The sequence below is a fragment of the Triticum urartu genome, chromosome 3A (assembly GCF_056163025.1).
Source record: "Triticum urartu cultivar PI428250 chromosome 3A, HENAU_Tu73, whole genome shotgun sequence".
Classification (NCBI taxonomy): domain Eukaryota; kingdom Viridiplantae; phylum Streptophyta; class Magnoliopsida; order Poales; family Poaceae; genus Triticum; species Triticum urartu.
This window is the reverse complement of record NC_141875.1, coordinates 584,418,480-584,490,568: the sequence shown is the minus strand read 5'-3', so window position 1 is coordinate 584,490,568 and position 72,089 is coordinate 584,418,480. Positions and strand designations below refer to the sequence as shown.

General features: G+C 48.1%; 1 long non-coding RNA gene across 2 annotated transcripts in view; it reads right to left on the bottom strand.

Annotated features, from left to right (window-relative positions):
* Window positions 1-780, bottom strand: part of LOC125545228 (uncharacterized) — a 3,416-nt gene extending 2,636 nt beyond the window's left edge. Inside the window, exon 1 of one of the 2 annotated variants that reach the window (XR_015598582.1) lies at window positions 1-780. This exon is cut by the window's left edge and continues 303 nt beyond it. This is a non-coding gene — a long non-coding RNA (uncharacterized LOC125545228). The other variant, XR_015598583.1, reaches the window with a different exon arrangement.
* Window positions 781-72,089: the final 71,309 nt, after the last annotated feature.

The window sequence follows — 72,089 nt, the reverse complement described above, 5'->3', positions numbered from 1 at the left end:
ATCAGGGAGGAAGGAGCATAACAGAAAAGCAGGAAGAAGAGTGCGATGGCCACGCGACCTGGGGCCTGATGAAGCTCGCCGGCAGCGCGGGGACCGAAGGGCGCCTGCGCAACGGTGATCTGGGGAGGCAGGAGCAGGGCAAGCCGGCTGCTTGGCCTTGGGACAGCGGATCGGCACAGTCCTGCTGGCGCTGCAGGTGCGCACGAGCGAGGCCGTCGTTCTCCTGCATCGAAGCAGAGGAGGCAACGCTCTCGGGTCGCAGGGGAAGCAACAGCGGAGTGCAGCGCGGGGACGACGGAGGAGGCACGATTCCGATCGGCGACGAGGTGCGGGAGAGTCCTGCGCTCCGGCGGCTTGGCTTGGCGACTGGCGCGGCGGCGGCTTGATGCAGGCGATGCAGGGGTTGATGAAGAGCCCAGTGCACAAGGGCACCATGTGAGGGAGCTCGTGTTGCACGGGGTCGGTGGAATCCAGAAGCGCGGTAATCGGGCGTGAACGCAGCTGAGCTCGGGAACGAGCTCCTGCGCGGGATGGAGGAATGAGGAGGCTTGCGCGATCGGGACAGGAGGCTCGCGGCAGCGAGTCTGCGGGTGTGGTGGCTCGGCAAGAGGAGAAGGAGGCTGTGATCTGGTTGGGCGGCGCTAAAAGCAAGGTGGAGGCGCTCGGCTGTGGTGGTTGGTGGGATGGGGATCCCGATGAAGGAGGGAATCAGCGGTGATGGGACAAGCTCCCGAGAAAACAAGGGAGAGTGAGTGGCGGCGGCTGGGAGGCTTAGACGAATGGATGGGATAGCTAGGGTTTCATCTGTGTATATATATATCAGGTGGGTTAAATTAGGGGCTATCTGGTCCGTCTGATCTAAAACGGATGGTCGAGAGAAAAAAATAGGTAGGGAGTTCAAAAACGAAAACGGAGATGTTTTACAGACGTTTGGGGATGATCCGGATCCAACGGTGACGACTGTCCGGGTCGGGTCCGGGACAACTTTCGGACGCGCACGAGGGGGTCGAGAACTGTGCAAAGAGGGATTAGGTGGTATGACAAGAGGGAATCGAAAAACCCGGTTGGTCTCGGAACGATCAACGAAGGTGAGGGGTTTGATGGGCTCAGAAAAGAGAGAGAAGAGAGATGCCTGGCAGCAGTTTCGGAGACCGAAACGTCTGACGTTTGACCGGCTATATTGCCGCTATAGTTTAACGGTTGGGCTATCAAACGGGCTCTGAATGCGATGAAAACTTGGCAGGCGGACTACCTACACTATAACAAGACCGCACGCCAACTCTCATCCCATTCCGAGAACCTTTTTCGGCCACTTATGAAATAATATTTCGGACGTGCCGCGGGCGCGTGCAAGTGTGGCTGGGCTCAGAATGGACAACGGAAGGAACGAGGAGGCCGGTACGGATGCAAGTTTTGAAAACATGAAGATGCAATGCACATGATGACATGACAAGATGCAACACGCAAGCGAATGACAAGGCAACCACAACGAACAACTGGGAGACACCTGGCGCGTCGGTCTCGGTGCGTTACACCTCGTGAGCGTTTTGTTTGTTTTTCGCGGGGCACCCTCGTTTGAGCCGCAAGCTGGCGCACCCCTCAATCCGTACCCCTCAGGTACCACGACGTGAGGCGCTGGGTTGTGGCCATGCATAAGTGGTGCGCGCTAGCCAACAGGCTACAACGATGTGGAGTAGGTACGGATCTCCTAGCAAAATTTTGTAGTTCCTCCTCGTTAGGTACGAAGAAACGCGCATCTTACGAAGCGGGATCTACCTTAGGTGCATCGAGCTAAGTCATTCTACCTCCATCGTGACCCACGAAGCCCTGCTGCAGCAACCGTCCGCCTGTATCCAAAGACCGCCTGGATCTGTGGACGGCAGATCGCCGATGAAGAACCGCGGGAGCTGAAGTCAGGTGCCAGCCGGGTTGTCCGACCACACGATGAACTCCGGCATCACCTCTACTGAGTGGAAGCGTGGCAGGGGAGGTCGTGCGACCACGGCACGCCTCACCTCCTCAACAGGGCTGCCATGACCTAGGCGGCCGCCACCACACGAAGAGGTGCCACCGCGGCTGCGAGGGGCCGTGGCGGGGGTCGCAGTGTGCTTGCGGGGCGACCGCGCCCCCTCTTGGGCGGCGGTGAGCCAGGCCCCTCCTGGCAAGGTTTCCCCGTCTCCGCGGCTGAGAGCCTCTTCACAGGCGCCATGGGCGTCGCTGCCGGCGGTGGAGCAAGGAAGAAGAAGAAGCGGGAGAAGCAAAGAAGAGACGGGTGATGGGGGCTCTGCCCCACTTCCCATTTATAGCCAAGGGGAGGCCAACAGCCAGCCTCCACGATCTAAGGTAATAATGATCTTTTTCCTGCATGCAGCAAGGACCTATCAAGTCGGGCAGTTGCCGGGGCAGCGTGGGGAAGCGGAGACGCCCACATCCAATCAGTCGCCACGCGTCGACCAAGGTCGTAGGCTGTTGGGGCCCGCGGCGCTCCGCACTTGCACTTTGGCTTCGCCTCAAAGCCAAGCCCGAGCATGCCTTGGGCCCGGGGGCTACTGTCGGTGTTCTGGGAACGGGGGTCCCCAGACTTGCCTGCCTGCGGCCCGCAGTGTGGCTCCTCCGGCGGCCCCGTAGGGCCCATCTTCACCAGCAAACACCCAAGACCCTCGCGAGGGGCCAGGCCTCGTGAGGCGGACGATGCAAGACCTCCTTAGGGGTGGCCTCACCAGGCTGGCTCACAAGGGGCGGAGAGATCAAGGCAAAGCAAACCTCACGAGGTTCCAATGACGTAAGCCATGACGATCAAGACCAGGCGGGCGCCAAGAGGGCGCCAGCGAGCACAGTGTCGTCGTTCCCTCTTTGGTGTTAAGGTGGCAAGCGCAAGCGAGGAGTTCCGAGGCATCAGGCAAAGGTTTCCATATCAGTGCAACAAGACCAAGACTAGCAGGATGGCAGGACGGAGGTCACCGTGGAGCCCAAGACGGCGTCACCACCAGAGCCTTTGGCAGGCGAAGACCACTTTTGTCAGGATAGCTTGTACTAGTTGTCCTCCTTCAAATTAGCCGTTGTGGGATCCCTTCCCGCTCAATATTTGGAAAGAGGACCAGGGCCTCTATAAATAGGACTAGCCACCACCATAGCTAGGGATCTCATCTCGGATCGGGGCATCTCATCTTGGATCGGAGCCATTCCATCCTTAGCCTCACAAGTTCACCAAGCACAAGAACACCTCTCCTCAGGAGGCTGTTCTTCCCTTGTAACTGTTCATCCTCAGCCCAAGAGGCAATCCACCACACCACACCGGAGTAGGGTATTACACCACAACGATGGCCCGAACTAGTATAAATCTTGTGTCTCGTGTTCTTTCGGTCCGTGGAGCTAGGTCGTGAGATCGTTGAGTGCGCGAGCTAGAGAGGGGGAAGATCTTCGTGCGCACCCCAGTGTTCGAACCTCAAGGTTTTTGCCGGAACCCGAAATCCGACAGCGGCCTGGGTACTGCAGTAGTCGCACCCTTCCCGGGGACTTCAGATCTCGGTCCAGGGACTTCGGCAGTCGGCCCGGGGACTTCAGCAGTCGGCTCGAGGACTTCAGCAGCACAGCAAGCCGCGGCCGATTCCAGCCCGCCACCTCCCAACCCAGCCGCCTCAGTGCAAGTGGCAGCATTCACAGTGGAGGAAGTCTCAGCACCATCGTGGGCTCATCCCATCCTCAACTTTCTGGTGAACAAGGAGCTGCCAACTCATGAGATCTCGGCCCAACAGGTGCAACGTCGGGTGGCAGCATACACCATCATCAATAGGGAACTCGTAAGGCACAACGTCACTGGTGTATACCAGCGCTGCGTAGAGCCAGAAGAGGGCCAAGCAATCCTCAAAGATATCCACCAAGGCGAGTGCGGCCACCACGCGGCCTCAAGATCACTTATGGCCAAAGCCTTTCGCCATGGTTTTTTCTCGCCAACTGCTTTAGAAGATGCCAAAGACTTGGTCAAGAAATGTAAGGGATGCCAGAAGTTCAGTTCCAAGCAACATTTGCCGGCTTCTGCACTCAAGACTATTCCCCTTGCTTGGCCCCTTGCCGTTTGGGGACTGGACATGGTGGGACCATTCAGGACAGCACGCGACGACATGACTCATTTGCTTGTTGCCGTGGATAAATTCACCAAGTGAATAGAGGCAAAGCCAATCAAGAAGTTGAATGGTCCGACTGTTGTGACTTTCATCACAGACATCACCACTCGGTACGGCATACCTCACAACATCATCGCCGACAATGGCACAAATTTTGCCAAGGGCGCCTTGGCTCGTTTCTGTGCGACACAGGGCATCCGACTGAACTTAGCGTCCTTGCCCACCCACAGTCAAACGTCCAAGTCGAACGAGCAAACGGCCTCATCTTGACCGGAATCATGCCTCGACTGGTCAAGCCTTTGGAGCGTTCGGCCGACTGCTGGACCGATGAGCTGCCGGCCGTCCTCTGGAGTCAGCGCACCACTCCGAACAAGTCAACCGGCTTCACCCCCTTCTTCCTCATGTATGGTGCCGAGGCGGTCATCCCAACCGACATCGAGTTCGACTCACCTCGCCTCACCATGTACACCGAGGCGGAGGCCAAAGAAGCATGAGAAGACGGCGTCAACCTACTGGAAGAGGGCCGGCTGTTGGCACTCAGCTGGTCCGCCATCTACCAGCAAGGTTTAAGCCGCTACCACCGTCGGAAGGTCAAGTCCGAGATCCTTCCAAGAGGAAGACCTTATGCTCCGGCTGATCCAGCGAACAGTCGGCCAGCACAAGCCTTCGGCTCCTTGGGTGGGCCCTTTCATCATTAACAAAGCCTTGGGCAATGACTCCTACTACCTGATCGATGCCCAGAAGCCCAGGGCGCGCAAGAGGGACGATTCCGGCAAGGAAACAGAGCGCCCATGGAATGCAAACCTCCTTCGAAGATTTTACAGTTGAATGCAGTATGTGCCACACTATCTTTTGTATTAAGTATGAAGACTTCGGGTCCCTCGAGGAGAACTCGGGAACTACCCTTTCCTTTATCTATATGATAAGTATTATGCCTACAAAATGTGTTATTCCATTTTTCCGCCTGAAACCGGGTTCGATCAGTCAGCCCGGGGGGCTTGCCGCCTTGTACTATGTCGGTGCTTCCTGCAGTCGGACAAGTAGTGTGTCGGCACCTACGCCCCCTCTTGCCATAAGGCACAGCTCGTAGAACGGTTGTTTGCTTGGAAAGAGGTAAAGGCAAGAAATGGTGCCCACATGAAAAATGGCTAAGGACCAAAACATTGACATAGGACAAGCCGGCCCTTCGCCTCACCAACCGGCTAAATAGCCGGCCGGCCGGCTTCTTACTTAGCTTGCAACGTTTCAATCGGTCAAAGTACTTGTCCTCCCACAATGGTGAAATACTTGACCAGGCTGCAGTCCGCAGAGCGGCTGACCGGCTAGCAAGTAGGTACCAAGAGAGGGCGACAAAGGAAACAAATCAAGGAACGGAGAAGCAAGAAAAGTTGGAACTCGGCCAACGCACAGCTTGTGCGGAAAATAATTTACATATCAAAAGGCCCTCGGCCAACATTCAACATAGTTTGAATACACCCAGTGGGTGGAATTGTGCAAATTTAACAAAAGTTTGTGGAAGAGACTACTAAGCAGGAAAAGCTAGGATAAATTGGCGGCCTAGACCAAGGGAGCAGCACGCGAGTCTGGCGGGTTGGTGGAGTCGGGGGCGCTGGCTAGTGGAGTGGCCGGCTGGCGGGTCTCGGCTTCTCCGCTTTCAGCAACAGTCGGCGTTCGGGCACGCGGCTCTGTGCTGGAGGCACGGTCGACTTGAGGCTGGCCGTCCGCTCCGACCTCCGGCGCGTCGTCTTCATCATCCTCGCCCTCCTCGTCTTCCCCCTCGTCGCTGGAGGCGATTTCCTCCACCGAGTCTTCGCCATCATCCAGGTTCAGACCGAACCATTCTGGCGGCGCTTCAGCGCCGTTCTCATTCAGCTCAGGGATGAAGTCACCGGTGTTGGTGTACTCAACGATCGCCGACGCACGAATGGTGAGGTCACGCTCCACCACCGCCAGCTCGGGGGCGGCTTCCAGTCGAAACGTGGCCAACTGGGTTAGATCTAGCCCAGGATACCATGCGTTGACGAAATCCAAGGCCCGCCGCACTCCTGCTCGGGCCGCGGAGCCCTTCCATGCCTCAAGACGGCCGGTGGCCACTTCCAGCCAGTCAGCAGTCCGACTGGGGTGCGTGGGGCTTGCCTATCTGTCTAGAGGGCGGCGATCGCCTGAGCCCCAGCGTGTTGCAACCGGCGGAGCATCCGGTGGGCCAGCTGGAGGCGAGCCTGAATGCTGAGGAGCTGCTCGGCAAGGGTCTGAGGGGCATCGGCGGCAATCTCCGTGCCACCCGCCCGTCGCTCCTCGTGGCGGGCCTCAATGGCCTCGTTGGCAACGATGGAATGGCCGGGGAAGAAGTCTGCACAAGCAAAAAAAATAAGTCAGGAGTCAGAAGCAAGAGGCCGGCTCGCCTGGCCGTCAACAGTCAAAAGAAGAGAAGAAAGCTCACCGTCGACTATGTCTTCAATCTGGCCATAACCAGCAGTCAGCGCCGCCTCCGTCTCGGCCCAACCCGAGCGCTAGGTATCAAACTCAGCCAGGAGACGTGCCTCGTTGTCCTCCGCCTGCTTTAGGGCCGCCTTGTGAAGTTTCGCTTGGTCCGCCAGCTACTTGATCAGGCGGTCGCGCTCCTGGGCCGCCCTGTTGCATTCGTTCTCCTTGGCGCGCAGTGCGGTGTTGGCTTTGCCCAGTTGCTGCTGCAAGGCGGCGTTGGTTTTTGAAAAAAACAAGAGAGGAAAAATATCAACAATCAAGAAAAAAAAGTAGTTGCCGGGAAGATCCGACCCGACTGCTCAGTAGTCGGCCCGCATCTCGGGGACTACAGCCTGTGGGTGAGCTGACGCGCCCCCACGGAGAAAAGAAGATGGAGTTCTTACTCCGGCTCTCCGCCAAGTCGGCGATCCGTCGGTCCAACTCTCGGACATGAGCATTGAAGCTGGCCGCGTGGATGTTATGATAGTCCTGCAATAAGGCAACAAAAAGGGAAGTCAGTCAGAAGCTCAGAACCCACTATGAAGTTCCAGGCCGCCTGCTCAGTAGCTGGCCTAGAACTCGGCGACTACACCCAGTGGGTGCGTTGGCGCGCCTCCACCGAAGACTACAGAAAACAAAAACAGGTAGCAAGTCCCGTACCCGAACAGTGGCCTGCGTCTTCACAAACACCTTCACGCATTGCGAGAGGGCGGCAGCTTCGGCCCTGAAGTCGGCCTAGATGTCCTGCGCCGCCTTGATCAAGGCACTCATCCCGCCTCCGCGCACCCACTCTGTCGACGCGGCGCTGGTGGCTTCGGCGTCGGGAGCCGATGAGATGGCGCTCCCAATCTCCATCGGCCTCGGCGCCGATGCCGCTTTCTCCACACGGCGGCACACTAGAGTATGCACCATGGGAGCCGACCCCACCACCAACTCGCCTCTGGCTGGTGGTTCCAATGGGGCAGCCGGCTGGGCGCCCTGCGCGTCTGCAGTCGGCGGTTGTGGAGGCGCCTCTATCTCCGGTAAGACTGCGTCGCCGCCATCCCTCTCCATGGCCGGCTGGTCATCGCCAGCTCCTCCATCCGGTGCCGGGATCTCTGATGCTGGCGGCGCGGAGCGTAGGGGGTGATAAGTTGGGGGGGCCGGATGACGCGCGGCATCCGTTGCCCGCTTCTTCGCCGCGGCGTCGGCTTGGGTCTTGGCCACCGCATCTGCGTTCGCCTGCGCCACCCTGGTGGCGGCTACCTTGTCAGCCTCCACCTTCTTGGTGCCGGCTTCCTTATCCTCCCGCACCTCCCGTGTGTTCCGTTCCCGCGCCTCCCGGAGGCCGGCGGACAGGTCTATACGGCGGGTATTGGTAGAGACCTCCGCCGTCCTAACGACGGAGGCTGAGGTCGACCGCTCAAGAGAGAGTGGGGCCCTGCTCAAAAGAAAAAATAAAAAGGAGATTCAGAAGGAATCGGCAAAGATAAAGAATAAAAGAAGACATAAGGAAGGTTAACGACTTACGCCGACACCATTGGAGGCTGCTTGGGGGCCTTCTGGAACTTGGCCGCTTTCGTGGCGGCCTCGCGCCGCTTGGTCGTAGCGGCCGTGTTCTTGGCTGCGGCGGCCGTATGCTTGGGCTTCTTCGGGTGACTGCCGAAAAGCAGCTCGCCTCAGCATTTAGGCCCGCCGCCCGGTGCTGTTGGTGCGGCTGAGGAACTTGGCCCCGCCTTGTGGGAAGGCAGCAGAGAGCGAGGCACCTCCTCCTCATCATCATCCTCCTCATCATCATCATCGTCTGGCCAATCCTCCACGCCGCCTCTTCCTATGGAGCCGCCTGCCCCTCCACCGCCTGCGTCGTCGTCTTTCAGGGCGGCCGCCCCCAAGTCGGGGTCCGCGACATTGCTCACGTCCCGGTCCGGCTGGTGGACGATGTCGGCATCCGGCTGGGAAGGGAGGACCTGCATCACAGTCGGTCCGGTCAGTCGGCAAACCTAGACCCCGGTAGAAGGAAAAAGGAGAGTCAAGAGCTTACCATAGGCAGTGGGTTGGCGCGGGAGTATGGCCGCTTGCCGAATTGCCACCTCTCCTCGTCGAGCTTGAAGTCCACGATCTCATTCACCACGAGGGCGTGAAGTGGTGATTGTAAGCCAACTATGTAACTCTTTCCCTTATGTATTACATGGGTTGTGTGAAGATTACCTCACTTGCGACATTGCTTACAATGCGGTTATGCCTCTAAGTCATGCTTCGACACGTGGGAGATATAGCCGCATCGTGGGAGTTACACACGTCCCCCGACGTGCGCCTCACCCCTCTCAACCGCATCGCCCCTCTGCCTTTGTGTGCATGACATGTGGGCCACCTTAAATGCAGCAAGCATCCAGTTTCTACCACAGCCACACGTGATTCCCACGACGCCGCACGAGCCCATGACACCACACGTCCCCCGACCTGCGGATCACCCCTCTCGGCCCCACTGCCCCTCTAAATTTGAATTTGAAACTTATAAAACGAAAAGATTCAAAACAAATAAACTAGGAGAGAGGGAGTATATCGTAGGATGTGTCCCGTACGAAACAAGTCCCCTGATTTGTCACCACGGAACATCAAGATGCATTTGTATGAGTAGTTTATCTTGCGAGAGAAAAGGATGAACGAGGGAAGGCCTCTAGAGATAGAGATAGACACTACTACTACCAATGTGCTGGCCCGTGCGTTGCAATGGATCCAAAGTAGTATAATAATACTTTTTCACATGCTTGAAATATAAACACTCTAGTTTTGATATACATGTGTCAGCAGACATGACAACTTGTCCATGGAAGTTGAACCACGACGACCATCACGTTTCTTGTTTCTACCACTGCCACACCCGCACGTGATTCCCACGACGCCACTCCAACCCTACCTGTAAGCATGACGTCCCCCGGCGTGGACATGGATCCCCTGACGTGGCTATCACTGCCTTACCCTGCCTTTCCTTCATTGACTGGTGGGACCTACACTTGTGGGTCCCACATGTTAGTGATAGAATGGTAGGATTGTTCACGTCAAGGGATCCTCATCTCCCCGATGTGCACCTCATCCCTCTCGGCCCCATCGCTCCTCTGCCTTTGTGTGCATGACATGCGGGCCAGCTAAACTGCGGTGACCATCAACTTTCTACCACAGCCACACCCGATTGGACGCGGTTTGCCTGCTCCGCTGCTGTGCTCCAATCCGTACTCCTGCACCATCGAATTTTCATCCAGCGGCTGTGACACATTTCGTCCCGGGCATCAATCCTCAGCTGGAGTACTTCTGTACTACAGGTAGTACCCGCTGGTGTGGCCATCTACGCCTCGTAACGCCCCGACGCCCAGCTGTGGCACCCTCGCCACGGACACGCCACCACCGGTCGGTTCATCTCGAACTAGTGAGTCGCGAACCACACCACCACCATGAGAATGACATGTGGGTCAGCCGCATTTAAGGTCCGCATGTCATTGACTCATAGGCCAGGCACTAAGCCACTGAAGTTCAGTCCCGTGGGCCCTGAGAGGGAAATGTAACTCCTGCGGCAGGCCTTGAGGTGCTCCCATAGTATGAGCTCGTGCCAAACCCGATATTTGTTTCTTACTACTACCAACTACTAGTAAGGTACACGTGCATTGCACGCATGAGATTCTGGTGGTTTGTGCATTATGCTTCTACATGTGGAGTCTTCTAGATTCTACATGTGGCAAAATCTGGTGGAATGTAGATGATATCCAACAGCCAGTAGTGCTCGGATTTGCCATCTTTGTACCGTCGGATTGGCTTCATCCAACGACCAACTTTCAAAGTTATGGTTTTGTTTGCAACCTAAGGTTGCCACGCCTAAGCTTAGACGTGCCACAAGTGTGTTTGGTTGCGGTCTCATCTCAGCATAGTTGTTCCCTCTTCATGCATGCTCAACTCAACACCCCTCTTGATGTATGCTCTCTTAATGCATGCTTCTAGTGTATTTGTGCTAATCTAGTGTGGACTCATGCACCCTCCATACACTCTACCAAACACCCAAAAGTGGGTCAAGAAGGGAACTCTTGGGATCATGCACCCTTCATACACCCTACCAAACACACCAGGCATGTGTTTGGTTCATTGCTACACTTGTGGCTTGCCACACTTTTCTAGCTACATGGTCCACATGTCATAGACTCAACTTCTTGCCAAATCTTGCCACACTTGTGGTGGCCATTTTGTTAGCCACGTTTTTTGTGGCAGACACACTTTGCCTAAGCTTAGTTGTGGCAAAGTTAGTCATGAATGAAGTTCAACCATGGAGTCTTCTAGATTCTACATGTGGCAGAATCTGGTGGAATGTAGATGATAGCCAACAGCCAGTAGTGGTCGGATTTGCCATCTTTGTACCGTCAGATTGGCTTCATCCAACGACCAACTTTCAAAGTTATTCACACACTATATAGGGGGTATAGATATAGATGTGCCGGCCCGTTGCAATGGATCCAAAGTATATATGTTTAGTGGAGTGCACTCTAAACACATTATCTATTTATTTTTCTCTAACCTTTCGTAGCCATGCAACCAAGCCACATAAGCTTCATGGGTTCCCCCCACATCAAATTATTCATACTCCCTCCATTCCATAATGTAGTGCCTATAGATTTTTTTAAAAGTCAAACCTCACAAACTTTGACCAAGTTTGTGGAGAAAAATATTTACATCTAGAGTGCGAAACATATATCACTAGATTCATCATAAGATGTAGTTTCACATTATATATTTTTGGTATTGTAAATATAAATATTTTTCTCTACAAACTTGGTCAAAGTTTGTAAAGTTTAACTTCTCAAAAAATCTATAGGCACTACATTATGGAACGGAGGGAGTACTACGTTGACTGAAAAAAAGATAAATCACCCAAAACAAGATCTTCCCGTTTTTTTGTTCCTACGATGATGTGTCGTGCATGTACCTACTAGTTGTATAGGGGTAGTACTAGTTGTATAGTACTACAAACTTGGTACTAATAGGAGTAGAGTAGTACGGAATGCCCCTACTCTATCAACGAGCCCCATCTGACACCACATTTCTTGGCTTCCGTGCTACAACTAGATCTTCCCTTCATTTCTGTTTTCCAACCTGGCGGCGGGCGGGGTGTGGTTTGCTAATAGTTGGTTTGCTCAACGACGGTCCCACATGAAAGTGAAAATGCTAGGCAACACGCCTTCCCTAAGCTATGTGTCGTGCCGGACGGGCCGTGGAGTACTCTCGATTCCCAGGCGTGTGTGGGGGGAGTGCGACGCGAACACGACAGTCCTTTTCCTTTTACTAGCAATATGCCCGTGCGTTGCGACGGATCCAAAGTAGTAGAATAGTAGTACTTGTTCACAGACTTGAAAGAAATCACTCTTGTTTTGATACACTCCTAATATATTACTCCCTCTGTTCCTAAATATTTGTCTTTTTAGAGATTTCAAATGGACTATCACATACGGATTATATAGACAAATTTTGAAGTGTAGATTCATTCATTTTGCTCCGTATGTAGTTACTTATTGAAATCTCTAGAAAGACAAATATTTAGGAACGGAGGGAGTACTTTTCACTCAAAATATATTTCTCAGGTTGTTTTGATGAGGTGAGGGAGGGATGTGGTTGCTTTCAAGATAATAAGGGGTTTTCTGCAAATTGGAGCAGAGAAGTGGGCTATTGTTGCAAAAATGCCACAACTTACCTCATAGCTGTTAGATGCAGATCTAATGGTCAGAAACGATGGATGGCAAACACACCACCATCACCAACTGAGTCTTTTATAGGATTATATATTTCTCAGGCTGTTTCGATGAGGTGAGGGAGGGATGTGGTTGCTTTCAAGAAAATAAGGGGTTTTCTGCAAATTGGAGTAGATAAGTGGGCTATTGTTGCAAAAATGCCACAACTTACCTCACAGCCGTTAGATGTAGATCTAATGGTCAGAAATGACGGATGGCAGACACACCACCATCACCAATTGAGTCTTCTACAGGAGTAGGAGTAGAGAAACATGTATAAATTGTAACATTTTAGTTCTACTCCTTGGCATGATCGATAGATAGAAATAACGATTGGAAACGCTAGGGCGGGGCTATTTCCGCCAGATAAGCAGGGTACATAGTAGCTAGGTTGGCACATCATCGGTTTGGTCACACGCGGTCCGACATGTTCTAGTGTTTCTAGCAAGATGCCTGCGCGTTGCACGAAGTTGATGGAAAAGGTAAGCACAACTTATAAATTAATGGATGGAGTACTAGTTATAGTGATGCATATAATTAAGCAAAGGGATCGCACATGTCGGTATTGACTGGAATGAGAATGCAACAGCACAATAAGAATTAAGGCCATGATGATGATGCGATCGCAGTGGTGGTTACAGAAGGCAAGAAGAAAGATGCATCCATCAATGTACGACCTCCTCCTCCTCCTCAACTTAGTGCGCCGGGCCACCGACCGGCGGCTAAGGAGCGGTGGCTTTTGTGGCGAGGTCGAAGTGCTTCTCAGCAAAGGCATCCAAGGCTTCCAGCCGGTTGAGGAAGGCCAATGTCGTAACGTCCTCACTGGCCTTGTAGATACCTATGTACATGATTTTCTCGTACACGTGGATGTGTAGGTCGACGAATTCTTGCGGGGCGAGGCGGCGAGCGCGACCTCCAGGTGGACATTCTTCGTGGCGTCGGCGGGCAGTCGCAGGGCCACCAGTGCTTGAAAGAGGTTCCGGCCATGGAGGCCAATTAGGGTGGCAGGCAATGAGGAGCCCAGGCGCGCGGGCTGGAGGAGTACGGCGATGTCGTCCGCGAGCTTCTTGAGGACGGTGAACTTGTTGGTGGTGTCAACGATCATCTGGTCCAACTGAGAGTCGTAGTTGGCGTCGACGGCGGCCATCCACCAGCCGGTCTCCAACACCGTCTGGAGACGATCCTCGGCGCCATGCCGCAGGCCGACGTCATGGACCATCTGGCACAGCCACTGGCCGCTCGCGCGCATCGCCGCCATTGGTCTGGAGTGAGCTATTTTGCGCTTAGTGTAGGTGCTTAGGCAAATGCTTAGGTGCGTACGATGTGGTAGATGCATTGGAATGGAGGGGCGCCTTTATATGAGGTCAAACTGCGTTGCATTCACATCGTGCAGCCTCTTTTCCCGGTGCTCCTCCCATTACTTCCCTCATGCATTAATTGAAGGAGGATGCATTGGATGTTCAACATTTCGGGAACCGCTACTCCCTCCCTCGTCTGCATTAAAGCCGTATCGGGAACTGCGCCGCCCGCTGTCAAATCGAATAGTACTGCACTGCCCGTTGCACACCCGGCTGAACACGCCTCCTCGCCTCCATCAAACCCCTCCGTTAAACCCGCATGCAAACCGAGAAACCTACTCCGGCCACACATCCGTTCATGAGCGGGCCGGAATTAAACGCAACACCGGCCGAGCTCCTCCCGTCCGCCCTCAGTTTAAACAAGGTCAAATGCTGGCCAAGCTCCTACCGTCTGCCCTCTATTTACACGAGGCCAGATAGACAGCGGGAAAGAATCGCACCCCTCCGCCGCTCCCCCGTCTCCTCCTTCACCATTTTCTCCACTCTTCCGATGGCTTCCGAGGAGCCGTTCTTCGGCATATTACCTGGCTGGGTGGCCCGCCGAGCCCTCCGGATACGGGCGAGGCCACTTGGTGCTTCACCAACCTCGCTTGGCCCGACGGAGCTAGTTGCCGCCCCAAGAAGGCGCGTGGTTCAGCAACTCGCCGCTCCAGTTCAGCTCGATGAGGAGTGGCGAGTTGCTCCACGCCGGCACGGCGGCGAGCACACCGGTAGGGCGTCGTCGCTGCCGCGTCATACCACGCCACCAGTGTCTGCGGTGCCGCGCCTCCCGTGTCTATGGGCGCGCCTCCCGTGCCTGCGGCAGCGCCATGCAGGCAGAGAAAGAAGCCGGGTGCGTGGAGAGCAACGAGTCGGTGGCCAGCTTCTCCGTGTCCGCCACCATCATCGAGGAGAAGTAGAACACAGGAGGCCACCACCCCTTGGGTCCCATGAAGGCCACCATCGAGGCAACGACTGCACATTCAGGTGGTTTCTTTTCTTCTTCGTCTCTTCCGAGGACCTTCGCCGACCCCGCAAAGTGTCTGCTGGACATGAGGAAGACAAAGGGATCCGTGGGCGGCCATTTAGATTATGTACTCCCTCTCCAGCTGGCGGGAAATTTTTGTTCTAAGAATGGATAAATTGTATGTATCTATAAAGAAAATAAGTCTAGATACATCCATTTCTAGGACAAGTATTTCCGGACGGAGGGAGTATTAATTATACCAAGAGAGCCGGATTGGCACTGCTTAGTTCATGTAAATGTAATGAAATCCATCATGTTTATATGAAGATCCGCCTTTTTTATACGAAATCCTTCATTCTTATATGAAATAAGTCCGTGTTTGCACGAATTTCATCTGGTTGGTTAGAGTTGTGAAAATGTATGCCGCTGGCGTTTGATGTCGTCATCTGTGGAAGGAAGCGGGAGGAAATTTGCCGGCTGTCGTTGGAGATGCTCTTATGCTGGAAATAATAGAGTGACATCCAATCCATTTGAGTTAATTGCGTGTATGATCGTCCCTCTATAAAAAGTCAATTGCATGTACAGTGTATACGTGACTTGCAGGGTGGCTACAGCTTCGTACAGAAAGTTAAAAAGAAACCAGTCCATCCTTAATCTTGTATTCTAAGTACTCTGTGGGTTCCACTATTAGTACAGTAGCGAAAGAAGTATATATTAAATAAGTAATATATAATATAAAAATCTAAAGTTAAAGATAGAATTCAAACTCATGTCATCGCGTTGCGAGCATCCGACGCTAACCAGTCCAGCACATTTTTGTTGTAGACCATGCTGGAGATATATCTCCATGTCTACTCTTATACTCCATCCATTCGTAATATTTGTCTTTTTCAGATTTCAAATGGACTACCACATACGGATGTGTATGTAGACATATTTTAGAGTGCAGATTCACTCATTTTGCTCCATATGTAGTCACTTGTTGAAATCTCTAAAAAGACAAATATTTAGGAAAGGAGGGAGTAGAAAACAGAGTTGGTGATGATAGTGTGCGTGCCATCCTGCAATATAGGCCGTCGGATTTATATCTAACGGATAAGAAGAAACCTATGGCAATTTTGCAAAAATATACCCACACCCCTCTCCATGTTCGCAAATAGGGCCTTCCCTCGTTCACCCTTTTCTCTCACAAGATAAACTACTCATACAAATGCATCTTGATGTTCCATGCAACGCACGGGCATCTAGCTAGTTTCTTTTAAAATAGTTACTGCGATAATTGGGTTGAAGTGATATATTTTATGTCTGCCCCGAATGATTTCAGATTCACTAGTAGTAACAAAGAAAAGGTTTCCTTGTTAATTAACAAAAAACAGGGTGAAAACTATCACATGAGGCTGGTAAAAATGAGGCACACTGGGTTCAGCGTCATCGTCACTACAGCTGTGCGCACGTGAGAAGTCTACATATCGAGGGGGCTACTGAGTGAGGCACAGAGACACAATGTTCGAGAGAGAAACCAATTGACAGATTACGATTAGATCGAGTTGTCACCCTTCTGCTGTATTGTTGGGGTGGGGGAGGGGGAGGGAGAGAAAGACGTATCAAGAGTGTCCGCGTTAGGCACAGAGGCACAACTAGCGAGTGTGTGTATGTGTGTGTGTGTGTTTGAAAGAGGACTAGATAGATTACTATCAAGATTGAGGTGCCGCCCTACTCCTTCGGTGTTGGGTAGTGTGTTTGCGTGTCTGTGTGTTTGAGAGAGAAGCCAGTCAATAGATTAGTATCAAGATCGAGGTGTCACCCTACTCCTTCGGTGTTGGGAAGTGTGTGTGTGTGTGTGGTTGTGTGGGTGTGGGTGTGGGTGTGTGTGTCGAGGGGGCAGTGACACTTACATATCCCTACTCTTGTAAAAACAGAGTTGGTGATGATGGTGTTCCTGCCATCCTGCAATATAGGCCATCCAATCTATACCCGACGGATAGGAAGGAAACTGTGGCAATTTTGCAAAAAGATACCCACACCCCTCTCCGCATTTGCAAATAAGGCATTCCCTCATTCATCCTTTTCTCCCACAAGATAAACTACTCATACAAATGCATCTTGATGTTCGGTGCAACGCATGGGCATATTGCTAGTAGGGAGAAGGAGTTTGTGTGACACATATCTGGCTATATTAAGGGATAGGTAGATAGCATTTGTGCGAGGCATACTTAAAGCATCACGAAGATAAACAAGATTGTGTGCATGCAAGTGCCAGAAAAATGAAGCGAGAAACAATGTGTGTGTGCGCGCGCATGCGTGTGTGTGTGTGTGTGAGAGAGAGAGAGAGAGAGGGAGAGAGAGCGAAATCTCAAAAAAAGGTGCTCTACTGGAATCCCATTGTATGTATTCATATGGTTCCGGAACTCGAGTTAACCTTAGGCATATGTGTGAGAGAAATTATTATACTTTGAGACATTAGTGGCTGTGGGTGGGCAGAATTAAAGGGGTGGGCGTGTTCGACAGAGAGAGCGTGTGTGTTTCTGTGTGAGATACTTGTAGGACGGGGTAGAAAGACGAATTCTAACCTTGACGGAGGGAGAGAAATACATGAAGTGCGCGTGTGTGATTCCGATGCCCACAGGGAAATGAGATATGTATGCGTGTGAGAGAGATTGCACAGTTCATTCACGTATCACTATCTACGATCGTGGACGTGCATCGCTTGAACATAAATCAATATCTACTTCGTATCGTGGCCAAAGGTACAATATCGATTCAACGCTATAAAGATTGGACACTCACGTATCACATTTTTTCTATTTAAATAAACCTTTTCAGTTGTGCATGCCAAAGTTACAGTGATGTTTCTTCAAACAACCAATGTAGCTATCATGTACATGCAGCATTGTTACTCTTGCATTCAAAATCATTAGTCTTGGATGATTTAAGGTTCTATTATGAAGTAATATATGTAATATTCAAATATGAATTCAGCGGGTACGCAATTTATGAAATGGAGGCTATGTAATCATATGATGTAACACTTTTAAGTAGCGGACTACAATATCCATTTATTTTTGTGCGCCTCTACACTAACATGTCAATGCATTATGTTTAAAGTAAATAACCAATTGCACTAAATTATCTATTTACACGAGAAATACATAGGCTGAGCGTTTGATCCCTTTTTTGTGAACGCGCCACTACACCCGTACGATTGGCCGCGCCCATGTGAACGTCCAAGTTATCGGCGCATCATCCCGAGTTATTGTCTTTTTTTCTGGGGTGGACTTCACACCAGTTATTAACTGCTGACGCGTGCCCCGTGTACACAGTCTCGCATGACCTTCCCGCTAGCACGGTCCAAAATTAGTTGAAACTGGATACGAACGATCCCACGGGCGGCAAAATCTCCCGCCTCCTTCTAAAATTTCCGCCACCTTAGTCTTTAGCATGCGAAATTCCCCTTTTGTCCTTGGTGCACGGAAAGCAACAGTTACAATACCGCCCTCATCTACATTATAGGTCGGGGCTGCTCTGGTAACTTCCGGTTCCCCCGCTACACGGCACCCCCATTTCCTCTCCCCCTCCTGCAAAAACTACTAACTCCACAGCACCAGAGCATCTCACATCACGCCGTCCGTACTTCATCGGCCTTTCTCCCCTCCCCTCTCGAAACCCTAGACTGCTCATCCACCGGCGTACCAGAGCCCATTCACTGCCAGCGGCGTCCACCTCCCCGGATCTGCTTCTGCGGCCGCATCTAACCCTCCCACCTCCCCTAGAAACAAGTAGACTACTCATCCACCACTGTACCACAGCCCATTCAGTGTCGGCCTTGTCCACGGCGCCGGATCTGCTTCGCCGGTACTCTCGTCAACCGCAGCACATCTACAACGGCTCATTCGTACTCCCCACCGGAGACACTTCGTCCACCCCCCCCCCCCCCGAAGCCGCCCCACCGATGCCCCCGTCGACGGCCTATGATCCTCTTCACCGACACCTTCCTCAACCCTACCGAAGCTGCTTCGCCGACACCATCGTCAACCCCACCGGAGTAGCTTCGCCTATACCATTTTCAATCCTACCGAGGCCGCTTTGCCAACTCACAAGTCCACGGCCTCAGATCCGCTTCCTTGCACCCTCATCCAACCTACCGGAGCAGCTTCTGACGCCCCGTCCACGGCCACAGATCCGCATCGTCGACACCATCCTTAACCCAACCACCGGAGCAGCTTCACCTACGCCCTTGTCCGTGGCCACAGACCCGCTTCGCCCACACCGTAGTCCACCCTACCGGAGCAACTTCACCTATGCCCTCGTCCACGGCCACAGATCCTCTTCGCCCACACCGTAGTCCACCCTACCGGAGCCGCTCCACAAACACCCTACTCCACGGTTCTAGATCTCCTTACCGAACTCCAATAGCCCGCGCAGCGTCATCACCCTTGGCATTTCTAACCTGATTCCCACCATCTGGCAAGATGCCAAGCACCCGCCACGGCCTAGGTACTTGTCACCTTTAAACCCGTCCAGCATCACCTGCCCGATGTACTTCAAATATACTAACAGGTCGCTGTTACCTGTTATGCAGCTGGCAAAAACTACAAGGACGATGTTTCTTCTGGATCTAACAGCTTGGCCAACCAAGATCCTGGACCGAGGCATTGCTATGATCTTGTAAGCGTGTCTCTCTCTCTCTTGTAGTCTTGTATTGTTCTGTGCCTGCCAGCGTGCTTTGCTAGGATTTTTGACCAATAATCCCTTTGTGCAGACAATGATTTCTACTATTGGCTGCTAAATTATATATGTAGATGTCATACATGATACTACCTCGTACCTCCGTTCCTAAATATAAGTCTTTCTAGAGATTCCACTATAGGCTACATACTGAGAAAAATGAGTGAATCTACACTCGAAAATGCATCTATATACATATGTATGTGGTCCATACTGGAATCTCTACATAGACATATATTTAGGAACAGAAGCAGTACATTACACAAAATCGTAGGTGGCATGTAGGAATTCCAGTACACTACATTAGGCTCCCTTAGAGTGCCTGCTAGTCTAGCACACAGAGTCATGGCTAGTTTATGCTATGCACACAATCATGAATTGGTGGTTTAAATATGCGCAAGGGGTATGCAATGTATTATCATGTAGAGATGTCTGAAATTAGCCGTGTCAACTTGCAGATAGGGTTACACAATGAAAAAGTACAAGATGTATGTGGCAATTTCATGGAACATCGCAAAAAAAAGGAGAGCCAGCGGTGAGCCTATACAGTGTGCTATGGTACGTCACTCCTCCATTGCAATCATCATGACATGTTATTTGTATGTCAGTTCTATTGGCCAAGTTTCTTAGGGACAGTTATTATGAGTTATCCTAAGAAAATAAGCACCTGTGAATATAAGCTCCATGTAATAAGCCAACCAGTTCTTTTCATTGTGTTTTCAGGTTATCTTTGGTATGATCAGTGAAAAGTCTAGATTGCATTATATTTTTTCATTTTGCTGCCCATATGAAAATTAATTTGACTTGCAAACATCACAAATTGAACCCAGTGCAGTAATTAATATGATGGGAAAACAGACCTTCACTATTTTCTCAAAATGCAAATACAAAGATACCATCTACTTGGCACAATCTACTTTGGTCAATGTTTTCCATAGAGATCCCATTGCCTAATTTAAACGAAAAATGCATGACCCACATTTAAATGAATAACAATTATTTATTGAAATTCGATGGTCCAAGTGGCTGGTTATTATCATATAGCAACACCACCTGAAAGCATCATATAGTAGCAGCAGCAGCTCATAGCAACTCATCCTATAGCAGCAGCAGGAGCAGCTCATAGCAATTCATCATATAGCAGCAGGAGGAGTAGCTCATAGCAATTCATCATATAGCATCAGGAGGAGCAGCTCATAGCAATTCATCATACAGCAGCAGCAGCTTATAGCAACTCATCATATAGCATCATCAGCAGCAGCAGCTCATAGCAATTCATCATATAACAGCAACAACAACTCATAGCAATTCATCATATAGCAGCAGTAGCTCATAGCAATTCATCATATAGCAGCAGGAGGAGCAGCTCATAGCAATGCATCATATAGTAGCAGCAGAAGCAGCTCATAGCAATTCATCGTATAGTGGATCAGAATGAAAATTTGGCAAAAAATCAGAGGAGATCCTTACCTTGTTGGATGAGCTCATCCTTCAACAGCACCTCAAGGCCACGACCTGGGAGGTGGGGAGGGGGAATAAGGTGCCTTCTGCCGTAGTGTGGCATCATCCATAGTTGTGTTGCGCCTGCCGGAGTAGTGCGTTGGATGAACCACAGTGGAGCAGCTGCTGGAGAGCATGAGAATGAGGGGCGGCACCAGAGGGAGGAGCAGCCAGGGAGATTTGCCCCTACCCGCTGGCCATGTAGCCTAGCTGGACAGAGCATCATCGAGGACCAGGCCAGATGGGACCAGTGGCGACGGCTTGCTAGAGGAACCCTAGTGCTGCAGGCAGGGTATCGAGGTAGAGGGAAAGGGGAGAGGAGATGCAAGTGGGCAGGGCAATGAACGCTTGCGTGTTTGTTTTTACTTTAGGGTGAGGTGTGACGCAGGCATCACCAGTTGCATTTTGAGTTTAATATAGGCAGACAACAGATTCATTTCACTATTCCCCTTCCCTTCAATTTTTAGTGAGGTTCTACCCGAAACATCCCCCTCCAAAGAGAAATTAGTTAAGCCCAAGCCCATAACTCAAAAATGACTTCTTTACATATTTTATGGCTTATTTTGACAATAAGCCCTAAAAAGGCGGAATAGAACTGACCCTTAACCTGCAATTCAATTGTGCGTGGAATGATGAATCACTCCTGCCTGCTATAGTGTACATTTAGGCATCATCATACATGGCATAACCTAATACATATGCATTCCATCGTAGAATCTGGAATATGCAATGTTTATGTTATTTCATACGTTGCACATGATGTTTAAATGCCCCTTAAATCTGGTCAGTCAAGTGATGGTCTTTAAGCCTCCTTCTTTGCTTCTTTTCTTGATATGTAAGATTTGCTCACACATCTGTTCTATTGCTTGTTTGCATCAGCTAGCCATACTAGGATTGTTTGCTTTGATTACTTGCTGTTCTTGACCTAACACTCTAACAGAGCTTGTCAACGATTTAAACACTAAGGTCTGTTGTAGTGGGGACTTTTCTAACTCATAGGTGACATAAAGGTTTGGCTGTACACTAAAGTAGGCGGCTCTCCAAGAGTACCTATAGATCCAGTTCGAAGGTATGCGTAGTTTTTACATAGTGCAAACATAGTAAATGCTCATTTCATTGTGTGCAAGTGCAAGAGATGCAACATGTTTCATTATGTGGTGTTGTTTTGTTATAATCTCATCCTTTTGTGTTCACAGACTGGAAAGTATGCATATTTATCTTCCAAGGAGACGAGTAACTAGTTTGTGTCACCTTGCAGAGGGGGTGCAATGAAGATAAGATTGAGGATTTCCAAGTACAAGATGTTAGGAAGGAGCCTTGGAAGAGAAGTAGGAGCTACACTGAGCCTCTTCAACCTGTTAAGGTAAGTCACTGTATCCAACTCAACCGTTCAATTCCTTATTTGTTTCAAGCATAGTTAATTTGCTCTTTTCAATTGCTTTATTTGTCCTCAGTTAATGAGATGCTCAAAGAATGATGCCTCATGTTGGGTACTTGTATAACTTTTTTTTGAACAGAAACAGTAGGAGTAGTACTTGTATAACTATTAGTTGGCATAATTAGAGGCCTTACCATTTAATTACTCTGCCGAAGTGTGCCTGAAGCTTTGAAGTCTATTAACCAACTATTATTGAATGAGGCTCACAATCTAGTTTATACTAGGCTAATGATTGTATAGTTTTTCTTGCTGTAGTATGTTTGTATGAAATCCTCTGCTGTTCATTATGCTCCCTAAGACTTTAATTGAGCTACAGAATGGCCAACTGCTTGCTTACTTCTACGCAACATGTTGTCTAAATTTGTAGCTTGACTGTGTTTTGGATTGGGCCCCAACATCATGCTCCTCTGGTGAGCTAAGAGAGATTTCTGTATGCAGGCTGCACATACTACATTTTTATAATTTTTAAAATATCACCTGCTTATGCTTCATGACGTGTAACATTATTGTTAGTCCTGTTTTGCCATGTAGAAAATAGTATGTCTTGCTCGCTTCACTTCTGTAACTATATTTTTACCCTATTCATGTGTACTTACAGAAACATTTTAGGATGAAGTGACATCAACACAAAGATCTGTGAGCAGTGCGGCATGGCCGTTACCGAATGATTATGGATTGGAATTGGAATGTGTTGATGTTCTCGAGCATCAACTAGAGGTGGCAAGACAACGTGTACATGATTCTGAACGTACAATCAACAAGTTGAGACTGGACATGCAGGTATTAGATGCAGGAGTCAAAAAATGAAACAAGACACTGAGGTAACAACGAAGGAATTGGAGATTTTGCAGACTAAAATTTGTGCTATCTAAATCCGGCCAATCCTATTTTCTGAAGAGATTATAGTTCAAATGGTAAGTTATGTTGATGCGCGTCCATGATGTATGAGCTATATTTGCCCAGTGTATGTAATTTTTTGTTTGTGTATGCTTTATTATCACTGGTGCCGAACCATAATGCCCAGTGGGTATAATCGGCTGTAATTTCTTTATTGTATAGTGTAGGATTATTCTACGTTTCTATGCCGTCTCTTTATTGTATAGTGTATGTTTTTTAGAGGTGATAGTATAGAGTAGGATAATTCTTTGAATATGATATGTCGTTCAAACGGGGGCCAACTCACCCAAACGTTGTAGTGACCATGGCCGTCCACAGGCCGTACGATCCATGGGCCATCTACGTGACGGACGATCCATGGCCTTCTATGGGCTGTCGGATCCATGGGCCTTCTATGGGTCGTCAGATTAATGGGCCTTCTATGGACCGTCGGGTCAATGGGCCTTCTACGTCCCGTAGGATCCATGGGCCTTCTACGGGCCATCTCATCTATGGGCCTTGTACGGGCCGTATAAGGGGCCGTAAACGGGCTAGAGTTGAAATCGTCCGTTCATGGGCCGACCATAACGGGCCGTCATTAATCGGCCGTATTTGATGACGTTATGAAAATGGCCCAACGTATTAACGGGCCACAAACGGGCCGACTGTAACCATGGGCTGAATTTGGCCCACAAGCAGAAAATGACAGTAACGGGCCGAAAGTAAACGAATGCTGGAAATGAGCCCAAGAATAAATGGGCCCTGAGAAGGCCGAAAGTTAACATGGGCTAGAAACAGCCCAACGGAATAATGGGCCGTTAATGGGTATAAAGTGATACACTGTTCATTACGGGCCAGTTTTACCACGGGCCATTAATGGGCCGAGGGTTACTAAGGGCCTCATATGGGCCGAAAGACGTCATGGGCCATACATGGGCCGGAAATTAAAATGGGCTGGAATTATATTGGACGTCCCAGATGACGCTACTGGGCCTAATTCGGATAGGCCATAAACGGGCCCTGGGTTAGCGGGCTATAAATGGGCTACATGCGAACAGGCCGTTAATAGGCTTGTCGTGGGCCGGCCTGCCACCTTTTGACCAAGTCAAACGGGCTGGCCTTTTCACAGGAATGGGCCTCTGTTGGGCCGTGCCACGTGTCGACGTATCATAGGTGCTTTGGGTCCAATTAGTGGATAACATCTGTCCCAACGGCGAGCCGACATGTGTTCCCTCCAGCCAATGATGATTTTACACGTGGAAAATCCCCATTGGTCGGGGCTGTTAACGGGTTATCGGATCCAAAACCGTACCCGTTAGCTTAACGGTGTTCCGTTACGGTGGATGCCACGTGTCAATCACCCTTGACAAAAGCACTTCTATGATGCACGATTTATCGTCATGGAAGTGGACACTTCCGTGATGATAATTTTGCTAATGTCATAGAACACGTCTATGACAACACAGGTATGACTATCTTGATTTTTTCATAAAATTATCATGGATGTACATGCATGACAGAAAACGTGACCTATTGTGACAAACACGTATCATCACGGAAGTGTATTTTTTTGTAGTGGTTAGGTTTACCTTAATACTTCTTTTGTAGTTGCGGATGCTTGCAAGATGGGTTAATCATAAGTGGGATGCTTGTCCAAGGAAGGACAGTACCCAAGCACCGGTCCACCCACATATTAAATTATCAAAGTACCGAACGCGAATCACGTGAACGTGATGAAAACTAGCTTGACGGTAATTCCCATGTGTCCTCGGGAGCGTTTTCCTTCATATAAGAGTTTGTCCAGGCTTGTCCTTTGCTACAAAAAGGATTGGGCCATCTTGCTGCACCTTATTTACTTTTATTACTTGTTACCTGTTACGAATTACCTTATCACAAAACTATCTGTTACTGATAATTTCAGTTCTTGCAGAGAATACCTTACTGAAAACTGCTTATCATTTCCTTCTGCTCCTCGTTGGGTTAGACACTCTTACTTATCGAAAGGACTACGATAGATCCCCTATACTTGTGGGTCATCAAGACTCTTTTTTGGCGTCGTTGCCGGGGAGTGAAGCACCTTTGGTAGGTGGAATTTGGTAAGGAAAAACTTAGATAGTGTGCTGAAATTTACTGTCACTTGTTACTATGGAACATAATCCTTTGAGGGGCTTGTTCGGGGTATCTTCACCCCGACCAGTAGAGTAAAAAGTTGCTCCTCAAACTACTAAACCTACTAAAAAAAGTTACTTTGAAATTCCTTCGGGTATGATAGAGAAACTGCTAGCTAATCCTTTCACGGGCGATGGAACATTACATACCGATTTGCACCTAATCTATGTGGATGAAGTTTGTGGATTATTTAAGCTTATGCCCGAGGATGTTATCAAGAAGAAGGTCTTCCCTTTATCTTTGAATGGAAATGCATTGACATGGTTTAGGCTATGTGATGATATGGGATCATGGAACTAGAACCGATTGAAATTGGAGTTTCTTCAGAAGTTTTATCCTATGCATCTTGTTCATCGTGATCGTAATTATATATATAATTTTTGGCCTCACGAAGGAGAAAGCATTGCTCAAGCTTGCGGGAGGCTTAAGTCAATGTTATATTCATGCCCCAATCATGAGCTCTCAAGAGAAATTATTATTCAAAAATTTTATGCTCGGCTTTCTCTTGATAATCGCTCCATGCTCGATACTTCTTTTACTGGCTCTTTTATGATGAAGACTACTGAATTCAAATGTGATCTATTGGAAAGAATTAAACGCAACTCTGAAGATTGGGATCTCTACAAAGGTAAGGAGTCCAGTATAACACCTAAGTTTGATTGTGTTAAATCTTTTATGGAGACCGATGCTTTCCGTGAATTTAGCACTAAATATGGAATTGACTCTGAGATAGTAGCTTCTTTCTGTGAATCCTTTGCTACTCATGTTGATCTCCCTAAGGAGAAGTGGTTTAAATATAACCCTCCCATTGAAGTAAAAGTAGTTGCACCTATTAAAGTTGAAGAAAAGACTATCACTTATAATGATTTTGTTGTTCCTACTTCTTATATTGAGAAACCACCTTTCCCTGTTAGAATAAAGGATCATGCTAAAGCTTCAACTGTTGTCCGTAAGAGTAATACTAGAACACCTACACCCTCTGAGCAAATTAAAGTTGAACCTAGTATTGCTATGGTTAAAGATCTCTTGGCAGATAATATTGATGGGCATGTTATTTACTTCTGTGATGAAGCTGCTAGAATTGCTAGACCCGATACTAAAAATAAACATAGACCTGTTGTAGGCATGCCTGTTATTTCTGTTAAAATAGGAGATCATTTCTATCATTGCTTATGTGATATAGGAGATCATTGTAACATCAATTTCCTCTATCATTGCTATCAATTTCCTCTACCTCATTCCTTATATAAAGAAATTATGTATGATATTGCACCTGCTGAGATAGAGGAAATTGATGTTACAATTAAGCTTGCCAATAGAGACACTATTTCACCAGTTGGGATTGTTAGAGATGTTGAAGTCTTGTGTGGGAAAGTTAAATATCCTGCTGATTTTCTTGTTCTTGGTTCCCCTCAAGATAACTTTTGTCCCATTATATTTGGTAGACCCTTCTTGAATACTGTTAATGCTAAGATAGACTGCAAAAAGGATGTTGTTACTATTGGTTTGGGGGATATGTCTCATGAGTTTAAGTTTGCTAAATTTCGTAGACAACCCCATGATAAAGAATTGCCTAGTAAACATGAAATTATTGGTCTTTCTTCTATTGTCGTGCCTCCTAATGATCCTTTAGAACAATATTTGCTCGACCATGAAAATGATATGTTTATGAATGAAAGAAGGGAAATAGATGAAGTATTCTTTAAACAGGGACCTATTTTGAAACACAACTTGCCTGTTGAAATCCTAGGGGATCCTCCTGCACCCAAGGGTGATCCTGTGTTTGAGCTTAAAACTTTACCTAATACTCTTAAATATGCTTACCTTGATGAGAAAAAGATATATCCTGTTATTATTAGTGCTAACCTTTCAGAGCATGAAGAAAAGAAATTATTGAAAAATCTGAAGAAGCACCGTGCTGCTATTGGATATACTCTTGATGATCTTAAGGGCATTAGTCCCACTCTATGCCAGCACAAAATAAAATTGGAGAAAGACGCGAAACCGGTTGTTGATCACCAACGACAGTTAAATCCTAAGATGAAATAAGTTGTAAGAAAAGAAATACTAAAGATTCTGGAGGCAAGTATAATTTATCCCTTTGCTGATAGTCAGTGGGTAAGTCCTGTCCATTGTGTCCCTAAGAAGGGAGGTATTACTATCGTTCCTAATGGTAAAGATGAACTGATCCCACAAAGAATTGTTACAAGTTACAGAATGGTAATTGATTTCCGCAAATTAAATAAAGCTACTAAAAACTATCATTACCCTTTACCTTTTATTGATCAAATGCTAGAAAGATTATCCAAACATACACATTTTTGCTTTCTAGATGGTTATTCTGATTTCTCTCAAATACCTGTGTCGGCTAAAGATCAATCAAAGACCACTTTTACAAGCCCTTTTGGTACTTTTGCTTATAGACGTATGCCTTTTGGTTTATGTAATGCACCTGCTACCTTTCAAAGATGCATGATGGCTATATTCTCTGACTTTTGTGAAAAGATTTGTGAGATTTTCATGGATGACTTTTCCGTCTATGGTTCCTCTTTAGATGATTGCTTGAGCAATCTTGATCGAGTTTTGCAGAGATGTGAAGACACTAATCTTGTCTTGAATTGGGAGAAGTGCCACTTTATGGTTAATGAAGGTATCATCTTGGGGCATAAAGTTTCTGAAAGAGGTATTGAAGTTGATAAAGCCAAAGTTGATGCTATTGAAAAGATGCCATGTCCCAAGGACATCAGAGGTATAAGAAGTTTCCTTGGTCATGCCGGATTTTATAGGAGGTTCATTAAGGACTTCTCAAAAATTTCACGGCCTCTGACTAATTTATTACAAAAAGATATACCATTTGTCTTTGATGATAATTGTGTAGAAGCATTTGAAATACTAAAGAAAGCATTAGTGTATGCACCTGTTGTTCAGCCACCTGATTGGAATATACCCTTTGAAATTATGTGTGATGCTAGTGATTATGCTGTTGGTGGTGTTCTAGGGCAGAGAGTTGATAAGAAATTAAATGTTATCCATTATGCTAGTAAGACTCTAGACAATGCTCAAAGAAATTATGCTACTACTGAAAAAGAACTTTTAGCAGTTGTATTTGCTTGTGATAAGTTCAGACCTTATATTGTTGATTCTAAAGTAACTATTCACACTGATCATGCTGCTATTAAATATCTTATGGAAAAGAAAGATGCTAAACCTAGACTTATTAGATGGGTTCTCTTGCTACAAGAATTTGATTTGCATATTGTTGATAGAAAGGGAGCTGAGAACCCCGTTGCAGACAACTTGTCTAGGTTAGAAAATGTTCTTGATGACCCACTACCTATTGATGATAGCTTCCCGGATGAGCAATTAAATCTTATAAGTACTTCTCGTAGTACTCCTTGGTATGCTGATTATGCTAATTATATTGTTGCTAAATTTATACCACCTAGTTTCACATACCAACAAAAGAAAAAGTTCTTCTATGATTTGAGACATTACTTTTGGGATGACCCACATCTTTATAAAGAAGGAGTAGATGGTGTTATTAGATGTTGTGTACCTGAGCATGAACAGGAACAGATCCTACGCAAGTATCACTCCAAAGCTTATGGAGGGCACCACGCTGGAGATAGAACTGCACATAAGGTATTGCAATCCGGTTTTTATTGGCCTACTCTCTTCAAGGATGCCCGTAAGTTTGTCTTGTCTTGTGATGAATGTCAAAGAATTGGTAATATTAGTAGACGTCAAGAAAAGAAAACTTTTACTTGCCCTTTTGGTACCTTTTCTTATAGACGTATGCCTTTTGGTTTATGCAATGCACCTGCAACCTTTCAAAGATGTATGACTGCTATATTCTCTAACTTTTGTGAAAAGACTGTTGAGGTATTCATGGATGATTTTTTTGTATATGGAACTTCTTTTGATGATTTCTTAAGCAACCTTGATCAAGTTTTATAGAGATGTGAAGAATCTAATATTGTTTTGAATTGGGAGAAGTGCCACTTTATGGTTAATGAAGGTATTGTCTTGGGGCATAAAATTTCTGAAAGAGGTGTTGAAGTTGATAAAGCTAAGGTTGATGCTATTGAAAAGATGCCGTGTCCTAAGGACATTAAAGGTATAAGAAGTTTCCTTGGTCATGCTGGTTTTTATAGGAGGTTCATTAAGGACTTCTCTAAAATTTCTAGGCCTCTGACTAATCTCTTACAAAAAGATGTTCCTTTTGTCTTTGATGATGATTGTGTAGAAGCATTTGAAATACTTAAGAAAGCTTTGATTTCTGCACCTATTGTTCAGCCTCCTGATTGGAATTTACCATTTGAAATTATGTGTGATGCTAGTGATTATGTTGTAGGGGCTGTTCTAGGACAAAGAGTAGATAATAAATTAAATGTTATCCAATATGCTAGTAAAACTCTAGACAGTGCCCAAAGAAATTATGCTACTACTAAAAATGAATTTTTAGCAGTTGTATTTGCATGTGATATGTTCAGACCTTATATAGTTGATTCTAAAGTAACTGTTCACACTGATCATGCTGCTATTAAATATCTTATGGAAAAGAAAGATGCTAAACCTAGACTTATTAGATGGGTTCTCTTGCTACAAGAATTTGATTTGCATATTATTGATAGAAAGGGAGCTGAGAACCCCGTTGCAGACAACTTGTATAGGTTAGAGAATGTTCTTGATGACCCACTACCTATTGATGATAGCTTTCCCGATGAACAATTAGCTGTCATAAATGCCTCTTGTACTGCTCCATGGTATGCTGACTATGCTAATTACATTATTTCTAAATTTATACCACCTAGTTTCACATACCAACAAAAGAAAAGGTTTTCTATGATTTAAGACATTACTTTTGGGATGACCCACACCTTTATAAAGAAGGAGTAGATGGGGTTATTAGATGTTGTGTACCTGAGCATGAACAAGAACAGATCCTACGCAAGTGTCACTCCGAGGCTTATGGAGGACACCATGCTGGAGATAGAACTGCACATAAGGTATTGCAATCCAGTTTTTATTGGCCTACTCTCTTCAAGGATGCCCGTAAGTTTGTCTTGCCCTGTGACGAATGTCAAAGAATTGGTAATATTAGTAGACGTCAAGAAATGCCTATGAATTATTCACTTCTTCTCGAACCATTTGATGTTTGGGGCTTTGATTATATGGGACCGTTTCCTTCCTCTAATGGGTATACACATATTTTAGTTGTTATTGATTAAGTTACTAAGTGGGTAGAAGCTATTCCAACTAGTAGTGCTAATCATAACACCTCTATTAAGATGCTTAAAGAAGTTATTTTTCCGAGGTTTGGAGTCCCTAGATATTTAATGACTGATGGTGGTTCACATTTTATTCATGGTGCTTTTCGTAAAATGCTTGCTAAGTATGATGTTAATCATAGGATTGCATCTCCATATCATCCACAGTCTAGTGGTCAAGTAGAACTGAGTAATAGAGAGCTTAAATTAATTTTGCAAAAGACTGTTAATAGATCTAGAAAGAATTGGTCCAAGAAACTTGATGATGCATTATGGGCCTATAAAACTACATATAAGAATCCTATGGGTATGTATCCGTATAAGATGGTTTACGGAAAAGCATGTAACTTACCTCTTGAACTAGAACACAAGGCATATTGAACAATTAAAGAGCTCAATTATGATTTCAAGCTTGCCGGTGAGAAGAGGCTTTTTGACATTAGCTCACTTGATTAATGGAGAACCCAGGTGACGGTGTCCTGGACTAGGGGGTACTCACCACGTCATCTCCCGATCTGTTAGATTGGGCCGAGGACCCCCATGGCCGTATACTCATGGGCCAGTTCAGACAGCTGCCGCATACAAGGAAGATTCGACAAGACTTGGCGATCAAGACAAGGACTCCTCCCCACCGGCGTATTCGGCTAGGACTCTTGTTATCCTAGGCCTCTGAAGCATTATATAAACCGAAGCCAGGCTAGTCGATAGATCATATACAACAACAATCATACCATAGGCTAGCTTCTAGGGTTTAGCCTCTCTGATCTCGTGGTAGATCTACTCTTGTACTACCCATATCATCAATATTAATCAAGCAGGACGTAGGGTTTTACCTCCATCAAGAGAGCCCGAACCTGGGTAAAACATTGTGTCCCATGCCTCCTGTTACCATCCAGCCTAGACGCACAGTTCGGGACCCCCTACCTGAGATCCGCCGGTTTTGACACCGACATTGGTGCTTTCATTGAGAGTTCCGCTGTGTGTTCGGCAAAAGGTTGATGGCTCGCCTGCAGATCAACTGCGACTTTGGCATCTTCGTCACCAGCTCGACTGGTCACCTTGGTTTGACCAAGGACTATGCCCTACCTCCGATCGTCATGTTCGGATGAGGGCCTTTATAAACATCAACTCCGATCTCTATCAAGATTATGGAGGAATCATCCAGGCTCAACGTCAATATTGCCCTCGGGCAACAGTGCTGTTTTTCTGGACAGCAAACTTGTGTCCGCCGCCACCGCCTCCTCAAGTGTCTTTTTAACGATCGCTTTGGCGGAATTATGCGGAATTGAGTCTACAACAACCTTGGAAAATTTCATCGAGTTCCGATGGAGGAATCTCTGGCAATCCACGATATACCGGAGCCCTGTCAAATCTGGACGGGAATCTGGTTGAGTTTAGGGCGTGGTGTCCAGCTTCTAGCTCGGACGTCCTTTGGAAGATCCAACCATTGATCAGCTGCGGAATTCCTATATCTACCACCTCTCAAAATTTCAGCTCGATCCGACCGTCTAAACTCCGGGAACCTTCCGATTAGTGCATCACTTTTCGGATCTGTTTTCTGCGCGAAAACAAATCCGACCCGAGTTCGTCTTTTTATGAACGGGATTTCGGACATCCCTTTTGAAAGAAGTTTTGTATGGGGTATTGTGTTTTGTTCCCGAACACATCCCACTAACTATAAGATATTTTGAACATGATCTTCAACATCATGCTGGTGTCAAACCAGTCCGGCAATATTGCTCCACGGCTGCCGACCTGCGCTAGACACGTCGTCACTTTGTTGAGCCGAGCTCAACTTCTTCGGATCATCATCTCGGCAAGCTGAACAAGAGTCCGGCATCGCAAAGGATAAATCATCACCAACATCGCCGCCCCACGGATTACACGGAGCGGGCATACCGGCATCGCCGCACGGTCGCTTCATCAAGCCGGCATCGACCACGTCACGACCTGCATCGGCAGGGCCGCACTATTGCTTCTTCAAGCTGGTGTCCATCACGCCGACCTACTTCGACTCATCGGCTGACATCGAGGCTTAGACATCTCGGCTGGACCGGGGGCTTCGCCATCTCTTCATCAACCTACTCCGGACACTTTGGCGTCACTAGCCGACCAGCTCCGTCACGTTAGCTGGACCGAGGGCTTTGCCTCGGCGAGCCAACCTTTGCCAGCATTGCCATGCCGTCGTTTTATCGCCCATCAGGCAATGGGTGTGCGGATCGAGTCCCAATTTTGGGAATCACCTTCCTTCGGATTGCTACAACAAATAAACCAGGTGCTATTAATCCCAGTATTTTTTGCTTGTTTGGGTTCATTTTTTCCAAGGAATTATTACTCTGATTTGTCCATCATATGTACACAGGTCTATCAAATGGTGGCCGCATTAACGACAGTCGCATGGTGGTTCGTTCAGTTTCCGTACATAGTCCGGCGAACGCCGCATCCGGAGCTCGGACCAACCTGTGAATTCAGACTTTGCCACGCCTTTACCGCATCACGCCGACGCCCTGCATCGACATTGATTCGGCGCCAGGCCATATTTCTTTTATTACTCACTTTGCATAAATTATTTATTATGCAACGATTTTTTTTAATTATCATTATTATTATTATCTCCGATTTGCACTATTTTTGTGCACAGGAAAATGATCCGGGGACTTCGGCGTCACTCTGCCGGTCTGCATTGACCATGCTATGTCACCACTTCGGTGTGTCGAGCTCTCTGCTCCGCCACCTCGGGACCGGCTTGGGGGATGGAACCTCGTCCCGCATCAAGCTCGGACCGCGTCATCAATATCGAACACATTAACCAGCTAAGTCGCTTTCATGCTCAAAGCTTTAATTTCTAACTTGTGTTCGGTTCGACCAAGCATTATACTTTTTTGGAAAAAAGTTGCTTGTAAAAATTTCCTTGTCCAAACTTTGTTTGTGACGCATAAATTCAAATACCCAATTCATTTGGGGGCTTCCTTCATGAAGTTTTTCCTCTTACATATGATTATACTTGTACGGCTTCGTTCCTTGTTCGTGTATTACACCACAATATGCACCATATTGACTTAAGAGATTTGCAAGCTGGGTTGCCTTGCTCCTGTGTTTACCCCTACGTTCCTGATTGTTCAACTAGGGAGTAAAGGGAGCACCTCTGCGATTGTCACGATCGGGTCATCCGAGACGGACCTCAGACTGGGTGAAGCCGAAAGCTAGTGCTCTTATAGTTTTCAATGATGGTCGGCACACAACGGAACTCATGAGTTCAAAAAATCTATTGCACAAGTCTCATACTAATAATGAGCATCGAAGAAAGGTATCGGTGTGGGTACTATTTTCTTCGAAGATGCTTCTTACACTTCGCAGTAATATAACATAAGTTCCCTGAGCGTGCTTTGTCTGTTACAGCCTTATGGCCTGATTGCCTGGTTATTGGAAACACCGTCGATATTCTCGACAGATGGAGTACATAACACTTTTCGGTCCTTGACCGAAGAGGGAGAAGCTGACGGTCGGTTAAGACGCGTTTAAAGTTCGGTTGAACATAGATATGATATAAGTACTTCAGTACATGCAATCATTCTTTTACCCAAGTCACTTGGGGGCTCTTAAATTTATATGAGCCGTTTTATGATAAGTGTTCTTCTTCTTAGTTGTTGCAAAGTTTTATTATTATTATTATTATCTATCACTCCTTTTTTTGACACGAGCGTGTGGTCAATAGCCGGGGAGCCTAATTTCTCTCTCAAAGCCGCTAGAGTTTAGTTTGCTAAATTGGCCTAATGAGAACTAGTCCGCCCTCGGGATAGGAGGTTGAAGCCGTAGGCTGACCCGCTTGAAGTCTTGAGATAGGATGTATCATGTTAAAGCACGACAGAAGCACTTCTTTTGCTAAGGCCAATTTTTGGATTGGCACCGAACACTTGATCTTGTTCGGACGTCAAGTTTTTACTGACGTTTTTTGGTTTTCCAAGCTTATGGCACTTTTAAATTGTGTGTTTTCAGCACAAGTCTCGCAGTGCAACGCCGGACACCTTTAGAGATTCGGCAAAAACATTCTCGGATATTGCTATATATGCATCGGTTTCGAATTGTGTCTTCGGTCAATAGTTAGGTTGCCCGGCTCCTGCGCTTGCCTCCTACGTTCCGCTTTGTTCGGCTAGGTGTGTAAAGGGAGAACCACTGCGATTGTGCTTCCAGCTCACATGGTTAAGCACCTCAGTGGAGAAAGCCGAAAACTAACTGTCACAATAAGCGTAAACTGGCCAGCGATCCGATGATGGTGTTAAATGACGGGCCATTCATAACAATGGCCGAAGTGTTTACGGCTTGACCTCGACTGTCCCCGAACACTACCGGGGGCTATTAACTGGCCTCCCAAACTAAATCCTCGATATTTTGCTCTTACATTGGAGCTGAGGTTTCATGATCATGCTTAGCATGACAACCCAAAGAAAGGAACCGATAGCGGGACTATTTTCTTTGGAAGACATTTCTTCTGTTAAACAGTAATATAACATATCTCTCTGCATACCTTTGTTTATAAAACCGTATGGACAGATTGCCTTGTTTGTTGTAAATCTTTGCCCTCATAAAGGCTTTATAAAGTAGGACAAACACTCCTTGCCTATTGGCCGAGGAGGTGGAAGCCGATGGCCGATCAACAAAGTTTTGTACAATGCGGATCCGAGCATTAATGATGTAAAGTACTTGGATACATAGAGTCATTACACATAATTTGTGATTTTACTATGGATATCAATCCTTAATTCGGCCACCCATGCCCGCATTAAGGCTCGGGGCCTACTTGGCTTCGGGCTTATTATTTACAAATATTAAAGGGGCACATCGATCCCCTGATCTGGTGTTGCGACCCGACCAGTGTCTCGGGGGCTACTGCATTGCCTGTCCAAAGCAAAAAAATTTAAGTGTAATACAGTTTCCGAGGAGATTTTGATCCTCAGGTTGGTCGGCCGCACCCAACCTGAGCCTTGAGGACTGAGCATGCCGCTTTTTGTGTCCCGAAGTATTCTGCCGAGCTAGGACTTGATCCTCAGACCGATTTTGCAAATCAACCTGAGTCTCAGCAGCTACTGGGATCAGTGGTCTTATGTCACCCTTCATGTGCATCTCGGGTTTTAGACCGATACCCACCTTGAGGGCTACTGGCTAAATATCTCGACATATAATAAATTGCACCAATCAAAAATATTGAAAAAAATCGGCCCACATTCGGGGTGGTGCACCACCTCGGAAGCAGTCCGGCATAAAGCTCGGGCGCTAGTGGCTGGCTCCATAGAGGGCATTTCCGGCATTAAGTTCGGCTAAACTCCTTCAAACTTCTTTGAACCAAGGTGATTTACGACACCTTGGATACAGTCCGGCGTTGCAGCTCGGATACAGTCCGGCGTTGGAGCTCGGATACATAGTCCGGCGTTGGAGCTCGGATACATTCCGGTGTTAGAGCTGGGAAGCGGTCCGACGTTGGTGCTCGGCTGCAAAAGATACCTCGAATGCAGTCCGGCTATAGCGACCAGACCTCAAACGGTCCAATCTCTGTGCTCAGGTGTCCTCCCTTGATCAGTAATGCTGACACCACACAGTACTTGAAGGATTTATAACAGAGTAGCAATCACACACTTATTACATCGAGTGTCTCAATAGAGAACTTATTACAATAAATATGGCTTAAGGCCATCTAATAACGATAACAGCGGAAGGCTTAGAAGATAAGTGAGTCCATCAACTCCAACGGCATCACTGAGTATAGAACCATGACCTAAAAACTCCTTAATCGTCGTCTGAAAAGTCTGCAACATTAATGTTGCAGCCCGAGAACGGGTCAGCACATGGAATATGCTGGCAAAGTAACACATAGAGAGTAATGGAATGAAACAGCTATACTATATGCATATTTGGCTGGTGGAAAGCTCTATGGTTACAGTTTTTGCGTAAAGCTAATTTTTCCCTACTGCAAAGGAATAAATTTTATTTAACTATCATGGTAGTTGTTAAACATTGAGAATGGTTGACAGCATCCTCAATCCCAATTAAGCATCATCATTAACAAAATCCAACAAAATTAAATTTTAGAGTAACATGTTGAGATTCACATGATAATCCAAGTACTAGATACTCAAGATGTCCATAACCGGGGACACGGCTAACCATGATTAGTTTATACACTCTGCAGAGGATTGCGCACTTTTCCCCACAAGACTCGATCGCCTCCGTTTGGTTTCTCGCACTACATGGTGTTTGAGCCCATGATAGCTTGTGGCTGCACATGGAAGTTTCTAGTATGAAAAATCTCATGATCCCTTTGGGCCTGGGTGGCGGTCCATAAAGAAAAACAGGCAATCCTGGAATACCCAGGTACCTCAATCCACCCAGATGTGTGTTTAAGTTGCCACCTTAGATAAACCATTAATTAACAAACTCACATCTGTCATGGATATCACTCACCCAATCCACGTCTACTAGCATAGCATGGCATAATAGGCAAACGTAGAAGTAACTCCCAAAGATTTGATAATATAATAGGTAATAGGTACTACCTCAACTACTTCCCATCCCACAATTTATTTATATCCTAATCATGCAATGTTTGAGGATTGATCTAATGCAATAAAACTGGGTAGTAGGAGGTATGATCAAAGTGTTACTTGCCTTGCTGATGATCTGCGAAACCTAGAGATTCGAAGTAACTGGCGGCGCACTCCGGGTATTCTATCACAGACAAAAAAACAAGCATACAATAAGTATTCATCTAATGCACAGGTAAAACTCAAATAAGAGATCTAACAAGAAGGTTCAACTTAAGAACTCCGGTTTGCAAAAAGAATCAAATCAAACGAAGCTACGAAAGACAAACGACAAAAGAAACAGGCTTCATTTACTATTCTGGATCTAGGGCAATTTTTACAGTGGCAAAAACTTGTTTAAGTTGGTTAAAATGATAGAGGGTTTCGAGACGAAACTCCAGGCGCTTGAATCGCCTGATTCCGATAAACGAGCGAAAAGTTATACTAAAACGAAAATCGGATCAGAAATCGCGATCAGAAAAAATCATGGATTTAATCCGAGAAAAGAAAAACGACGAACGTTCACTAGAACGAATGAACGAATGAACGCTCGCCATTTAAATAAATCGGAAAAACCAATCTATTTAAAAAACGAAACTAAAAAAACAAACAAAATCATCGGAAAAACCGAACGGTTTTTCAGGAAAAAAACTGGCATCTAAAAAAAACTACCCAGCAACTCCGGCGAGAAATCCGGCGGCGGCGGCGGGGCTCCGACGGCGGTCGGCGGGGCGGCGGCGGCGGTGGCGGTCGGCGGTGGCGGCGGCGGAGGTCGGCGGCGCGGGCGGGGCTGGGGCTATGGTTTTGGGGAGGCTCTGGGCTGGACTCCCTGGCTTATAAAGCCCGGTCGGGCCTAGTGTCCAGGTCGGACATGGCCCGTAGGTCGGTTTGCGTTTTTTTATTTTTTAAATATTCCACGCAGAAAAATAAATAAAAGAAATACTAAACGGACCCCAAAAATCCCGAAATAAATTTCCCCGGGCTTCTAAAATCAAGCCGCACAAGGTGAACATTTATTTGGGGACTAAATGCAATTTTAAAAAACACATATTTTTCCTAAATTCAAATAAAATACCGAAAAACTCCGAAATAAAATCTTATTTGATTTTATTATTAAATCCTCAATATTTCTTTATTTTTGGAAAGTCATTTTATTCCCTCTCTCGTATTTTTGTAATAGAAATAATTGATGATAAAATAATTAAAATCAAATGATCCTATCCTCAAAATTTGAGAAAACTCAAATATGAAAATAACGAAATCCCCAACTCTCTCCGTGGGTCCTTGAGTTGCGTAGAATTTCTAGGATCAAAGCCAAAAGCAAATAAATTATGATATGCAATGGTGATCTAGTGTATAACATTCCAAATTGAAAATTTGGGATGTTACAAACCTACCCCCCTTAAGATGAATCTCGCCCTCGAGATTCGGGTTGGCAAGAAAATAGGTGAGGGTGGTCCTTGAGCAGATCTTCCTCTCGCTCCCAGGTGGCTTCATCCTCCGTGTGGTGGCTCCACTAAACCTTACAAAACTTGATAACCTTGCTGCGGGTGACTCAGCTGGCAAACTCGAGAATCTTAACTGGTTTCTCCTCATAGGTCAAATCACTGTCCAACTGAATTGCTTCCAGTGGTACTGTGTCTCTCAAGGGTATGTCAGCCATCTCTGCGTGGCACTTCTTCAACTGAGAAACGTGGAACACATCATGAACTCCTGACAATCCTTCGGGCAATTCCAACTTGTAGGCCACTTCTCCCATACGTTCCAATACTCGGTATGGTCCTACAAATCGTGGCGCTAACTTTCCCTTAACACCAAAGCGCTTTATTCCCCGAAGTGGGGATACTCAAAGATAAACTCTGTCTCCGACTTCGTAAACTGTCTCCTTGCGGTTAGAATCTGCATAACTCTTCTGCCTGGATTGAGCTACCTTGCGCCTATCGCGAATCAATTTCACCTTCTGTTCCGACTCCTTAATCAAATCAGATCCAAACAACTGGCGGTCTCCAACTTCATCCCACGACAACGGTGTCCTGCACCTCCTTCCGTACAAGGCTTCAAAAGGGGCCATCTTTAAACTGGATTGATAGCTTTTGTTGTAAGAGAACTCTCCATATGGCAAATTCTCGTCCCAACTAGATCCATAATCTAGCGCACAAGCTCTCAGCATGTCCTCCAAAATTTGATTGACTCTCTCGGTCTATCCATCTGTCTGTGGATGAAAAGCTGTGCTGAACTCTAGCCTGGTACCCAAAGTTTCGTGCAACTGATTCCAGAACTTTGAGCTAAACTGGGTTCCTCTATCTGATACTATACTCCTCGGAACTCCATGTAAGCATACAATCCTGGTCATGTATATCTTTGCCAACTTAGCACTGATGAAAGTGGTCTTTACCGGGATGAAATGAGCTACTTTCGTCAACCGATCAACTACAACCCAAATCGAGTCATAGCCTGAACGAGTCCTGGGTAATCCCGTGATAAAATCCATGCCTAACTTATCCCACTTCCATTCGGGTATAGGCAATGGCTGTAACAATCCTGCTGGCTTCTGATGCTCTGCCTTTACTCTCTGACATACATCACAAACTGCTACATACTCCGCAATGTCTTTCTTCATTCCGGTCCACCAGAAAATATCCTTCAAATCCAAATACATCTTGGTATTACCTGGGTGAATCGAATATGGTGAATCGTGTGCCTCTTGCAGAATCAACCTCCTGATCTCCGGGTCATTAGGCACATAAACACGGTCTTCAAACCATAGGGCGTCGTGCTCATCCTCACGAAATCCTTTAGCCTTCCCTTCGCTCATTTTCTCCTTTATAGAGGCAATCTCCTTGTCAGTCTTCTGAGCTTCTCTGATTCTATCCATCAAAGTTGACTAAATCTCCAATGTTGCTACATAGCCTCTCGGAACTATTTCCAAACATAGCTCACGAAGATCCTCGGCTAACTCCTTTGGTATTTCTCCCATCATTAGTGTATTGACATGGCTCTTACGGCTCAATGCGTCATCTACTACATTAGTCTTTCCGGGATGGTAATGCAATCTCATATCATAATCCTTGGTGAGCTCCAACCATCTCCTTTGTCTGAGGTTTAACTCCTTCTGCGTGAAAATGTATTTCAAACTCTTGTGATCCGTGTACACCTCACAATGATTTCCAATGAGGAAATGTCTCCATGTTTTCAATGCATGCACTACGGCTGCTAACTCCAAATCATGCGTAGCATAATTCAATTCATGGGGTTTCAGTTGTCGTGAGGCATATGAAACAACTCTCCCTTCCTGCATAAGCACTGCTCCAAGTCCTCGTCGTGAAGCATCGCAATACACCTCATAATCCTTGGTCTGGTCTGGCAAAATCAACACTGGTGAAGTACCCAAGCGTTTCTTCAACTCCTGGAAACTAGCCTCACACTCCTTAGTCCATATGAACTTGGTATCCTTCTTTAACAACTCCATCATAGGTTTGGCAATCTTGGAGAAATTCTCAATAAATCTCCGGTAGTATCCTGCGAGTCCAAGGAAACTCCGGATCTCGCCAACTGTGGTTGGTGCTTCCCACTTGGTCACGGTATCAACTGTAGTGGGATCTACTGATATACCTTCTCCGGATATAACGTGTCCGAGGAATCCTACTTCCTTCAACCAAAACTCACATTTGCTGAACTTGGCATACAGCTGTTGTTCTCTGAGCTTCTCAAGTACCAATCGCAAATGTTCCTTATGCTCCTCTTCATTCTTCGGGTAAACCAGGATATCATCAATGAACACCACGACGAACTTATCCAAGAACTCCATAAACACTTTGTTCATCATGTTCATAAAATAGGCAGGTGCGTTAGTCAGACCAAATGACATAACGGTATACTCGTACAGCCCATACCTGGTGGTAAAAGTTGTCTTAGGTATATCCTGTTCTCGAATCTTCAACTGGTGGTATCCTGATCGCAGATCGATCTTGGAAAATACCTTAGCTCCTTGCAATCGATCAAACAGATCATTGATCATTGGTAGTGGGTACTTGTTCTTGATCGTTACTTCATTCAGCCCACGATAGTCAACAACCATCCTTAACGATCCATCCTTTTTCTCCAGTAGAAGTACTGGTGATCCCTAAGGCGACGAACTTGGGCGAATGTAACCTTTACCCAGTAACTCCTTAATCTGCTTCTTAATCTCCACCAAATCCTTTGCAGGCATCCTGTATGGTCTCTTCGATATTGGCCCTGTGCCTGGCAATAGCTCAATCAAAAACTCAATATCTCTATCCGGTGGCATGCCGGGCAACTCTTCTGGAAATACTTCAGGGAAATCCCTTACCACCGCTACTTCCTCCTGCACAACTCCTGTTAAAAAATTTACTTGAGTCCCTTTTGACACATGTCGGGATACATACTTGATCCTTCTCCCTTCTGGGGTGGTAAGCAAAGTTGTCTTACTGGCGCAATCGATGTTTCCTCCATACATCGACAGCCAATCCATACCCAGAATTACATCCAATCCTTGTGATTCCAAAATGATTAAATCCGAGGGAAACACATGCCTACCTATACTCAATGGCACTTGAAAACATCCTTGACTAGCCATATACTCCGCTCCTAGTGAGGTTACTAGCATAGGTGTTCTAAGAACCTTAGTGGGCAGGTTATACTTATCCACAAATCGCCTTGATATGTATGAATGCAATGCACCAGTATCAAAAAGAACGAGTGTAGTAAATGACTTAACCAAAAACTTACCGATTACAGCATCCGGCTGCTCTTCAACCTCCTCCACGTTAATGTGGTTCACCTGTCCCCTGTTGAAAGGGTTCGGCTTCTTCCCAGAGCTTCCATTGCCATTTTGGCCTTCAAGACATTTATTGGCATAATGTCCGGTCTTCTGACACTTAAAGCAAGTGACTTGGCTCAGGTCTTTCTTGGCTGGGGTTGATGGGTTGGTACGGTTCTGGCCGTTGCTTCCTCCATTGCCATTACCATTCTTGGTGCCGTTGTGATTGTGCGAGCTACCTCCTCCATGGGTATGCTGAAAATGTCCTCCCGTTCTAGGGGTAAAACGTGGCTTCTGCTAAGCTCCAGAATTGTACTTCCCTTGTCCATACTTCCTCTTGCGGTTCTCAATTTGCTGTTGCGTGCCTTCAATCATAAGAGCACGGTCTACCAACTCCTGGTAGTTGTTGAAGGTTGCTATCATCAACTGCATGCTCAACTCATCATTCAGTCCTTCCAGAAACTTTTCCTGCTTAGCTGCATCCGTAGCAACGTCATCTGGGGCATAACGTGCTAATTTACTAAAGTCCTCCACATACTGGCCAACTGTTCGTCCTCCTTGGCGCAAGTTGCGAAACTCACGCTTCTTCATGGCCATAGCTCCTGCTGAAACATGGGCAGTTCGAAAATCCTGCTGAAACTGGTCCCATGTGACAGTGTCGACAGGGAAAGTGGCTGTGAAATTCTCCCACCATGATGTTGCGGGTCCTTCAAGCTGATGTGCGGCAAACTTCACCTTATCCTCATCTGTGCATCCTGCTGTGGTCAACTATCTAGCTGTCTTGCGGAGCCAATCATCTGCTACTATCGGCTCGGTGCTACTGGAAAACACCGGCGGATTCAACCTAAGAAAACGGGCTAAGTGATCAACAGGTGGTGGTGGTGGGTTGTTGTTGTTGTTCCCCTGATTCTGATTCTGGACTAGCAACTGCATTAATGTGTTCTGCTGCTGGATCAACTGGGTGAGCTCCAGTGGAAAGGTAAATCCGGGATCACGTCTCGGAGGCATCTGAGGGTTTAGAAAAGATGATATTTAAGAATAGAGGGGGTCTAAAGAGAAAACACTACCCATATGCACATGAGGCAAAAGCAAACAATTCACTTCATTCAATCAAACAAGGGCATACAATCGATCTAACTATCGCAAAAGTGCTCGGACTACTGTATTTACATGGTGGACTACTACTACTGATGAGGTGGTCTACTAGAAATATTCTTCGGTTGCAGACTCCATGATATCTGCTCCGGCTTCATCAACATAGTCATCATCGCTATCATCTGGATCCGAGTCGGTGTCGTCGATGATGATGTAGTCTTCCGGGCGAATCTCCTTGGGTTCTTCCTCTTCATCTACTGGTGTAGGGCCTCCCATAAATATTCCGATCTTCTTGATTAGATCGTCATTCTTCTCCACCAATACTTCGATTTCCTCTTTGTAATCTTCACGTGTAGCCTTGAGTTCTTCCTCCAGTTCCTTGATTCTTGTCCTAGCCTTCTTCAGATCTATTATGTCGGCGCACATCTGGTTCTCCTGTCGTCGAATGTGCCGGGTTAATTCTTGGATAAAAGCGGCAATTGATCTATCCTTTCTGGTGCTGATCATCTCCCAGTGCTCATCTCGGCGCCCACAAATCTGGTAGATAGTATCCTTGAGATCATTGCGGTAGACTTCTCCAATGCGTCCCATGGCGATGTGAGCTGCCATGCTCTTTCCTAGACTCCAAGTTGGTGCATCAGAAGAAGACTCTATGGGCTCAGTGGCTGGCATGAACGTCCTTCCTGGAACTTGAACTTGAATCATCCAGCATTCTTCTTCAGGTAAAGTGGCGTTGTAGGTTCCGGTGAAGCTTGGTACTCCTATGTTCAGGTATCTAGTGACTTCCTTCAAGTGTCGTCCAAAGGGTGTATCTTCATCCGGTTGCGTGAACTTGTTCCTTGCATCCGCCATCCTAAAGAGTAGAAAAGATGAGAGGTCAAAAGAGAAGAGAGTGAATAGTGATCTAGGTCTTTAGCTTAGTGGTCGCGTCCTACAGTCAGCGTGTGCTCTGATACCATCTTTGTAGCGACCAGACCTCAAACAGTCCAATCTCTATGCTCAGGTGTCATCCCTGGATCAGTAATGCTGACACCACACAGTACTTGAAGGATTTATAACAGAGTAGCAATCACACACTTATTACATCGAGTGTCTCAATAGAGAACTTATTACAATAAATATGGCTTAAGGCCATCTAATAACGATAATAGCGGAAGGCTTAGAAGATAAGTGAGTCCATCAACTCCAACGGCATCACTGAGTATAGAACCACGACCTAAAAACTCCTTAATCGTCATCTGAAAAGTCTGCAACATTAACTTTGCAGCCCGAGAACGGGTCAGCACATGGAATATGCTGGCAAAGTAACACATAGAGAGTAATGGAATGAAACAGCTATACTATATGCATATTTGGCTGGTGGAAAGCTCTATGGTTACAGTTTTTGCGTAAAGCTAATTTTTCCCTACTGCAAAGGAATAAATTTTATTTAACTATCATGGTAGTTGTTAAACATTGAGAATGGTTGACAACATCCTCAATCCCAATTAAGCATCATCATTAACACAACCCAACAAAATTAAATTTTAGAGTAACATGTTGAGATTCACATGATAATCCAAGTACTAGATACTCAAGATGTCCATAACCAGGGACACGGCTAACCATGATTAGTTTATACACTCTGCAGAGGTTTGCGCACTTTTTCCCACAAGACTCGATGGCCTCCGTTTGGTTTCTCGCACTACATGGTGTTTGAGAAGACGGATGACCAAGACACAGTCTTTCAGACACAGTCTTTCAGACGGATGGATACACCTACTTTCCCCTACATCTGCTAGTCTACCCTGTAAGAGTTCACACGACTTAATAAACTATGCTAGAGCCCATAGTAGCTTGTGGCTGCACACGGAAGTTTCTAGTATGAAAAATCTCATGATCCCTTTGGGCCTGGGTGGCGGTCCATAAAGAAAAACAGGCAATCCTGGAATACCCAGGTACCTCAATCCACCCAGATGTGTGTTTAAGTTGCCACCTTAGATAAACCATTAATTAACAAACTCACATCTGTCATGGATATCACTCACCCAATCCACGTCTACTAGCATAGCATGGCATAATAGGCAAACGTAGAAGTAACTCCCAAAGGTTTGATAATATAACAGGTAATAGGTACTACCTCAACTACTTCCCATTCCACAATTTATTTAGATCCTAATCATGCAATGTTTGAGGATTGATCTAATGCAATAAAACTGGGTAGTAGGAGGTATGATCAAAGTGTTACTTGCCTTGCTGATGATCCGCGAAACCTAGAGATTCGAAGTAACAGGCGGCGCACTCCGGGTATTCTATCGCAGACAAACAAACAAGCATACAATAAGTATTCATCTAATGCACAGGTAAAACTCAAATAAGATATCTAACCAGAAGGTTCAACTTAAGAACTCCGGTTTGCAAAAATAATCAAATCAAACGAAGCTACGAAAGACAAACGGCAAAAGAAACAGGCTTTGTTTACTATTCTGGATCTAGGGCAATTTTTACAGTGGCGAAAGCTTGTTTAGTTGGTTAAACGGATAGAGGGTTTCGAGACGAAACTCCAGGTGCTTGAATCGCCTGATTCCGATAAACGAGCGAAAAGTTATACTAAAACGAAAATCGGATCAGAAATCGCGATAAAAAAATCGCGGATTTAATCCGAGAAAAGAAAAACGATGAACGTTCACTAGAACGAACGAACGAACGCTCGCTAGAACGAACGAATGAACGCTTGCTAGAACGAACGAACGAACGCTTGCTAGAACAAACGAACGAATGCTCGCTATTTAAATAAATCGGAAAAACCGATCTATTTAAAAAAAACTAAAACTAAAAAAACGAACAAAACCGTCAGAAAAACCGAATGGTTTTTCGGGAAAAAAAACCGGCGTCTAAAAAAAACTACCCGGCAACTCCGGTGAGAAATCCGGCGGCGGCGGCGGTCGGCGGGGCGGTCGGCGGCGGTGGCGGTGGCGGCGGTCGGCGGCGCGGGCGGGGCTGGGGCTAGGGTTTTGGGGAGGCTCCGGGCTGGGCTCCCCGGCTTATAAAGCCCGGTCGGGCCTAGTGTCCAGGTCGGACAGGGCCCGAAGGTCGGTTGCGTTTTTTTAAATATTCCACGCAGAAAAACAAATAAAACAAATACTAAACGGACTCCAAAAATCCCGAAATAAATTTTCCCGGGCTTCTAAAATCAAGCCGCACAAGGTGAACATTTATTTGGGGCCTAAATGCAATTTTGAAAAACGCACATTTTTCCTAAATTCAAATAAAATACCGAAAAACTCCGAAATAAAATCTTATTTGATTTTATTATTAAATCCTCAATATTTCTTTATTTTGGGAAAGTCATTTTATTCCCTCTCTCATATTTTTGTAATAGAAATAATTGATGATAAAATAATTAAAATCAAATGATCCTATCCTCAAAATTTGAGAAAACTCAAATATGAAAATAACGAAATCCCCAACTCTCTCCGTGGGTCCTTGAGTTGCGTTGTATTTCTAGGCTCAAAGCCAAAAGCAAATAAATTATGATATGCAATGATGATATAGTGTATAACATTCCAAATTGAAAATTTGGGATGTTACACCGGCGTTGGAACTCGGACGCAAGAGGACGCTGCCGCCCGGGAACAACTTCAAACCCGAGGTGTGGCATAAAAATAACAAGGCATTGATAAAGGCCGCAAACTTAAAGGGGCTCCTCGGATACCCGACGTGTAAACTCGTCGAATGCATTTCGGCGATCCTCAAGATCGAAGATGAGAAGATTTGTTGAACCAGTTTTCAAGACCGACGACCGAAGATGAAGAACGGTTCGGAAAAATCGAGGAGCGTCCCTAACTTGAAGACCGGTTCAAGGGGCTACTGACAATGTCCTGGACTAGGGGGTACTCACCACGTCATCTCCTGATCTGTTAGATTGGGCCGAGGACCCCCATGGCCGTATACTCATGGGCCAGTTCGGACAGCTGCCGCATACAAGGAAGATTCCACAAGACTTGGCGATCAAGACAAGGACTCCTCCTCACCGGCGTATTCGGCTAGGACTCTTGTTATCCTAGGCCTCTGGTGCATTATATAAACCGAGGCCAGGCTAGTCGATAGATCAGATACAACAACAATCATACCATAGGCTAGCTTCTAGGGTTTAGCCTCTCTGATCTCGTGGTAGATCTACTCTTGTACAACCCATATCATCAATATTAATCAAGCAGGATGTAGGGTTCTACCTCCATCAAGAGGGCCCGAACCTGGGTAAAACATTGTGTCCCCTGCCTCCTGTTACCATCCGGCCTAGACGCACAGTTCGGGACCCCCTACCCGAGATCCGCCGGTTTTGACACCGACACCAGGCCTATGAGAATGCCAAACTGTTTAAAGAAAGTTAAAAGATGGCATGACAAAAGGATACAAAAGCGTGAATTTAATGCAGGTGATTATGTATTTCTATACAACTCTCGTTTAATATTTTTTGCAGGAAAACTCCTCTCCAAATGGGAAGGTCCTTACGTCATTGAGGAGGTCTATCGTTCCGGTGCTATAAAAATCAACAACATCAAAGGCACAAATCCGAGGGTGGTGAATGGTCAAAGAATCAAACATTATATCTCAGGTAATCCTATAAATGTTGAAACTAATGTTATTGAAACCGTAACCCCGAAGGAATACATAAGGGACACTTTCCAGAACGTTTCAGATTCCGAAAAGGAAGAGGTATGTGGTACGGTAAGTAAACCGACTCCAAAATAGTTCTAATAGCAATTTTTCTCCATTTTGGAATATTTAAAAAATAGGAAAATAAGAAGTAGTTCGGGAAGGACACGAGGCGTCCACGAGGGTGGAGGGCACGCTCCCTACCTCGTGGGCACCTCCTGTGCCCTCTGGACTCCGTTTTCTTGCACGATACTTCTTTTGGTCAGTAAAAAATCATTATATAATCTCCCGAAGGTTTTGATCACCGTACCACGCAAATATATTCTGCTTTTGTTTCGAGTTGTTTTCTGCCAGGGTTGTCAAGGCCAGGCACCATGTCGTCTCCCTCCTCCTCCAACAATGAGGGCAACGATGCTTGGCTAATGAAGATAGAGCTGAAGAGAGAAGAACCCAGAGAGATCAACAAGGATGATGTGATCAAGAAGGCCGTGGGGGATCAAGTTCCGGAAGTAGTAGAAGAATACATCCTTCAACCTCATCACAATCTCTTTACCCCAATGGAGATTGAAGCTTTCAAGATGATTGAGTTAGCTCGCATTCAAAACAAGTATCTCACAAGTGAAAATATTTTGTTGAAGGAGCATATCATCGCACTCAAGGGCATTATCCGCAAATTGGAGGATATCCTACACTCGATGTGCGACTATCCATCATCACCAACACCTACTTCACCAACAAAGAAGAATTGAGTATTGGGTATGGGCACTCCCCTTGGCAACTGCCAAGCTTGGGGGAGTGCCCCGGTATCGTATCACCATCACACTTTTACCTTTACCATTTTTCTTAGTTCGATCCTTTTGGTAATATCTTGATCTAGTAGAATAAAGTTTTAGTATGATCTAGTTTTTAGTTTTGCTTTATGATCCATCTATATAATTGTAAGTGCATCTAGTGCCACCCCTAGTTGGTTTTGGAGTACTGACGGCAAACCTGGTTGAGGGACTAATGTGTTTGTGAGAATTGCAGGATAACACAGGTAGTAGTCCCCCATTGATTCGGTTTACCTACCGGAGATGACCCCTAAAAATGTGTGAAGACATTGAAGACAATGGTGGTATGTGAAGATATTCACACTGAAGACTATGACATGAGAAGACATCGCATGAAGACTTTGGAGCGTGAAGACATAGTTGTTTCGTAGTTTCATCTTCTTCTTTGATGAGTCATAGGAACCACCAGACTGTTAAGTGGGGTCCAAGTGAACATAGTCAGAATGACTAAAGTGATGCTCAACCAAATCCTAAGTCTTCGAGCGAAGACAATGAGAGCAAATCTTATCCAGAGCTGGATAAGTCAGCTTTACTTGTAGCCCAAGTCAAGCTGCCGCGTGTGTTTGAAAACTGACCGTTGGAACACGTGCCAGTTCCTTAGTGACCCAGGGTCATTTCAGACAAATCAGGTCGGGTTGCCAAGTGGCTATTAATAGCCCATCCCCTACACTATAAATTGGTGGCTACTCAGAGTTAGTGCACGGCTTTTGTCGTTTGAGAGCAACCCACCTCCGAAGCCTTTGAGAGAGAAATCCCTGTCTGTGTGATCTGAAGACTTGTTAACACTTGAGGACTGTGAATCCTCCAGCCGGTTAGGCGTCACGTTCTGAGCATCCAAGAGTCATTGTGGATCGCCGGTGAACGAAGTCTGTGAAGGTTTGGAAGTCTACCTTGAAGACTTACCTGAGTGATTGGGCGAGGACTTTGTGTCCTTAGCTCAAGGGGAATAAGGTGAAGACATGGTCTTCTGAGTTAAATCTCATCCTCCCTAACCAGACGTACAGTTGTCACAGCAACTGGAACTGGTCCAACAAATCCCTTGTCTTCACCAAGCAACTGGTTCTATCCTTTCCTTCCCTTTATTTACAGTTGGTCCTTGTGAAGTCATTGCCTGCTTGCATTATCTGTTTGTCTTCACTGTGTGACTGTTTGTTCTGATTGGATTCATACTATCTTCCATCCTAGCTGCTATTAGTCTTCGTGCTTTCACTTCATTGTATACTTGTGAAAGTGCGTTATATCGACTAGAGGGGGGGTGAATAGACAATTTTTATGAAAGTCTTCAAAACGTGAAAGTTATGAAGACAAACGATAGAAATAAACCTATTACCATGCAGCGGAAGGTAGACTACACTAAGCAAGCCATAGTCAAGTATTCAATGGAGTGAAAGCACAATGACTAATAGCAGCAATGTAGTAAGGATCTGGTAGGAAGATATTATGAAGCCAAACAGAACACGCAGTCACTCAGTGAAGACAAAAGATAGTGCAATCATACAATGACTTCACAAGGACCAACAGTAAGTAAAGGGAAGGGAAGGATGAAACCAGTGACTCGTTGAAGACAATGATTTGTTGGACCAGTTCCAGTTGCTGTGACAACTGTACGTCTGGTTAGGGCGGCTAGGTATTTAAACCTGAGGACACACAGTCCCGGACACCCAGTCCTGAACACGCAGCTCAGGACACCCAGTCCTCACCGTATTCCCCTTGAGCTAAGGTCACACAGACCTCGCCCAATCACTCAGGTAAGTCTTCAAGGTAGAATCCCAAACATTCACAGACTTCGTTCACCGGCAATCCAAAATGTCTCTTGGATGCTCAGAACGCGATGCCTAACCGGCTGGAGGATTCACAATCCTCAAGTGTAATAAGTCTTCAGATCACACAGACAAGAAGACTTAAGTGATGCCTAACACTCTTAGGCTCTGGGTGGTTAGGGCTTTATCCTCGCAAGGAATTCTCTCTCAAAGGCTTCGAGGTGGGTTGCTCTCAAACGACAAAAGCCGTACTCTAACTCTGAGCAGCCAACCATTTATGGTTGTAGGGGGTGGGCTATTTATAGCCACTAGGCAACCCGACCTGATTTGTCCGAAATGACCCTGGGTCACTAAGGAACTGACACGTGTTCCAACGGTCAGATTTCAAACTCACGCGGCATCTTTACTTGGGCTACAAGCAAAGTTGACTTGTCTGACTCTGTACAAGTTTCGCTCTCATAGTCTTCACTCGAAGACATAGGTTTTGGTTAGGCATCACTTCAGTCATTCTGACTGGTGCTCTTGGACCCCACTTAACAGTACGGTGGTTCCTATGACTCAATCAAAGAAGAAAAAGAACTACGAAAGATCTAAGTCTTCGAGCTCCATAGGCTTCATGCGATGTCTTCTCTTGTCATAGTCTTCAATGTGAATATCTTCATATACCACCTTTGACATCAATGTCTTCATACATTTTTAGGGGTCATCTCTAGTAGGAAAACCGAATCAATGAGGGACTTCTACCTGTGTTATCCTGCAATTCTCACAAACACATTAGTCCCTCAACTAGGTTTGTCGTCAATACTCCAAAACCATCTAGGGGTGGCACTAGATGCACTTACAATCTCCCCCTTTTTGGTGATTGATGACAAACTAGTTGAAGTTTTCAACGGGGAGTATAATATGTGAAATTGTAAGGATAAGGAATTGTCTTCATAAGTTGCAAGAGCTCCCCCTGAAGATGTGCATATAAGTAATTTGCTTTTGGAATGCAAATGCACATGGCAGGTTGTGCTTGTGGAGATCCTCTTCAACTTATGATGACAATCCACTATGCATGTGAAGGTATGTGAAGATAATGACATGCATAATGGAAAATGGACGTCTGCAAAATGATCTAAGTGCGGAATTCATCGTCGCACATGCGGAATTTATCATCGCATCACAAGGTGGAAAATAAGTAGCATACGACCACCGAGTTTAAGTGTTACAACTCAAAGAACCAACTGTATCAAAACGAGAGTTGTAAACACGAAGCAAAAAGTATAAAGCACCCGCCCATATGGACCCGCTTGAAGACTATCAAACTCATATGCTTCTCCCCCTTTTGTTAGTAAGGACCAAAAAGGTTTGAAGACATAGAGCATCTACTCGTTCCCATGAAGAGTAGGTGAAGCAGCAGGGTCGTCGGTGGTGTTCGGCGGTGCAGAAGAACTTGGAGCGGTGTCGAAGCATGCTGAAGGAGGTGGCAGTGAAGTAGCATCGTCTTCATCCTCGATCACTCTGGCATTCACAGTTGCAGCAGAGGAAGAGAACTCAGAGTCTTCGAGAGATGGAGTTTGTCGCAGCACTGCCCTTCGAGGAGGTGTGGAGTCAAACTTGAAGCGTTCAGAGAAGCCATCCTCTTGAAGATCATCTTCAGAACACATCAGCGTCAGCCCTTTCCATGTGCGTCGAGAGGTTTCATGGGCAACAAAGGCATTCTTGGTGGCAAGATTGCGAATGCGATTAACATCCACCAAGAGGCTTTGCATTTGACGCTTTAGCCAGTCATGATGCCTATCCTGTTTCTGATGAAGAGCCACAAGAAGCTCTCGGTCATTGAGAACACGAGTGCGCTTCTTGGGTCGTTGGGCAATTGTGCTATCCGTGGCTTCAGTGAGAGCAGGATGCGGTGCACGTGTAGTGCCAGCCAAAGGATACACACGAGTGACTGCTTCAACTCCTTGAATGTTCTGAGAAAAACTTTGATGCTCCGCATTCTGAAGACTTAGAGGTTCCTTGGCAGGCTCAGGATAAATGGCTTCAATGGACATATCCACATCAGGCAAAAAAATCCGATGATTGCGAGCAGACGGCTGATATGAGATAGCGGAGTGGAGTTTGATCAGCCGCATTATCCATGGAGCGTAGAACTTCAAGCTAAAAAGATCAGAGCCTGATGCAGCAAGCTGGCAGATGAAGAAGTCCTGTGCATTGAAGCATTTGCCATGAAGAATATAGAAGACCAAAGTCTTCATTGCACCTTCCAGCTTGGCATGTGGATAATGTCCTTTGATGGGCCAGAGAGTTCGCCTTATGATGTGATAAATAGTCCTTGGCAGATACTCAAGGTCTTCAACGAAGAACTCCTTGGGATATGCAGCATCTTGGGGCAATGGCTTCATCATACTGAGCATCTGACTCATATTAGGTTCAAGCTTCTGAAAGATGCTCTCTACAGCTTCACTGTGAAGTTGACAGCCAGATTCGTAGAGATCGCCAGGAGTGGGTAGACCAGTGAGCTCAATGATATCAAAGGCTTTGGCTTCGTGATGAACATTTCCTGTCATCCACTCCAGGACCCAAGTCTTCAGATCTCTGTTGTACCCACGGATGTGAAGTGTGGCATAGAATTGGAGCAGCAACTCTTCATTCCAATGCTCTTGGTCGGTGACGAATGGCAGCAATCCAACCTCTTTGAAGCAATCCAGAGCTTCTTCCAGACAGGGCAGACCAGCTATTGCTTCAATGTCAAGTCGCTTATGTGGGAAGATGCGACCTTGATTGTATAGAATGCAGGAGTAATAGCTTCGCTGCGGATAGCTCCAGAACCGATCAGATGATATTCTTTCCCTTGAGTAGGGGTTGCTGGAGCTATTGAAGAATGTGTTTGTCAGATTTCGGGTTCCGACAGACCCTTAAGGTTCGAACTCTGGGGTGCGCGTGGAGATTACGCCTTCCACCTCCCCGTCTCGCAAAAATCTAGACTACTTGAAAGAACTGCACAAGAGACATAGGGTTTATACTGCTTCGGGCCACCGTTGTGGTGTAATACCCTACTCCAGTGTGTGGTGTGTGGATTGCCTCTTGGGCTGATGATGATGAACAATACAAGGAAGAACAGCCTCGCGAGGGTCTGCTCTTGGCTGGGGCGATGAACTGTTAGGAGGAGTTCAGTCGCCCTTTTCTCTCTTTCTCTCTCTCTCTCCGCCCCCTTGCTATGTGGGTGGCTGGTCCTATTTATAGAGGCCCTGGTCCTCTTCCCAAATATCGAGCGGGAAGGGAGCCAACAATGGCGGGCTAATTTTAAGGGGGACAGCAAGTATCAGCTATCCTGACAAAAGCAGTCTTCGCCTGCGCAAAGCTCTTGTGATGACGCCGTCTTGGGCTCCACGGTGACCTCCGTATCGTAGTCCTCCTGGTCTTGGTCTCATTGCACCGAAATGGCAACCTTTGCCTGATGCCTCGGTACTCCGCGGCTGCGCTTGCCCCCTTTGCACCAAGGAGGAAAGGAGGATGCTGCGCGGGCTAGCACCCGCCTGGCGCCCTGAGTCGTCATGGCTTGCATCACGGGCACCTCGCGAGGTACCCCGCCTTGATCTCTCTGCCTCCTCGTGAGCCAGCCTGATGAGGCCGCGCCTGAGGAAGCTCCACGTCGTCCGCCCCGCGAGGCTCGGTCCCTCGCGAGGGTCTTGAGTCTTGTGTTGATGAAGATGGGCCGTGCTGGGCCCCCTTTGAGCCACGCCGCAGGCCGCAGACAGGCAAGTCTGGGGACCCCCGTTCCCAGAACGCCGACAGTTGCCCCCGGGCCCAAGGCGCGCCCGGACTTGGCCATGCCAAGAGGCGAAAGGGCAAGGGCGAAGCGCCGCGGGCCCTAACAGCCTGCGGCCTTGGGCGCTGTGTGGCGGTTGATTGGACGCAAGTGCTTCAGCAACCGCGCAGGTTGATAAAGGAGCGGCATCCGCCCAGACTTTGCCTTTTGCTTTCTCCGGTTGCTGCTCAGATCCCCTTTCTTGCGCCTCCCCTCTCTTCCTCCAAATTTCCAGATCTACTCCGGCCGCGTGACCTAGGAAGCCATTGAAAGTGCAACTATCCCTAGGTGGTTTTGGTAATTCATAACAACATATAGCTCATTGAGCTAATGCTATTCCAAGACAATTATTTCAGGAAAGCTCAATGATTGGCATGGCATGGATGGTGAAAGTGGAACCCTCAAAATGCTAAGGACAAAGGATTGGCTCAAGCTCAAAAGCTCAAGACTCTTCATTTTATATTTTAGTGATCCAAGATCACATTGAGTCCATAGGAAAAGCCAATACTATCAAGGAGGGATGAGGTGTTGCTTAATGAGCCTCTTGCTTCATGTGCTTAGTGATATGCTCGAAAACCCTCAACTACTTTCCCATATCCACATATGACCTAAACCCTAAGCCAAACTCGGTCCTACTGATTCTTTCTATCCGGCGCCACCAAGTTTCACTTGTCATAAGCCACTGCCAAACCCTAGAAATTCGGTTCTACCGATAGGGATCTCGGTCTCACCGAGATGGGATTGCAAACTCTCTGTTTCCCTTTCGTAACTTTTCGGTCTCACCGAAAGAGCGGATCGGTCCCACCGAGATTGCAATGTAAACTCTCTGTTTCCTTTTTGTAACTTTTCGGTCTCACCGAAAGAGCAAATCGGTCCCACCGAGTTTGCCTGACCAACTCTCTGCTTAGCTAATTACCAAAGTCGGTCTCACCGAGTTTGTGTAATCGGTCTCACTGAGATTACGTTATGCCCAAACCCTAACCATATCGGTCCTACCGAGTTGCATGTCAGTCCCACCGAAAATCTCTAACGGTCACTAGGTTTACCTTTTCGGTCCGACCGAGTTTGTTGATTCGGTCCCACCGAGATTGGTAAATTGTGTGTAACGGTTGGATTTTGTGTGGAGGCTATATATACCCCTCCACCTCCTCTTCATTCATGGAGAGAGCCATCAGAACACATCTACACTTCCAACCCATATGTTCTGAGAGAGAACCACCTACCCTTGTGTTGAGACCAAGATATTCCATTCCTACCATATGAATCTTGATCTCTAGCCTTCCCCAAGTTGCTTTCCACTCAAACCTTCTTTCCACCAGATCCAAATCCTATGAGAGAGAGTTGAGTGTTGGGGAGACTATCATTTGAAGTACAAGAGCAAGGAGTTCATCATCTACACACCATTTGTTACTTCTTGGAGAGTGGTGTCTCCTAGATTGGCTAGGTGTCACTTGGGAGCCTCCGACAAGATTGTGGAGTTGAACCAAGGAGTTTGTAAGGGCAAGGAGATCGCCTACTTCGTGAAGATCTACCGCTAGTGAGGCAAGTCCTTCGTGGGCGATGGCCATGGTGGGATAGACAAGGTTGCTACTTCGTGGACCCTTCGTGGGTGGTTGCTTCTTCATGGACCCTTCGTGGGTGGAGCCCTCCATGGACTCGCGCAACCGTTACCCTTCATGGGTGGAGCCCTCCGTGGACTTGCGCAACCGTTACCCTTCGTGGGTTGAAGTCTCCATCAACGTGGATGTAGGATAGCACCACCTATCCGAACCACGGGAAAAACATCCATGTCTCCAATTGCGTTTGAATTCTCCAAACCCTACCCTTTACATTCTTGCAAGTTGCATGCTTTACTTTCCGCTGCCAATATACTCTTTGCATGCTTGCTTGAATTGTGTGATGATTGCTTGACTTGTCCTAAAATAGCTAAAATCTGCCAAGAACTAAAATTGGGAAAAGGTTAAGTTTTTATTTGGTCAAGTAGTCTAATCACCCCCCTCTAGACATACTTCCGATCCTACAAGTGGTATCAGAGCTTTGGTTTCCATTTGCTTTGATTTCCATAGCTTTTGGTGGTCATAGCCTTGGTTTCACAACCTAGGAGAGTATGCCGTCTAGCGAGGGAAATTATCACCGTAGAGGTCCTTACTTTGATGGTACTAATTTTGCTAGTTGGAAGCATAAAATGAAAATGCATATTCTTGAACATAACCCTGCCGTTTGGGCTATTGTGTGTGTAGGTTTGCAAGGTGAATTCTTTGATGGGAGAGAACCAAACCGTGAAGCTACCGCGGATGAGTTGAAGATGTTGCAATACAATGCTCAAGCTTGTGATATTCTCTTCAACGGATTGTGCCCCGAAGAATTCAACAAAATCAGCCATCTTGAGAATGCAAAGGAAATTTGGGACACTTTGATTGATATGCACGAAGGTACCGACTCCGTCAAGGAATCCAAGTTGGATGTGCTTCAAAGTCAACTTGACAAGTTCAAAATGAAGGATGGTGAAGGTGTCGCTGAAATGTACTCTAGGCTTGCTCTCATCACAAATGAGATTGCCGGCTTAGGAAGTGAAGAGATGACCGATAGATTCATCATCAAGAAGATTCTAAGAGCCTTGGATGGAAAATATGATACCGTGTGCACATTGATCCAAATGATGCCCAATTACAAAGATCTCAAGCCAACGGAGGTAATTGGAAGAATTGTTGCTCATGAGATGTCACTTAAGGATAAAGAGGAACTTCACAACAAATCAAGTGGTGCCTACAAAGCCTCATGTGAAGCTCCTACATCATCAAGTGAGAAACAGAACTTTAATGAATAATTGAGCTTAATGGTGAAGAACTTCAACAAGTTCTACAAGAGTAGAAGCAAAGATAGAAGCTTCAAGTCAAGGTCCTACAATGACAAAAGATCTTCTAGTCGAGAGCGAAACTGCTACAATTGTGGAAGACCCGGACACTATTCCAATGAGTGTACGGCTCCCTACAAGAGAAGAGAAGACTCTCCAAAAAGAAGAAGCAAAAGAGAAGAATCACCTCCACGAGAGAGAAGGAGTAGAGATGATCGTTATGAACGAAGATACTCACGGAGAAGCAAGGATTCGGAAAGGAAGGAAAAATCATCAAGGATCTACACAAAACAAAGACATCAAGCTCATGTTGGTGAATGGGTATCCGGCTCCGACTCCGACAGCCACTCCGAGAGAAGTTATCACTCCGACTCCGAATATACTCAAGATGAAGGTGTTGCCGGCCTAGCACTTGTGTCAACCAACTCCTACGACATATTTGACTCACCAAATGAAGGAATTAGAAGATGCTTCATGGCCAAAGGTCCTAAGGTAACACACCCCGAGTATGTTGATTTCAATAGTGATGAAGATGACTTGTTAGGTGATGATTTGCTTGTTGACAACTCTAGTGATGAATACTATGATGAAACGTCAATTAATCATGCTAATCAAGATAAAACGAATGGCAATGATAAGGAGAAGATTGAGGCTCTAACTAAAGAACTAAACACTCTTAAGTTAGCTCATGAAACTATCTTCGAAGATCATCGAGAACTTTTAAAAGCTCATGAGAAGTTACGCTTTGAAAAGCTCAATCTTGAGCAAGAGCATGAGTTTTTAAAGGCAATCAATGATGATCTCCGCAAGAAAAGTTCTTCTTACATTGCCAAGCGTTTACTCTTATCCACTTACACGCCTCAAGTCAAGTCTAGTAACAAGAACAAGAAAGATTCTTCCTCTAGTAGTAACAATGATCATGCTAAATCCAATATTGTTGCTTCTAGTAGTTCTCTTGATTCCACTAATGATTCTCTTAGCCAAGTTACACTTGAGCAAGAAAATAGCTTATTGAAGGGAATTATAGAGAAAGGAGTGTACAAAAGCCTTGCCGGGAGTAAGCAATTCGAGGAAATTGTGCGCAAGCAAGGAATGCACGGGAAGAATCAAGGTGTTGGTTTTGAACGAAAGTTCAATGCCAATGGAGTTGAGTGGGAAGAAGATCAATACCCCAAGACAAAGTTTGTTCCTCAACGAGAGAAGTATGATACTTCCTTCAAGGGAACACAAGCTCAAGATGATCTTCCACCACAAGACTACAAGCAAAAAGGCAAGGACAAGCTTCAAGAGGAAATTGATGCATTTGAAGAAGCTCCTAAGACCTTAGTCAAGTGGATTCCCAAGACCACATCAAGTTCCACTTCATCAAGTATGACTACAACTCCAAGGATTCCCATCAAGATAGTGTGGATCCAAAAGAAGAAGAACTAGAGAGTTCTTGAGGGTGACTCCGCCAACATACTTCACTCTTATCATTTTGGCAAGAACAAGTGCAATCAACTTCCACATCTTGCACTAGTTCAAGGAGTCACAAACCCTCTTGTTGGTAAGACAAGGGACAAGGTAACCTAAAAGTTTTCGTGGACATCATCTTGTGTGTGCATCACTCTATGTCTATGGATATCTTTGTTTGTTCCTTGTGGGACTAACCCATGTAGGTATTGAAAGTGCAATTCACTCAAATGGATAGCTCCAAGTGATCTACATCAACATTGAGCATCCACATCTTCAACATCTACATGAAGTCATCATCGACAAAACCCAAGGTTAGTTCATCCCTCTTAGGGGGGATCTCACATCTAGGGGGAGCTTTACTCTAAGACTTGAGCTAAAGCAACTCTAAAGATGTGAACACAACAATGCTTTATGTAAAAGTGGTAACCCCACTTGAGCTTAAACGATGAGTATGACCTACGATCAAGTGTTCTCACTTGACTCCTAAGTCAATATACTCATATATAGATGACCTAGTCATCGCAAATTGCTTGATAGATGCTAGAATTGGTTGTGCATGCTTTGTCACATATTTCAATTGCCATCTTATTGTGTGAGCATGTTGGTTGCATATTTTATTCATTCAAGGACATCCACTTGTTGTTTTGATTGTTTGGTTTCATTTCCTTTTGCCAAGTGGATGAACAAGAATGCCTAAGAACCTCCTCTAGCTATCTATGCTTTTCTCGTCTCAAACTCTATTCATGCTACATCACAAAATTTGATCAAGTCAGATTCGAACCACTCTGTGTGAGGAGCACTCGGAGTCCCCGATTCGTCATAGACTTAAACTTCCAAAACCTCTTTGTGATTCTTGGTCTGACCGATATCCTACTTTCGGTCCTACCGAGATCATTAAGTTGATCTATGTTTTCGATCTCGGTGCAACTGATTGAACCATTCGGTCACACCGAGTTGCAACAACTGTATACAGTTTTGCATCTCGGTGCCACCGAGTTGTTCCACTCGGTCACACCGACAGGGTCGGGCTATATATAGTCACGGGCAAAAATTTGGAAATTTCTCCGAACCCCTTCGCCCGCGCGATAGCCTGCTCTGCCAACGTGGTCTCCGGATCATCTCCTCGCTGCCAGCCGCCTCCAGTCGCTGGTCTCCGTTGCCGTCAACGGGAATTCTACCCCGCCGTTGCCGCCGTAGCGAGTCTCCGCCGAACTATGGTATGGACTCGATCTTTGTGCTATTCTCCAATCCGATTCCTAGCACATTGTGATCATATTGATTCTTGCCACGATTGAAACACTTCTATCCAGTCAATGAACTCGTAGATTAGGTTTGATTCGAAAATTCTAGGGTTAGGTTTCCGCCGAAACCATCTCGGACCCACCGAGTTGAAAAACTCGGTCCCACCGATTTGGCTTATGCCATTGCACAAGTAAGACTCGGTCTGACCGAGAATTACTTATCGGTGTGACCGATTTTGGAACTTTGTGAAACGCTAGCAGTCTCGGTGCCACCGAACTGTGACTCGGTCTGACCGAGTTCACCAGTTTAGGTTCCAAAAACTGCTTTGGTATCACCGAGTTTAAAAATCGGTAGATCCGAGATGATTTCAGTGGGAAACTAAAACTATGTTTTTGAATCATTCTTTTGCAAAAATCTCTGCATTTTGTGATGCTCATCCACTCTATCTCATCTATAACCTATTCACAGGGTCAGCAGTCAGAGTTTGCAACATGTCAGACCAAAGTGATAGCCAGAACATGTCAGAACAGCAAGTGCAGATGAGTGAGGGCACTAGTCCCTCAAGTTCTTCAGATGATGGCAGCAGAAGTACTCCTAGCAATCTGCCAAAGGCTGCCACAAGACAAAGGAAGAAGAGAACTTCAGATTCTGAGGATGAAGACTATGTGGCAGAAGAGGAAGCAACTTCCAAGAGAGTTGAGCCAGCACAGGGCATAAAGCCAGGACTGAAAATCAAAAGGCCAGCAGGTAGGCAGCCTATGCCAAAGGCCAGAGCTTCAACCAAGATTCCTGAGAAGCCCACTCCCATAGAGCCAGTTGCTGCTGAAGGGAAGAAGAGGAAGGAAAGGGTCAAGAAGACCGTAGCCAAAGTGCTTGGAAAGGCTTCCATCATGGAAGATGAGGATGAAGAAGAAGAGGTTGCTGCACCAGCACCAAAGGCACCCAAGCTGATGGGTGATGCCATAAGATCAGGGGTAGCTGCTTCCAAGGCCAAGCTAGCTCCAAAGCCAAAGCCAAAGAGGAATACAAGAAGCATTCCAGCTGCTGAGAAGAACAAGGCCCCAGTTCCTGACACTGCAGAAGATGATGAAGAGCAAGTTCTTAGAAAACTCAAGCCCAAGATCCCAGACCACAATGATGCTCATCTTGTGGCTGAGGACATGAAGCTCGGGAGAGATTCGGGGCTCTGGAAGTGGAGAGAAGCAGATCCGCATGCTTCAAGGAGGAGGACTGCTATTGATTACAGGTTCCACACTAAGGAACAGCAGGACTTCGATGAGACAGTCTTATTGGACAAGAAGCCCATTGTCTGTGACATGAGATGGGTTGATTGGCAATACATCAAGGACAACGAAGAGTACTACCCTGGAGTGTAGGACAGCTTCAAGGCATGTGGAGTAGAGGACTTTGTTGGGCAGAAGCTCACAAAGTGGAATGAGGAGCTTATCATGCAGTTCTACTCCACAGCACATTTCTATCCAGATGGGAGGATTACATGGATGTCTGAAGGTACGAGGTACCAATCAATAGTTGCTGAGTGGGCTCAGCTGATCAATGCCCCGCAAGAGCATGAGGATGACTTGGACATATATGCCAAGAAGAAGATGGACCACAACTCAATGTCAAACATGTACAAGGAGATTCCAAATGAAGCACTTGATACTTTCAAGTTTGGCTCAGTACACTATCTTCTGTCAGGGCTGCCAACCATCAATTGGATACTGAGGCACACCTTGTTGCCCAAGTCAGGTGATCACAAGATGATCAGAGGCCATGCAATCAACTTGCTTCATATCCTTGATGTGCCACAGAAGTTCAAGGTGATGAGCCTTATGATAGAAACAATCAAGAGGACTGCAGCAGACCAGAAGAGGAGTTGTGGATATGCCCCACAGATTCAGGAGCTCATCAACTCAAAGATGGGCACAGGCATATACTTGTTGGACAAGGAACACCTTCCCATCCGTCCAGACTTTGAAGATAATCAAGTTGTTATGACTGAGAATGAACCATCGTCTGCACAAGCACAAGCCAAGAAGGAGAAGCCAAGGAAGGAGAAAGCTGCCAAGATGCCAACTCAAGAGGAGGCATCTGAGTATTTATTGAAAACCAAACAAGAGCAGCTTGGTTACTTGATTGCATCCACCCTGCGGGTTGAGAAAGGACTAGCCACCCTAACTCAGAACCAGGCAAGCCTAGAGCGAATCGTAGAACAAAAGTTCTATGACTTGGATATCAAAGTGAAAGAGATTCAGACTGTAGTGGAGCAGCTCCAAGATGACATGCAGGAGAGGAAAGGGAGGACAACCACTGATGCCTTTGCCAGAGTGCCACGAGGTCCGAGGTCGTCTACAGTGCCAGTTCCTGACACAAGAGCAACCGCCTCAGCACCAGCTACAGCTACAGTTCCACCTGCTCCAGCGTCTACTTCAGCTTCAACTCCAACCACATCTACAGAAGGCTTCGTCCTTGGAGTTCTCCGGACTCCACCACCACCTGAAGATCAAGCCTGAGTGTCGATTTAGCACTATGCATTTTCTAGGAACTTTTTGGTAACTTGTTGCCAAAGGGGGAGAAAATGTATAGATCATAGGCTTCGAGAGAGAGAGTGTTGCTTTTCTCTCTTGCTTTATTTGGTGGTTTTTCGAACTTTGTTTGCTTTTGAGTGCTTGAGATACTATGTCATTATCTGTGAGACATTGATGATCATATGTTTGATCATAAGCTACACTTAATGCGTGATGAATGTTATTAATCTATCTATCTTATGTGATCATTAATTTTCTTGGTGATGAGTGCATGTATTTCATTCTTATCATTTTAAGCGCTCCACCAAGATGTATGTGACATGGAATAGTAACCCATGACTCTAACTCTTTGTGCATTTGCAGTCCAAAGCAAATCTTAAATATGCACAAATTTAGGGGGAGCTCTTACTTATCACATACTTCTCAAAGCGACGATATATTTCATGCTTATTATCATTTGTCGAAGCTTTGATCTATATGTTGTCATCAATTACCAAAAAGGGGGAGATTGAAAGTGCAACTATCCCTAGGTGGTTTTGGTAATTCATAACAACATATAGCTCATTGAGCTAATGCTATTCCAAGACAATTATTTCAGGAAAGCTCAATGATTGGAATGGCATGGATGGTGAAAGTGGAACCCTCAAAATGCTAAGGACAAAGGATTGGCTCAAGCTCAAAAGCTCAAGACTCTTCATTTTATATTTTAGTGATCCAAGATCACATTGAGTCCATAGGAAAAGCCAATACTATCAAGGAGGGATGAGGTGTTGCTTAATGAGCCTCTTGCTTCATGTGCTTAGTGATATGCTCCAAAACCCTCAACTACTTTCCCATATCCACATATGACCTAAACCCTAAGCCAAACTCGGTCCTACCGATTCTTTCTATCCGGCGCCACCGAGTTTCACTTGTCATAAGCCACTGCCAAACCCTAGCAATTCGGTTCTACCGATAGGGATCTCGGTCTCACCGAGATGGGATTGCAAACTCTCTGTTTCCCTTTCGTAACTTTTCGGTCTCACCGAAAGAGCGGATCGGTCCCACCGAGATTGCAATGTAAACTCTCTGTTTCCTTTTTGTAACTTTTCGGTCTCACCGAAAGAGCAAATCGGTCCCACCGAGTTTGCCTGACCAACTCTCTGGTTAGCTAATTACCAAAGTCGGTCTCACCGAGTTTGTGTAATCGGTCTCATCGAGATTACATTATGCCCAAACCCTAACCATATCGGTCCTACCGAGTTGCATGTCAGTCCCACCGAAAATCTCTAACGGTCACTAGGTTTACCTTTTCGGTCCGACCGAGTTTGTTGATTCGGTCCCACCGAGATTGCTAAATTGTGTGTAATGGTTGGATTTTGTGTGGAGGCTATATATACCCCTCCACCTCCTCTTCATTCATGGAGAGAGCCATCAGAACACATCTACACTTCCAACCCATATGTTCTGAGAGAGAACCACCTACCCTTGTGTTGAGACCAAGATATTCCATTCCTACCATATGAATCTTGATCTCTAGCCTTCCCCAAGTTGCTTTCCACTCAAACCTTCTTTCCACCAGATCCAAATCCTATGAGAGAGAGTTGAGTGTTGGGGAGACTATCATTTGAAGCACAAGAGCAAGGAGTTCATCATCTACACACCATTTGTTACTTCTTGGAGAGTGGTGTCTCCTAGATTGGCTAGGTGTCACTTGGGAGCCTTCGACAAGATTGTGGAGTTGAACCAAGGAGTTTGTAAGGGCAAGGAGATCGCCTACTTCGTGAAGATCTACCGCTAGTGAGGCAAGTCCTTCGTGGGCGATGGCCATGGTGGGATAGACAAGGTTGCTACTTCGTGGACCCTTCGTGGGTGGTTGCTTCTTCGTGGACCCTTCGTGGGTGGAGCCCTCCGTGGACTCGCGCAACCATTAGCCTTCGTGGGTGGAGCCCTCCGTGGACTCGCGCAACCGTTACCCTTCGTGGGTTGAAGTCTCCATCAACGTGGATGTAGGATAGCACCACCTATCCGAACCACGGGAAAAACATCCGTGTCTCCAATTGCGTTTGAATTCTCCAAACCCTACCCTTTACATTCTTGCAAGTTACCTGCTTTACTTTCGCTGCCAATATACTCTTTGCATGCTTGCTTGAATTGTGTGATGATTGCTTGACTTGTCCTAAAATAGCTAAAATCTGCCAAGAACTAAAATTGGGAAAATGTTAAGTTTTTATTTGGTCAAGTAGTCTAATCACCCCCCCTCTAGACATACTTCCAATCCTACAGCCATGGCGCCTCGTCAGTCTCCGGCCGAAGCTTGGTACTCGCCTGCTCTGGACTTGCCGAGCATGTTCGAGGCGGGCCTTGCCCGGCTGCGCCGGATGGCGGCGGCGTAGGGCATCGACGGGGTGCAGGTGTTAAAGGCCGGCTCCGCCACCCCTGAGGGCTGAGGGAGTACCTTTTATCCTCTCTTTGTAAGCTCCATTGCTGCGGGCCTGGTGCCTCCCTTCTCGGAGTTTTTCTTCTCTGTCCTCCTCCATTACAACTTGCAGGCTCTGCATCTCCACCCCAACTCCATCCTTCTCCTGGCGATCTTCGCTTATTACTGCGAGGCTCACGTAGGGGTGCAGCCCTCAGTGGCCTTGCTGCGCCACTACTTCTCCCTCCGGGTCTCTCGCGGTTCTCCTTCCGCGTGCGCGAGCTTCGTCGCGTATGGCGGCACCATTGCCATCTCGAATCCCGGGAAGAGGATTGAGGGCTTCAGGAGCAAGTGGGTCTTGGTAGATGCCGGGCGCATCCACCCTCGGCTGATCTTGCCCGCGGAGCAGCCTGCGAGCTCCAACGACTGGTGCCGAGCGGAGCTTACGGACCCCCGCACGAAACTGGTGTTGGAGAAGATGGACGCGGACCTGAGGCCGGTCAGCACGGCGGCGGCGAAGTTGACCGGTGCGTTGCTGCTGAGGGAGTTCCTGGAGCACCAGCTGGCTCCACTCCGGCAGTACTCACCTCCGATGTGGAGGCCTCATCCGAGCCCCGCAGCCTTGGGCGGTGAAGATTTGGCCGCGGTCCTCCAATCTCTGGTCGGGGGCGAGGTGGCAAGGTTGGAGGGCGCTCCCAAGCCCTTGTTCCTTCGCGACGACTGGGAGCAGGTGGTGGAGTCCATGCCCGTTTTTAACGGGGACGGGCCTGTGCCCGTGGCGGCTTCCGAGGGACTGGTGAACGTGTACTCCGGCGACTCCAGCAAAGAGGAGGATGAAGAGGGGCGGGAAAAGGGGCCTGACTCCGAGGCGACCGACGGAGAGTCGAGGGCTCCCCTCCCCTGGCGCAGGCCCCGCAATCTCCGCCTTTCTTCGAGCGATGATGACAAGGATGGAGGCGAGCAGGTCGGCAGGAGCTTGCCCCTGATCCCGAAGAAGGACAGGACCGGGCTGATCTCCCGCGGGTCTGCCCCTGCCCCGAGGCAGTCTGCAGACGCGCTTTCTGCTTCCGAGGTTGACCCTTCCAGCCGGCTGTCAGGCTTCAAGTTTGGCCGGAGGTTGCCCGAGCTCACCGGTGATGACCGGTAAGTGCTTGACCCTTGTATTTATTTCTTGTTCCACTGCCGAGGCTTGACGTTCGCATCTCTTGAATAGGATGGCGCCCGCGGCGAAGAAGCCGAAGGGGGCTCCTGAGGCTCCATCCGCGGCAGCGCCTCCGCCTGTGGAGGAGGGTAACCACGGCGCACGGGCTTCTCCTGCCCGGTCGTCCTCGCGAGGCCTGGCCGAGCTGGCTGGGGCGAGCTCAGCCCCCATGGCCCAAGTGACTCCTGTGGTGCCTTTGCCCACTGCCGCCACCACAGCTGCTGGGGCGCAGCAGGCTCCACCTCAGGACGTTGTGGTCTTGCCGTCGCCGCCTTCTTCCCCCGTTCCGCCGACTGCTATTTCTCCAACTCCTCCTGCCGTCCCGGAGCGTGCTGTTGCTGGACTGGACCGGCTGCGGCAGGATCTTCTTGGCGCCGACCCTCGCCTGGTGGCCGGGAGCTTGGAGCTGGCTTCAGGATGGATTCGCTCCGACGCCTTGATCCGGGCGGCACTGGTTCAAGCCTCGACGGCCTGCGACGAGGAGAGGCAGGCCGTCCTTGAGACGAAGGCTGCTCGTGACGGAGCCTTGGGGAGGTGGTTGAAGTCCGCGATCGTTGCAAGGCGCTGGAGGACGAGCTGCAAGGCCTGCGGGACCAGCTCGCGAAAGAGGTTCGTCTTCGCCAGGAGCAAGAAGAAGGCATGAAGGCTCGCGAGGTGGCCATCGAGGGCCGGGAGGCCAAGCTCAATAAGCGCCGCGACCGCCTGGGTGCGCTGGGGAAGGAGTTGGAGGCGACGAAGGTCGAGCTGGATAGCAAGGCCCAGGTTCTTGCCGAGGATCGCGTGGCCTTCGCAGACATGGAGAAGAAGGCTCGTGCTTCGCTGAAGATGCTCTACGCCAGTGGCCTGGAGAGCCCGCTGGCTGGCGCCGAGGACGGCCCCGCCAAGCTGCTTCCCTTCCTGGTTCGTGCTCTTGAGGATGTCACCCTTGGCCTTGGCCCCACAGCCGAGGCCGAGGCGTGTGTCCTGTCTTCTGCTGCGTTGACGCGGGTCTTCACCCACATCTACCTTCACGATGCCAGCGCCGACCTCGACAGCCTGTTGGAGCCAGTAAGCAGCGAGGGTGCTGCCGCCGCTGCCGAGGCCGTGAAGGGTCACGCGGAGGCAATGCTGGGGAAGTTCCGGGCCTTCAGTACCAAGTCGAAGCAGGATGCTGCCGGTCCTGCTGCTCCATGAGGCGGGGCCACCTGCGCTGCTCCACCGCCGCCAAGTGACTCCGCTACTGCTCCTGTCCTGCTTTTAATTCCTGCACACGCATCATGCCTCGGGGAGGCATTTAAACTCGCGTTTGGTATTGAGACGACAATATGGACTGTAATATTTGCTTTTAAATTCCTTGAATTTTATGCTTTTCTTCCCTACTTGCTTGTGTTATACGCCGACAGAGCCCGGCCCCGCGCGTACCTCACCCAGCATTAGCCCCGGCCGGAAACCAGGACGGGACCAAAGGAGTGAGGGGCTACGGAGCCAGTTAGGCTCCTGAGTCGCGATGCTCAGGAGTCCCCCTTGGCGCACGAACGACAAGTAGGGAGGTGTGATGTAGGTGGATCTTCCATTTTACGTCTGCAGAGCCCGACTCCGCGCGTACCTCACCCAGCATTAGCCCCGACCGGAAACCAGGACGGGACCAAAGGAGTGAGGGGCTACGGAGCCAGTTAGGCTCCTGAGTCACGATGCTCAGGAGTCCCCCTTGACGCGCAAACATCAAGTGATGAGGTGAGATGCAAGTGGGACCACCGTTTTACGTTTGCAGAGCCCGGCCCCGCGCGTGCCTCACCCAGCATTAGCCTTTCGGAACTAAGGAGTGAGGGGCTACGGGACCAGTTAGGCCCCTGAGTCGTGATGCTCAGGGGTCCCCCTTGACGGTCAAACGGCCTTCATACCTTGGCTCCGCTCGGGGAGAGATGCGCGGCGAACTAGGCCCGAGGGGCCTGGCTGGGTGGCATACGTCTGGGCGTGACCCAGGCGCAGCCCCCGTGCCCAGCCCCCTCGCGCGGCTCTCCCGAGGGGAGGCGTTGCGATGAGGCTACACACTGAGCTCTGGGCTCCCTAAGGTTGATGCGGCCCGGGGGCCACCCTCAGTTGTTTATCACTAGCGCGGAGCATAGCATTTCCGCATGTGTACGGGCATAGCCGCTCCTCGGCAGTGTCGTCAGCCAGCGCGGAGCATGGTGCTTCCACTGGTACGTGGGAGGGGGCTCCCCTCCGGGAGGAGCCCCCGGGGCGTGTACAGCCCCGCCCTGACACGTGGCCGGCACGGTAGGGCTAGGTGAGGTGTATCTGGGCACCCGTGAGCCAGCGCGGGACTCACGGGGCCCTACCCCTAGGCGGGTTGCGCCTGGCACTGGGCCTTATCTTGTGCTGTGTTCCTGCAAATTTGGTTAGATGCCGGCACTCTACGTCCTCGGGTCCCGGCCCTCGAGCTTGTCTCAGCCGTCACTGGTATGCCAGGTCGCGATGCCGTGGACATGGCCAGAGGGTGAGGGCTGGAGAGCCAGTAAGAGCCCTGAGTCACGATGCTCAGGTACCCCCCTTTAACATGCAAGTGGTCGACATGGAGAAGAAGAGGTGCCGTGGACAGGCATCAAGTAATCAAGCATGATGGGCGAATGCATAGCCGGAAATAAACGCAAGGGAGATACATGCCGCTGGGCCTGGCCCGAGCGGCTTGGGGATGATGCAGCCCGAGGGGCGCCCCCAACAAAGCAAGCTAACAACATGAAATAAAAGGGATACATACCGCAGGGACGGACCCACGCGGCCTGGGAACGATGCAGCCCTGGGAGGGTGCTCCCAGCTGGAGATGAAACTTGTAAGATGTCACCTGAAGGTGTCGAGGGCGAAGGGGTGTTGGTGCAGCAGACTCGGTGGGCTGCGGAAGCCGATCCTCATGAGCCCCCAGGCCCAGGGGCCTCGGGAGGCTCCGGAGGCACTGGTAGCTCTTCGCGAATCATCTCCATCTCCGCCAAGGCTGCGGAACGCCTGTCTTCTTGAGCCCCCATGATGCCCCTCATGAGGCGCTGCCACGTAGCAACCACGCTCGGCAAGCCGTAAGGCATGCGAACGTAGCTGTGGGGCGGACCCCCGCAGTGCCCCACTCGCGAGGGCCAGAGGTGCTCCATCATAGCGACTTGGTTGAGCCCTGGTACGTCGATGCAGACGCGCAGCCCACCATCCTCGCTTGGATGGGGAGCCACAGCCGGTAGACGGCGGCAACCCCTCATCATTCTTGATTCCTGTAGTTCTTGAATGGCCTTGTCGACGAACTCCTGCGGGTCTGACCTTCCTTGCCTTGCTCCTTCTTGAGGGAAACGTGCTTCGAAACACGCCTCCATGTGGTGCCCAAGCGCCTCCCTCGTGACCCTGGCCAGGTCGGTGGCCCTCCAGGGGAGAGCCCCCGAGCCCTGCCTGAGGAGGGCGCCGAGTGCACTTTCCTATGCGATGGAAGGAGGTTCCCCCTGGGCAGATGCGGGCCCTGAGGGGCCCGCCTCCCGAGGGGCCGGTCCGGACGATGTCTTCTTCTTCTTGGGGGTGGTCTCGGGAAGCCTCCTGCTTCCGCGATCCGGGTCTTCCAGTGACGCGGCCTGAAAGGCTCGCTCCAGGGAACACACTGCATCATTCTCTTCACAGGGCACCATGATGACTCCGCCACTTCCTGGCATCTTGAGGACGTTGTAGCCATGGTGAGTTACGGCCATGAACTTGGCCAGCGCTGGGTACCCGAGGATGGCGTTGTACGGCAGGTGGATGTGGGCGATGTCGAAGTCGATGAGCTCAGTGTGGTAGTTGTTGCGTGCCCCAAAGGTGACAGGGAGGCGGACCTGCCCAATCAGGACCGTGGAGCCGTCGGTGACTCCGGAGAAGGGCTTGGTTGGCTGAAGCTGGTCGTAGGGCACTTGGAGATTGTTGAACGTTTCCATGGACAGGACGTTGAGCCCTGCCCCACCATCGATGAGGGTCCTGGTGACCAGTACATCGCTGATGAGTGGGGAGCAAAGCATCGGGAGGACTCCGGCTGTGGTCGCACACTTGAGTTGATCCGCTGAGCTGAATGTGATGGCGCGTGCCGACCACCTGAGAGGGCGCGTTGCTTCAAGCCTGGGGAGGACTGCATTCACTTCGCGGGCAAACTGCTTGAAGATGCGTTGGGAGGCTGGGGCTTGAGCTCCGCCCAGGATGCAGGCGATTGCGCGTGGCTCCTGGAAGCCCCCAGCCCCTTCGTCTTGATGGCGGTCCTCATTCCTCCTTGGCTGAGGCGGCAGTGGAGGGAGGCCTGCGTGGCCCTGTGGGCGATCCTCACGAGGCTGATCCCTCCAGTCCCCCTTGCGAGGCAGGTCTCGCCAACGATCCTCGTGAGGTTGATCGCGCCACCCTGGGCGCGGGCCGCGGTCTTCCCAGCGTCCTGCGTTTCTTCCTCCTTGGCCGTAACCCTGATCGGCGCGGTCGGGACGACGGCCGATCCTTCCTTCTCGCACGGCGCGGAGTTCTTGGCATTCGTTGGTGTTGTGGGTGTGGAGGTCATGGTACACAAAGTACCGGCTGCCCCTGGAGGACTCAGGCAGATCTTTGCCCCGCTTGGTGTCCAGTTCTGCCGTGAGCACGGCAGCCCCCTTGCGCTTCACGTCCTTGGCCTTCGGCTTCTTCTCTTCTGGGTCTGCGGCAGGCAGCTCGAGGAGGGAGAGGCGTCCCTCCTCAGCCCTGGCGCACTTGGTCGCCAAGTTGAACAGCTCCAGGGAGGTGCACAGGTCTTCATGCATCGCCCGCTCCTTCTTCATCTTGACGTCGCGCACACCGTCGGAGAAGGCCGAGATGATGGCCTCCTCGGACACCTTGGGGATCTTGAGGCGCGCGCTGTTGAAGCGCTGGATGTACTTTTGCAGGGTCTCTCCGGGTTGTTGCTTGATGCGGCGCATGTCGCTCACGGCGGGTGGCCGGTCGCGAGTACCTTGGAAGTTGGCGATGAAGCGGGTGCGCATCTGGTCCCAGGAAGAGATCGTGCCTGGAGCCAGATTCAGGAGCCAGGTGCGAGCTCCTTCCTTGAGCGCCATGGGGAACCAGTTCGCCATGACCTTCTCGTCCCCGCTGGCAGCTTCGATGCCCAGCTCATAGAGCGGGCCACGCGACGCTACGCAGCTCGGTGGTGTAGGCACGGCAGCCTGCGGTGGCCACGAAAGGCTTCGGCTGGTGGAGAGCTCGGTCTTGAGGGTCCCCACGCGCTGCAGCTAGGAGCAGCGCGGGGTCTTGGCATGCCGGAGCTGGAGCAGGGTCGCGGCGTGCCAGAGCAGGGAGCACCCGGGCAGCTCCTTGCGGGCGAGGGACTTCTTGGCAGCTCCGTTCTTGCTGCGCTGGCACCTGACGGAGCGGGTTCCGCCCATGGGCCACGTGCCTTGGAGCCATGGCGTCTTCTTGGAGAGGAGGCGGCTGGTACGCCCCCTGAGCTTCGTTGCCCACGCGGGGCGGGGTGCAGCGCAGCGGAACGGACGGCGCGGGAGAGCCCCCTGCGGCGCGGACGAGCTCGGCGACGCGGTCGAGCCACTCTTCGTAGACGTCATCGACGGGACGGTAGCGTAGGAGCTCGTTTGCCGCGATGAGCGCAGCTCGAGCCTCCAAGGGTGCACGGAGCGTGCGGGACGAAGAACCAGCTGGTGTGAGCGATGGAGTAGCGGTGCGGCCGTCTTGCCGCACGGATGGATGCTGAGACGACGCTTGCTGCTCGCCCCCCGCCGGGCTGGTGGCGGCGTTGATGGCGGGTGACGGGGAACGACGAGGACGTCCGCCGACGGGCGCCGTCTGGGCGACGCGGGAAGCGATGGCGGCCCGGCGCTCGGCGCGGGCCCGACGAGCGTCAGACATGGACGCGACGGTTGGAGGAGAACGGGGCGGTGGAAGACGAATTTTGGCGCACCCCTACCTGGCGCGCCAAATGTCGGATTTCGGGTTCTGGCAGACCCTTAAGGTTCAAACTCTGGGGTGCGCGCGGAGATTACGCCTTCTACCTCCCCGTCTCGCAAAAATCTAGACTACTTGAAAGAACTACACAAGAGACACAGGGTTTACACTGGTTCGGGCCACCGTTGTGGTGTAATACCCTACTCCAGTGTGTGGTGTGTGGATTGCCTCTTGGGCTGATGATGATGAACAATACAAGGAAGAACAGCCTCGCGAGGGTCTGCTTTTGGCTAGGGCGATGAACTGTTAGGAGGAGTTCAGTCGCCCTTTTCTCTCTTTCTCTCTCTCTCTCCGCCCCTTGCTATGTGGGTGTCCGGTCCTATTTATAGAGGCCCTGGTCCTCTTCCCAAATATCGAGCGGGAAGGGAGCCAACAATGGCG